Source organism: Magnolia sinica, chromosome 15 (assembly GCF_029962835.1).
Source record: "Magnolia sinica isolate HGM2019 chromosome 15, MsV1, whole genome shotgun sequence".
Lineage (NCBI taxonomy): Eukaryota > Viridiplantae > Streptophyta > Magnoliopsida > Magnoliales > Magnoliaceae > Magnolia > Magnolia sinica.
Genome location: NC_080587.1, coordinates 25,164,184 through 25,236,272, shown reverse-complemented (window position 1 = coordinate 25,236,272; position 72,089 = coordinate 25,164,184). Strand labels below are relative to the sequence as shown.

At 41.6% G+C, this 72,089-nt stretch overlaps 1 protein-coding gene and 2 non-coding genes across 3 annotated transcripts; all 3 read left to right on the top strand.

Annotated features, from left to right (window-relative positions):
- Positions 1–157: 157 nt before the first annotated feature.
- Positions 158–897, top strand: LOC131226894 (gamma-gliadin-like). Its single transcript, XM_058222602.1, has 2 exons — positions 158–779; positions 875–897. The coding sequence occupies exons 1-2, from the start codon at positions 158–160 to the stop codon at positions 895–897; spliced, it is 645 nt and encodes a 214-aa protein (XP_058078585.1).
- A 27,419-nt stretch (positions 898–28,316) lies between these two features.
- On the top strand, positions 28,317–28,423 carry LOC131228420 (small nucleolar RNA R71). The gene has a single exon (XR_009162922.1). It is a non-coding gene; the product is annotated as a small nucleolar RNA R71 (small nucleolar RNA).
- A 1,032-nt stretch (positions 28,424–29,455) lies between these two features.
- On the top strand, positions 29,456–29,562 carry LOC131228417 (small nucleolar RNA R71). Its single transcript, XR_009162919.1, has one exon. It is a non-coding gene; the product is annotated as a small nucleolar RNA R71 (small nucleolar RNA).
- The last annotated feature ends 42,527 nt before the right edge of the window (positions 29,563–72,089 follow it).

The window sequence follows — 72,089 nt, the reverse complement described above, 5'->3', positions numbered from 1 at the left end:
AGTGTTGGAGCGTGCCTTAGCAATGGAGAAAGACATCAACGAATATTGGAAGAATCGTGATTAGAGGAGGGACGTAAAGAGTGGTGCTAGAACTGCAACACATATATCTCCAGCCCAACAAGATGCAGCTAAGAGATAGAGAACAACATCGATATCGATGGCCAGACCGACGACAGTACTTCCTCCACCACGATTTTCAGGATTTTGCTATAATTATGGACTCGAAGGCCACACTTCTCGTTTTTGTTCCAGACCACAGCGCACACAGTATCCACAAAGGTCAGGATCTTCACATCAGTCTTTCAGGTCTCCCCAGCAACAGACGCCGCCGTTTATGTCACAGCGACCTCCACTACATCCTTCCGCCTCACAGCCTTCCTCGAGACCACCTCAGCCATATCCACAGAGGCCGCTACAGTCATACTCGAGGCCACCACAGCAAGGACCTTCATCGGTATATCAGAGACCACCTCAGCAGCCGTCGCCACAGGTTAAACCTCAGCAGTACCAGCAGTCAAGGCAGGGAGTTCAGACACCACGACCACAAGCTCAAGGCCGAGTCTACGCTTTAGTACAGTCAGGAGACGACACAGTACAGCCGTACGAAAACTTGGCGCAACAATACGAGGGCCCAATTCAAAGTTATGATGTTCTAGCACAGTCTGAGGATGGAGCGACCCAGACTTATGATGATGCCGCACTCTTATATGAGGATCCAGCACCGCCAACAGGTGGCATTATTCAGCCTGACATCGAAGCTAGCAGCGATTTAGTCGAAGGTACCATCGTCATTTATTCATCCTTAGCTAGAGCGTTATTTGACTCTGAAGCATCGCATTCATTTATTTGTTACTGCCTTTTATGCTCGCTTGAGTTATCTCCTACTCCCTTAGATAAAAGGTTAACGGTAGCAAACCCCCTTGGTAATTCAGTGGACCTAAGTCAGATTTGTAAATCCTATCCGATCACTATCGAGAACGTAAATTTACCAGCTAATCTCATAGTTATGCCGATGCGAGAATACGATATTATATTGGGGATGGATTGGTTATCTTTATATCGGGCAAAGATCGATTGTTTTAGGAAAATGGTCATATTAAATATCGATGGGCGAGCACCATTACAATTTCATGGGACGCGAAGGAAGGGAGCACCGGTTAGTTTGTCAGCCATCTTGGAAGTTGAACCTCAAGGAGTAGAACAAATTTTGATTGTTAATGAATTTCCAGAAGTATTTCAAGATATCCCTGGATTACCGCCAAAGAGAGATGTGGATTTCACAATCGATCTGGTACCTGGGACTGCACCAATCTCCAGAGCACCATACCGTATGGCACTTGTTGAATTGAGAGAATTAAGAGAGCAACTTCAGCAGCTCCAAGACCAAGGCTTCATTAGGGCTAGTACGTCGCTGTGGGGTGCACCGGTATTATTTGTAAGAAAGAATGATGGTTCTTTGAGGCTATGCATCGATTACCGTCAACTTAATAAGGCGACTATCAAGAACAGGTACCCGTTGCCGAGGATAAATGATTTATTCGATCAGTTGAAGGGAGCTAAATATTTTTCAAAGATAGACCTACGGTCTGGATATCATCAGTTGAGGATTAGAGATGATGATGTACCCAAAACTGCCTTTAGGACTCGGTATGGCCATTATGAATTTCTAGTGATGCCCTTCGGACTAACGAACGCTCCAGCAATATTTATGGACCTCATGAACAGGGTCTTCAAACCGTATTTGGACCGATTCGTGATAGTGTTCATAGATGATATTTTAATTTACTCCAAGACGCAAGAAGATCATGCTGAACACCTTCGAATAGCTCTTCAAACTCTAAAGGACAATCAGTTGTATGCCAAAGCTTCAAAATGTGACTTTTGGAAGAACGAAGTAAAGTTTTTGGGGCACGTGGTATCGAAAAAAGGAGTGTCAGTAGATCCATCGAAAGTCGAAGCAGTGTTAAATTGGGAGCAGCCCACCAATGTGACAGAAGTGCGCAGTTTTCTCGGATTAGCTGGGTATTATAGAAGGTTTATTGAGGGATTCTCTAAGTTAGCAAGGCCATTGACTAACTTGACCAAGAAGGGCACTTCTTTTAAATGGAATGAAAGTTGTGAGCAGGCTTTCTCTGAATTGAAGAAGCGATTAACGGAAGCCCCAGTACTTTCTTTACCAGCAGAAGGGGAAAGATTTGTAGTATATACTGATGCATCTTATCAAGGGTTGGGATGTGTGCTGATGCAAGGTGGTAAAGCAATAGCATTCGCGTCAAGGCAGTTGAAATCTCATGAGCAGAATTATCCCACTCACGACTTAGAGCTTGCAGCTGTAGTGTTTGCCTTAAAAATTTGGAGACATTATCTTTATGGTGAGCAGTTTGAACTGTACTCGGATCACAAGAGTTTAAAGTATCTTTTTGATCAAAAGGACCTAAATATGCGGCAAAGGAGATGGATGGAATTCTTGAAGGATTATCATTTCGACATTTGCTATCATCCAGGCAAGGCGAATGTTGTAGCTGACGCGTTAAGCAGGAAGGCGCGCAAGCTGGTGGCAAGTTTAATGATTAAAGAATGGGAGATGCTTGATATAGTTAAAGATTTTGAAGTCAGACTACGTATCGATGAACCTCGGGCTTATATCAGTAATTTAGTGGTGCAACCCACTCTGGTTAGTAATTTCTAAATTATCCATTTATATTAGCTCTTTAATTCTTATATTAGGATGTAGTTATTCAGAACTTTCTTTTCTAAGTGCGACGAATAATAGAAGCGCAGAAGAATGATGCATGGCTACAAGAGAAAATAACGGAAGAAGCGGGAAAGGACAACTTAGAGTGGCGAGTAGGCTCTGATGGTGGGGTTAGATTTCAAGAGAGGTTATGTGTTCCGGATATATCTGAATTAAAGCAAGAAATCTTAGATGAGGCGCACCGCACAAAATTCACCATCCACCCAGGCGGAACCAAGATGTACCGTGACGTACGACGTCAATATTGGTGGAGTAATATGAAGAGGGAGATAGCCAACTATGTTACGAGGTGTCTTACTTGTCAGCAGGTTAAAGCAGAACATCAGAAGCCGTCGGGACTTTTGCAACCGTTACAGGTCACAAAGTGAAAGTGGGAGCACATATCGATGGACTTTATTGTCGGACTACCGAAAACAAGCCGTCATCATGATGCGATATGGGTGATCGTAGATCGGCTAACAAAGTCAGCGCACTTTCTTCCTATACGTATTTCTTCGTCCCTAGATGACTTAAGCAAGCAGTATATCAAGGAGATTGTTAGGCTTCACGGCATTCCTGTGTCCATTGTATCCGATCGAGACCCCAGGTTTACATCACGCTTTTGGAAGAGTCTTTAGAAGGCCTTGGGAACGACGCTAGATTACAGCACGGCTTTTCATCCGCAGACTGACGGACAAACGGAACGGGTAAATCAAATCCTCGAAGACATGCTTCGTAGCTGCATTCTCGACTTCAAGGGAAATTGGGATGACCACCTCTATTTAGTAGAATTCGCCTACAACAATAGTTTCCAATCCAGTATTGGCATGGCACCATTTGAAGCTTTATATGGAAGACCCTGTAGATCACCAAGTTGTTGGACCGAAGTAGGTGAAAGAACATTGTTGGGACCGGAACTAGTGCAAGAGACATCCGAGAAGATTTCCATCATCAAAGAACGTATACGTACTGCTCAGAGTCGCCAGAAGAGCTACGCCGACAATCGCCGAAAGAACTTGGAGTTCGCTATTGGAGACCATGTGTTCCTTAAGGTATCCCCGATGAAAAGAGTTATGCGATTTGGGAAGAAAGGAAAATTGGCACCACGTTACATTAGACCATTCGAGATCTTGCAGAGAGTAGGCCTCGTAGCCTACAGACTAGCATTACCTCCTCAACTTTTTGGCGTCCACGACGTATTTCATGTATCTATGCTTCGGAAGTACGAAAGAGATGCATCGCATATCATTGATTGGGAGCCGCTGGAAATCCGTGAGGATGTTTCATACATAGAGCAACCGATTCGCATCCTCAACAGGAAGGAGCAAGTACTGAAGAACAAGATCGATACCACTCGTGAAGGTTCAGTGGGGGCATCATGGCGTGGACGAAGCTTCGTGGGAGTGAGAGGATGAAATCCGAGAGAAGTACCCTCATCTCTTCATATGATAGGTATGTTAAATTTCGGGGATGAAATATTTGTTAAGGAGGATAGAATGTAACAACCCAAATTTTTCTTATTTTTTTTTTTATTTTATTATTTTTTTTTTGTGGGAACTAACCCCGCCGTCCGTTTGCGTGTGGCCCACCTGAGTTTCAGATCGGCCTCATTTTTTTTGCCTTATATATTCTCTTGGCCAGGCCGAGATGATGGACGGAGTAGATTTAAATTATTGTTAGTGGGACCCACTATATCTTAAACAATTAAAAGAAAATAAATAATGAATGTTATATCTTCCGCACGACTAAATCACTTTCTCCACTTTCCTTCCGTTTTGTACGGTAATGGCCGCCGAACCCTCCCACGAAATGAAACTTCCCACATCCCCCACTCTTCCGCCTCGTTCCTCATATCCATTAAAAAGAAAGGAAAGATATAAACAAAGTTTCAATCGTATCATAAAGGGAGAGTAAACCCGGTAGATCAAGAGAGAGAGGGAAAGAGAAATCTCTGTAGATCAAGAGAGAGGGAGATTAGAGCGGAGGCGGATCATCAAACTTTAAGGTAGGTGATTTTCTCTTGAGATTTAATATTTTCAGTTAATTATTATGTTTATTATTCCAAAATTTTGTTAGAAATATTATTATCAGTTGATTTTTATGTAGGAAATCCTACTTATTTATGAATTTATATTTTATTTTTATTTTTATTATATATATATTCCTGATATTTAATGTTGAAATAATTATATATATATATAATAAAATAAATTTACCGAATAAAATAAACCAATTATCTAAGTTTATATTTTGATTTATAAATTCTATATATAAAAATATTTGTGTTATCATATGCCTCATTTGCAATTTCAGAGTGTGTGCATGTCAATCGTCGTACTCCACCAGAGTATCAAATAACTCCTCATAAAAAGTCAGGAGATGTACCATGAGAAACTACTTTAATGGGGAATGTTTCAAGTCCATCAAGCTGGACCACAAGTTACGGTCCACTTAGCAATAGATTTATGACATACTAAGTTCATTCAAAATTCAACCCTCTCAATTCGTTTAAAACAACATGAAGAACATTTATATGAAAAAATCAATCCTATATATTAGTCAGGATATCCACCAAAAATAGAAAATAACTTATAACTATTGATAAATAGTATTATCCATTTAATGAGTGAATGTAAGTGTTTTCTTGTAAGTGATCCTAATAGTATAATAAACCTATTGAATGGGTTAGATTTTACTTGTATATTAAAGGTTAGAAGTTATTTACTTGATGGACCGTAATGTTTCCAACCAGTTGAACTGGAGATCTTCTTATTATAATGGGACTCTGCTAGTGCGAGATAGGCGAGTATGACTACAATCTTACTCGTCTCCATATGCGGAACATAGCACACAACTGTAAGTCTAAGAAATCTACCATGTAATCCACATCTTCAACGTGCCCAGATAAATATAATAAATAAATAAATAAATAAAAGAGCACGGTCTGTCCATTTTCTTAGGCACCATGAATGAATGAAAGCTAACAACGTTCCTTATTCAACTTACAAGTATGGTCCACCTATTTAGTTTAACTGCTAAATTTTCAAGTAATGGGAACATAGAAAACATGACCTCTCAGATGAATGGAATAGATATCACACACGTGTCTTGTGTGGCACATGACACACGAGTAGGATTCAAATCCTACTCGCGCGAGTAGCTTTCCCATTTTCCATGAAAAATTGAATGGTGGGGCATTGGAGTTGCTGCATGTATTCTAGAAATCAACCAACGGCTTTGGATTTGTGCAAGTGGTCATGACCCCTCCGGCTCTGTAGTGTATACATTCATCATATACCTGCATTTTTAATTATTACTTTGGGATACACCATTTACTCGGTTTGTTGTATGGATTTATTTCCACAATCTGCCTCTTTGTTAAATAACAATATCATGATAGTTTACTGTCATTTTTAATATGGTGGTCACTCCTCAACCGTCCACCATAAAATGTTGGTATGGTAATCAGACCGTCCAAATTGCCGAACCAACTTTTGATGGTGGGCCACAAAAAATAAAATAAATAAATAAAAATATTTGAGCTGAGAATGCGAAAGTAACCATGAATTTTAGTAGGCCCAACCACTCAATGTGAGATTTATTACTCAAGGGTGGAGCTCGTATAGAACCTGATATTTTAACAAATTTATGCACCTCATATAGAACTTGCATTATAGTGTAGAAATTGAATTTATTAAATTATTAATCATTTATTTTTGTTGATATTAGAATTGTTCATGTTATTCATGCTTATCTATTGATTATTTAAATTGTAAAAAATATATATATATGTGGTTGTATTAGCAAGTAGGGCGATCGTGTCCCTTGGGTGAGAGACCCTAAAGTCAGCAAGTAGGGCAATCGTGTCCCTTGGGTGAAAGACCCTAGAACCCATTGGATCCTTTGGAGTCTCCTTTGTGTACGGCGTATGAGTACAATTGTGTGCGTGGACATACGTCAGGAGTACAACTGGAGCAGTAGTCTGACCAGCTAACGTATAAATGGGTCCCTCACCATGAGGTACCAGTGCGTGGGCGTTAATGCAACGTGACCATCCACTTGGATACGGTGTTGTAAGAAATAATACAAATGTTAGGAGTATTCATGGAAATATCACATATATTGCATTTTATAATTCTGTTGTTAAATTCCATTATCTGTTTTTGATTCCTTCTTTTAAAAATTGATATTATCTGAACATGTTAAATTTTGGGTAAGAAACGACCGTACTGGGCTGTTATGCTCATCCTACTAAAACAAATGCACAGGTGCAGAGCTGGAATATTACGAGCGGGCGGGCCTCTACTATTAGCTTTATTTTTATTTTTAAATTAGGTTTAGTTTTAATTCAAATCTTTTTGTTATTAGGTTTAGTTTATGTTCAAATTTCGATGTAGAAAGGATTGAATTAAATAAACATTTCAGTTGTATTTCCTTTTAGATGATGTTGAGTGTTGATTGAATTTAATTAAATCAACTGGATTGTAATTAATGTCATTATATTATAATTCACACCTTGAGATTCGGGTCCCGAAGACTTATTCGGATACTCGAATTTCGGGGCGTGACAACACAACTCTTGGATCTGCCTGACCTTCGGCCTGATGGCCCAATAGTTCCATTCAAGATGAATGGACTGACTGGATTTCATGAAAACAGTGTGTGGACCCCACATTACATAGGGCGTGTACCATAGTAAGTGTGCACCTGCATGCACTGCTCATGGTAGCTCGGTCAAACTCCCTTGACTCGCAACTTCCTTAAAACAGGAAGCATTTCTCTCTCCCGCCTGGTTTCACTTTAAACGGACAGACGTCCGTGTTTTAGATGGTGGCCCACAAATCAGGGCCCAAGTCTATGATCTGAACCGTCCATCTGGTCCGGAAGGTCCTTCTTACCAAACTATAGGTACTTTTACACGTAGATGCACACACATATGGACACAAATCCAGTCGCATAGGGGCTGTGAAAAACCGGTTTTTCTAAAAATAGAAACTTCTCCTCTTTGCCACGGTGGCAATCCGCGTGAGTTGCTATTGCTCCATCCTGACAGTCCATCCTCAAGTGATCCTAGCCCTGCAAACTAGGTCTTTTGTTTAAAAGAAAAGAGGAGGAGAGAGAACCGGCCGTTTTTCTCTTTCTCTGAAACCCACCGAGCAAAAATCCATGGAGCTTCAAACTCGCCATTCCACAAGCTCCTCTACGACCGTCCAAATCATTTGTCACCTTCAGATTGAAGGAAGAAGCTTCAGAATGAAACCCACCATTCGAGCCGCCTCTTTCTTCTCCGTTCGAGCCGCAACGAGTCGCAGCAAGTTGGGGCGAGTTCGGTCGGGTTAGAACTCCTGCTGGCAGCAGTTGAAAGGGAGAAGAAGGAGCCCAGGTAACTCCCAGCACAACCTTCATTGTTCGTTTAATTTCCAGCAAGGTTCGACTGTTTAACTCTCTTGAACAAGGCCATTTCCGGCCGTTATTCCACTGAGTCCAAGTCACCAAACCGAACCATTTCCAGGGTAAAATTCTGCCTCTGATCAGGGCCAAAAACTGCCGCCGATAGGGCTTATAACATTTCCCAATCGAGGCCGAAAACATCCCCTCTAACGGACTGTGAAGATGGCCCGGAGACGATCTTCCTGCCTGACTGGGAGTGTCTTCCAGGCGGGCCCAGAACTGGGCCGAGACTGGCTTCGAAAAAGGGCTAAGCACGGCCCTGCGTTGGGTCTGAAGGTTGGGCCAGGGACAGCCCACGGCCTAAGCTTTGGGCTAGACGATCATACAATCCTGTGGGCTCCACCACATTGCACTGTGGGCTTGGACCATTTCAGCAAGGTGGGCCGCACAGCAGGCCCCTGGCAAACATGCTGGGCTCCGTCCAGATTTCAGTCCAGTATCCGGGCCAAAGTGCCAGCACCCCAGTTGGGCTGTGAGCGGACCCAGTCTCAGTCCCAGAAGGGCAGGGCTGAGGCCAGATGCAATCTGGGCCTGATCTCAGCCGCACCACACCAGGGCTGTGGGCCCTGAACCTTCCAGAAGAGTGGGCCTCACTTCCATCGGTGGACCACCCCATCCTCATTCAACTGGTGGTCACCTTCAATGGTGTGCATGACACCTGTATGTTAATCCAGCCATCAAAATCATGGGCCCCAGAATATCCGAGTTGTAGCTTGTTCTTTTCCAAAACCCCTTGCACCTGTTACTAGAAATACAAACTTCTTTTAACAACACGTACTGCAAATACATATATTAGATACCAGGTGACCCCGAATCGATCTCTGCGACTGCTTCTCCATTACCCTCAACTTGCGAGCAGGACTAGCAATGGGTCGTGCCCGGGTTGGCTACTCAATTTCAATAAATACAACGACCTTGACGTTGCAGTTTTAATTTGGGCTAAATCAGGCCCAATTCGAACCTTAGCTTAGAATGAATTCTAGGCCCAATTTGGGCCATCTGTGGGACAAAATCTGGTGGGCCAGGCCTAAGCCTAGTTCGATGAATAATGGTTTGGGCCCAAAGCTGGGCCATCGGTTATGACGAGAGTCTAATGGACCTAGTTACCTTAAGACGGACACAAATGGCCTTATTTATGAGGCCTTTCCAACCCTACCCACTTTCTATGCACTTAAAGCCTTAAGACTTGTTGTTTAACTCAAACCCCTCTAGGGAACTATTTGAGCAGCGTGGGACCGTTAACTTCTCAAGGGAATTCGCATCAAGGGACGCATTACAACCTTTTTGGTGATGATTCTTCCCCTTGAGCTTTCCATTTTTCTATTAGCTTAAGTTATAGTATTTATTTTAATTTATAATTGATATCTTCATTTTATAATCACATGTGTTAATTGTTGGAATTGAATTGTTATATTACATGCTTAATATTTATCTTGCATATTTATCTCATGCTTATGGATTATTTGTGGATTGCTTATGGGACTTAACTGGTACATCAGTGGGAAACCCCCACTCATGTATGTACACCCATACTTGGGATGTAACTCGATTGATTTTGGTTGTAATGAACCTTCGACTTAGTGATTATTGAATGATAGGGTGATTTGAATATTGATGTGGGCCTACCATCCAGGGGTTGTATCCAAGTGGTTTTTTTTAAGGATGGTCTTTATCGCATGGTTTCGATACTTGCCCTATGTGGCTTATTTTAATATCTGCCCTAGGTAGCTTGTTTCAATATCACCCTATGTGGCTTTGATTTGGTATTTGCCCTATATGGGTTCGATGTTTTATTTCATGCAACCATGTGATGGTAAGCCCCATATACTGAATATGATTGACCACTAGTCGATTGGGATCCATTAAACATCCTAAGGTGGTAGCCTCATGAGCCAGGGATAATGGAATGGGACACTATACCTGAGCTGTCGGCCTACGCTGGGCTCTGAGCTCCCCGTAGTGACCTTTGAGCTTATTAAACCTACTGGTTGTAGACGGACTAATAATGGTTGGGCTAATCATGCATTTTCATAGCATGTGGTCTTTTCCGAATGATTAATTCTCCTTGGGCGATCTATGCTTATTAGTCTTTTCCCGGTGATTAAATTCTCTTTGGGAGATCTATGGTCTTTTCCGGGTGATTAAATTCTCCTTGTGCGATCTATGTTTTATGGTCTTTTCCGAGTGATTAAATTCTCCTTGGGCGATATATATATTATGATCTTTTCCGGGTAGCTGGTTCTCCTCGAGTGTACCTTTGTGTATTTTTCCAGGTAACTAGTTCTCCTAGAGCGACCCTTTATTTCGACAGCGGGATGTGCGTCCCCAGGTCGATGATGCATTCACGCATCCATGCATTTAATAAAACTGCATCATGTATTGTTTTGTATGCCTTGCCATGTTTTTATAATTATGCTTACCTAATGCCACGGTGTGTAATCTTGAGGGAAATTTATACTGAGTTGGCCACTCATCCATCAAATATACAACCATACAGGTAGCACAAGTGGCTTAAGTGGTATGCAGGTTCAAATTGATGAGGAGCCGTTATGGTGGTCAAGGGTGTGTGGTTGTACCTCTCAAGGAAGCTGCACGATCTTGCAGCTTTTGTTTATATATCTTATATGCTTTTAAATTTCTCATGTATGTAATCTTGTAAATTTTTAATGTTGAGATATTGGTTTGTATAAGTCATTATAGGCAGCTTCTTGTGTATTCCAAATGAAATGAAAAATTTCCTTTATGCTTACTTGTCCATTCTATGCTCATCTGCTTACTCTGATAGTTGAAAAAAATATACATATATACTCGAATTTGACCATCATTTAAGGTTAACACTCGGGTTTTGGGAAATGGGTATGTACTCGGGTCCTGAAAAGTCAGGATGTTATAGTTACCCCAAACGATTGGGCCCCATTAATATTGCTTGGTCCATTATCGGCTGTCCATCCATGGATCCCGCTTTACGTAGAGGCCGATTATCGATTCTGATTGTTGAAGCCGATTATCCAGGTCGATTATGATTATTGAGGCCGATTTCGATTGTCGAGGTCGATCCAATTGTCGAGGCCGACGGTCGAGGTCGATTCTAATTGTTGAGGCCGATTTTATAGGCCAATTGTCGAGGTCAATTATCAAGGCTAATTCTGATTGTCGAGGCCGAATATCGAAGCCGATTGACGAGGCCCGTTGTGATGTATATGTGGCCCGTATTTGAGGCACATTGTGATATGCATTCGGCCTGTGTTTGAGGCCCCTGTATTTAAGGCCCATTGTGATGTGTATTCAGCCCGTGTTTAAGGCCTAATATGATGTATATGAGGCCTATGTGATGAGACGTATTGTGGTGTATTTGAGGGCCAGGCAATAGAGCCTATTGTGATGTATATTAGGCCCATATGAGAGGCCCATCGTGATGTATATTAAGCTCTTGAGTGAGGCCCATGTTGTTATATATTAGGCCCTTGGGTAAGGTCATGGGTCCACTATATGTTAGGCTCTATATGAGCCATTTCTTGGAGGCAATGTTGGTTAAATATCCACATTGTCGAGGCCGATTGTCGATGTCGGCTATTGATACCGATTATGAGTATGTGACAGCATAGCATCATGATACATGCCCATCTGCATGTTTATTATTGCATATGTCATAGTATATATGGTTTATGGGACTCCCTGATAGGTGGAGTTATCCTACATGAGCGCATGGTATGCGTAGGATTAATGTATGATTGGACTACATGACTCATGCATCTTGCATTGTGTGATTGTAATTACTGTATGCCCTAGCAACATCAGGGCTGTAGCCTTCACAGGCATATCGTGCATGGCTAGATGGAACACCGAAAATGTTTGGTTCGAGCATCTGAGCACCTTGGATGTCCGTGGGTGAAAGTCCCTAAACCTTTGAGGCCAGGAGATGCCCCAAAGTCTAGACCGAGTGGATACATGAGCGCTCGACTGTCGAATACTAAGGAGGCCGCGTCTCCCACTATGTCGTGGTCGGTTGGGAGGGGGTGTGGCCTTATCCTTCTGAGTGAGGGGTCCACTATCGATGAGCCGGGTAGGCATTAGTATACTACTGGTAAGCGGGTAGTAAGGTCTTTTCCACTCACTGGGCTGCGTGGCCGACAGGGGCGGTAGTTAGCTTGGAGTGTATTAGACCCCGGTGATGATCCCAAAGATGTACAGTACTGATATGTGGACTTATTAAGCAGGAGTTGCATACTCATTCATTCATTCATTCACTATCCACTCGGGCTGGTGGTGCGTAACTATTTGTTACGTGTACCTTCACAATGGCTAGGATTTCAGTTCGAGCGCGCGACTAACCGGAGATCAGGAGCTTACCACATTGAGTCTGACTATCCAAATTTAGGTATGAGACTAGTTTGGATAAAAGTCCCTTGTGATGGACCCCGTAGCCTACGATACTACGTACTATCATCTCGACTTCACACTCTAGTATGGTTATTCCATTTGCACCGCATATTACATTGCATCCTCGGCATATGATATTTGGTCCTTTTGACTCCTCATTTGCATGGCTGATCTGTATTGCGTACTCTGATATTGTATGACTCGTGGACTTGTCAGTATTTTTGCTTACTCTGATATCATATGATTCATGATCTTGCCAGTATTTCTGATATTATATGATTATGGCATTATATTGAATACTTGACACTTACCTTGTACACACACTTACACCACCCTCTAAGCTTTCTATAAGCTTATGAACGATAGATGCGTGCTGGTGATGTTAGGTTGCAGTAGCATTGAGCTTGGAGCGTGCAGCAGTTATTTGGAGCTTTGATTTTCGATATATGTATTTCCCTTTCAGCACTGTATTCAAATGTTTATATTAGTGGATATATGATGATGATATTGCCTTTGTGATTTGGGTAAACTTGTGGTTATGCTTATTATGAGATAAAAGTACGTTGGAAAATCCTCCTTGTAGGATCCCAGGATTGGAATCTGACGTATGGACGCTGGAAGCTGAGAATGGGGTACTGCGGAAGCTGTCGGCACCGCATTCAGCGATTGGGAATTTTGTGAGCCCGATTTCTGAGTTTGGGATGTGACAATAATTTTCTTAGCTAAAGGATTACGATTCTGCTTTTTATAGTTAATATGGTTCTTTTTAGGATTTAAGGACTGAAAAGTTTTAGTCGTTTTAGAAATTTTTTAATTCAAACTTTTCCCTTTTGAGTTAGAAGACTCTCCTTTAACAAATTTAGGTAGAGTATTCTTATATATGGGAAGAATATTTTTATCGTAGCCCAATCCAAATCGATCACCACATTTTCTGGATCCGGATAGGAGTTTTTCTAATTTAGGGTCACCTTGGGCATACCTATATGTGTCCTTCAAACTCAAAAGTGAAGAGCCTTCTAGTTTTAGGTTTTCATTTTCATATTTTAAGTTTTCAACTTGGAACATTTTGAAATCTAAATCACACTTAGTTTTTTCAAAGCAATCTGAAAGGTGTGAATTTTTTCAAAACCAGATTATCAAAATTCTCTTTCAATTTTAAAAACTTTTCTTTCTATAGTTTTAATTTAACAACTATTTTACAACTTTCCCTGTATAGGGCATCATAAGCGTCTTGAAGATCTTCTTCATTCTCATGATCACTTCTCAAATTTTCTTCATTGGTTGTATCATTATCTAATAAAGTGAACTTGGTTAGAGTCATTAGGGCTTTAACATCACTACCCGACTCGGTTTTAGAATCTTCTGACTTAGAAGAGGCTTCAAAGCAGGAAGATTCATCCCATGTTGTCAACATACCTTTCTTTTTAGATTTGTCCTTTTTAGGACATTTGTTCGCTAGATGCCCATATTCATGGTAGTTGTAGCATTAGCTGTCTTTTAAAGATTTTCAATTTTTTGATCTTGATCTTTTCTTTTCAGTAGGTTTTTGAACATTAACTCTCTTTTTACTTTTAAAAATCTTGTAAAACTTTTTAGCTAAAAGGGTCATATCATCTTCAGAATTTTCTAAATCAGAATTGTTATTTTCATGAGACATGCTTTTAGAAGACTTAAGGGCGATAGATTTACCTTTAAGAGTTTTAAAGTTTAACTTGTATGTTTGTAAAGAACCAACTAGTTCTTCAACCTGCATATGGTCTGTATCACGAAGTTCCTGAATGGCCGTGACTTTTGAATTGAACCTTTCAAGTAGTAAGTGTAGTATCTTTGCACAGACTTTGCTTTCTAGGATGCTATCTCCAAGACCCCACATAGAGTCGACTATGTCATTCAACTTAGTATAGAAGTCCATGAATGCTTCACTTTCTTCCATACGTATTTTCTCAAACCTAGTGATGAGGATTTATAGTTTAGATTTCTTAACATTAGTCGTACCCTCGTATGTCATTTCTAAGATATCGCAGGCTTGTTTCGCAGTATCACAAGATATAATTCTTTTGAATCATCTGGTGATAGTGCGCAAGTAATTGCATTTAAAGCCTTGACATTAGCACTACTCTCAGTTCTCTGAAGAGTAGTCCAAGTGTTATAGGGAGCAACCCTTGGAGATTTAGTTCCATCAAGGCCTAGAACTTCAACAGTAGGTGGAGTCCATTTAGTTACTGTGGCTTGCCACACATTCTCATCAAGAGAGCTTAAGAATATTCTCATTCTGCCTTTCCAATAAGCATAATTGGAGTCATCAAAAGGTGGAGGCCTAGTTATAGAAAGGTTATCAAAATTTGACATCTTAAAAGCTCAGATCGGTTAACTCAGGAATTAAATCCAAATAAACAAGCTATTAGGCTCTGATACCACTTGAAAAGGCTGATTATATGTCCTAGAGGGGGGAGGGGTGAATAGGACTATGCCAAATAAAAATTAATATGCGAAATATAGACAACAGATAGCAAAAAAGAATGCAAATAACAACCTCAAAAATCAAGTATTAAGAGGTTGATACAAACTTGGTTCTAAGGACAACCTAACACCAAAAACCAATAGTTTATGGCGGGACAACCTTACTAAAACGTGGGTGAGTATCAAAAACTCAAACTCAAGAGGATATGAAAGAAAGAGAAACTAATCTACTACAACATTCACCACACAATGCTGAAATATAAATATTACAACATTCACATTCACAAATACATCCCACAATCTTAAACCATAAAAGATAAAAAAATAAATCACACTTCCACCAAACACAGAGAATTATAATGGTTCACTTGTATGTACACCAACTGTTAATAAATAGCGACACAACTACTTCACTCTTAATATCTACTCCCTCGGGATATTAGCGTTCACTAATTAAAATAGGTTTTTCAAGGTTCACCTAAAACCTTCACAATTGTGTCTTTAGATGGGCTTACACAATTAAATAACCCCTCTCTCTGAGATTTTCTAGATCACCTCAGACAAAACCAAAAATGGAGATTTTCTGGAACAATCTCACAAACCAGAAATGAATTGAATTACAGAAAAAGCAAAAACTAATCTGTATGACGATTCTGAAGCAACCCGGTAGAACCAACTTGATGACGACATAGATATTCAACGTTCAGTCTCATAAGTGTATAGGGTTCTAAGTCTAGATGATTTTTAATTAAATCAACAAGGGCTTTGTATTGATTTTGATTTCAAGGAAGGGTAAATCAAATATCCCTTTTCAAAATGGGAATGGAATAGAGAATCAAAATAAAAAATAAGAGCTACTTTAAAGAATCTTAAATATGTACAAAATAGCTTAGAATGTACTCAAAATTATCTCAGAGTGATTGCTTAAGAATGATAAGAATTGAATAGAAAACTCTAAAATTGAGCACTATTTATAGGTGAAAAATCGATTCGCATGACTGGCCTTTGGTTAGCTACGACTGGCCTTATCTAAATAGATTTTCAAAAATTCTGGCGCATTAAGATTTTTCAGTTGCACACTGGCCTTGTGGGTCCCACGACTGGTTGAGTGGCCTGCTCGACTGGTCGTGGATACCACACGACTGGTCGTGTGAGTCCAGATTATTCACTGGAAAATGAGTCGAGCACTATTCACATAACTGGTCGAGTAGTTTCTAGGACTGGTCGTAGACCAACAGAAAATTTCTGAAAATTCATAACAAATCTTGGACTAGTCGAGAAAATACTGGGACTGGTCGATTTTCACTCTCAAAGTATAGGTTTGTGATATAGTAATAAACTCGGTGAGACCGAGGTCGAATCCCAAGGGACTGGAACCTGTACGTAATCTGAAACTAAATCGAACTAGAATTAGACTAAGATGAAATCTAACTCGAATATAATTGAGAGAATAATGATGAAATATTTTTCTAAAACTTTGAGAATTCAGAGGATCCACTTGTAGAGATCAGGGAGATCTTATGTCTGCTTCAAGAACTCAACTGGACTTAGATCCCATCTTCATCCAGTTGGAGGGTGTAACCATGAAAATCAAAACTGAACTTCCTTTTATCTAGTTTTCAAAAGATGAAAGGTATAAGAATTAGAATCAATTCCATCACCAAATCATGCTCAGGAGACAAACTAAACAACAGAATTAAACTAATTAACAACCAACCAGAGGATATATGAAGGTTAGGAAGGGTTTCGTCATCCAACCATGCCCAAGAGACGATGGTGAACAACAGGGCTTCCTGACGTCATTATCATAAAAAGGAAAGGAACATGCTCAAAGCTATCGCAGGCCCATTGTAATTTTAGTCACAACAGACCATTAAAAACTAAAAACATTCCCTTAATTAAATCAAAATCAACATCAGTTTAGTCTAAACAAAAGGCACAAGCAAAAAGTCTCCCATTACGCTACAAGCTTCACCTCTTAGCCCTAGCTAAGAGGTTTAGCAACCCATGGACATGATTGCACTATACCTCAAAATAAAAACAGAAAAATAACAAAAACCTCTACTCCCTGTCTCTGCTCGCACGTTCACGTTCCAGATGGAAATTGAATGCCTTTCTCTTTCTTCTCCTCTCTCTTTTATAGCTGATGGAAGTCAGCTTGGAGTGCGTAAGGTCGGTGGGTTTCTTACGCAGCAGCGTGAGCAAGCTACGCCATCGGACTGACGTTGGACGTTACTGGGGCCCATTTCTTGGGGTTGCTCGCAAGATCCAATCTGTTCAATAGATTGTGCACGGAAAATCAGTCAGACATGTATGGTTTTGGATTGCCCTTGATGCAGCCCACTTGATTGATCTTGTGGTGACGATTCTGCCGTTCAGCACATTTACAATCTCTTTTTGGCATGTTTCAGACCAAGAATAACTAGATCTAAGAATAACTAGATCTAAGTCAAGACCCTCGTCTGGTTCGAATGGACGGTTTAGATCGAACCGATAAGTAGGGATTGGTGGCCCATCAAGATCTATCGCAAGTCCCTATTGTGAAACAGAGTCATCGCAAGTCAACTCTGTTACATGCGTTGGCCCAAAGCCAAGTGAAAAATCTACTCCGTCCATTGTTTCAGGAGGAAAAACCATCCAGGAAGGAGTGTTTTTGGAGTGAAATCGGTGTGGCCCACGAGCTTGTCTACTCCGTCGTCCATCTTGAGTTTAACGACTAGGATTTTGCAATAGCTTGCATGGTGGAAAAAAGATGAGGCAACGGCAATGGATGGAAACCTTGAAGGACTTTAAGTTCGAGGTTTCCTACCATCCGGGCAAGGCTAACCTTGTGGCTGATGCGTTGAGCCGCAAGAAGACTATAGAGTTTGCGGCTCCACTGATGGTGGCAGAATGGGGTATGGTAGAGTTCGTGCATGGGGTCGGAATGGAGAATGGCTGATGCGTTAAATCCATGTTTTTAGCATCCTATTTCAATTCAAGCTCATAAATACACCCTGCATCACAAACATGATTAAAACGGGCCATTAAGCAGTACCATGTTCATAAATCCAGGAAATAACTGGGGTCTGATATGCAATATTTGACCCTCAACACAACCCCCAACTAACATCTTGCTAGTCCTAAGCAAATTATGTGAAAAATAAGTTGAGAACTACAGGACAATGTTTAAAAATTTGAGCGATTTTTGAAAAACAATCCAGATACTAAAATTCTAAGATTCATGAATGTTGGGCATTACTTTCTCCTGGACTCAAGCGCTTGGTAGACTTCATAATCAAGTTTAAAGTGTTAATCCATCAATCAGAAAAATTCTAAACATTGAGTTCCATGAGTGTATAGTGTAATCTCAGCTTACCATCATTAAGAGATCCAATCGTCAATTTCTATGATAACATTGACGAAAAAAAAAATATTCAGGACAATCAAAACCTAAACTAGAACTTGCCTTACAGTTCTTCTTTTTTATTCTTCCAGCTTTTGATTTTTCCATTGAGGGGTAGGGGAATCAAATCCGCACCTATAGGGAGCAAACCTACGGTGAAGATCGTACACCCAACCCTTTCCTGATGACCACTTTTTTTTTTAGCTGGGTATTCTTTTTCTTTCATTCATTCTTTCTTTTTTCTCTTTATTCTCTTTTTTTTCAAAAACATCTTCTTCTTTTTCTATATTCTTCTTATCGAACATGATGGACAAATTCCCTAGGTTGGTTCCTTCCATGCTTAATGATCACCAAGTTATAATTCAATATCGAACTGAAACCTTAATGTGCAAGCGAGATGTGTCCTGTGAATTCATGACTCAATAAATGTTTAAAACTTCTAATCATGGATTAACAATTCGAACTTAATTGTGAAATCTAATAGATAATTAAATCCAAGAGTCATAAATTATCAACATCACGTATCTTACAATTCTAAATCAAAGATGGTCGTCAAAATCACATCGAATTTACAAGAAATTCAAGAAAAATTTTAAAAAAATTTCACAATTTTCTGCTTAACACCAAGAAAACACTGAGTAGGTAACCTAATCTCCCACCCCCAACCTAAAATCTACATTGTCCTCAATGTAAAAGATATGAGCATGCAATGCACATGGCACAATGAAGGTAAAGGAAAAGTGATGGGAAGATAGTACCTGAATAACGAATCAAGAGACTTTTCCATAGAGATCTCAACTTGAGAGCAGGTTAGTATGAGAGTGAAACACGAAAGTCAACTATCCTAAAACAACGTATCAAGTAAACTAAGCTAACGACATAAAACTGTCTATCCTAGAATAGCATAAAGCAAACTATCCTAGTCTTATGAAAGTGATAAACCTACTTATACCTCCATCAGATTAGGAGATCAATCCTGGTAAATAAGATTAGTCAGAGGCATGGACATATCCTCTTAATCAAATTTCTTGACAAATGGTTTTAATTAATGTCCATTTACTTGAAACTCCTTGCCATTGTCGGGATCTTTTATCTCGACGGCCCCATGAGGATAAGCAGTGACAACAATGTAAGGGTCGGTTCAACAAGATCAAAGCTTACCTGAAAAGAGATGTAGTCGAGAGTAATACAAAAGGACTTTCTGACCTGGCGTGAATGATTTTTATAGAATATGTTGATCATGAAACACCTTCATCCTGTCCTTGTAAATTCTTGAGTTCTCGTACACGTCATTCTGGATTTCTTCAAGTTCATTCAACTGAAGTTTGCGTAGCGAGCTAGCATTGTTTAGATTGAAATTCATATTTTTGATTGCCCAGTACGCTTTATGTTCCAACTCCACAGGCAAGTGACAAGCCTTCCCATAGACAAGTCTAAAGGGAGACGTTCTAATAGGGGTTTTAAAAGCAGTACGGTATGCCCATAAGGCATCGGTCAATCGGGTTGACCAATTCTTACGATCAGGGTTAACCATTTTTTTCAGAATATGTTTGATCTCCCTATTGAAAATCTCAGGTTGTTCACTTGTCTGTGGATGGTATGGGGTGCTCACCTTATGAGAGATACCGTTTTTCTTCATTAAGCTCTCGAATGGTCTATTACAAAAGTGTGAGCCCCCATCACTAATGATGGCTGGAGGCATTCCAAACTAAGAAAGGATATTCTCTTTTAAGAATTTAATGATTGTGCGATAGTCATTGTTGCGGCATGGAATTGCTTCGACCCATTTAGTGACATAGTCTACAGCAAGCAAAATATACAAATTTTCAAAGGATTGGGGGAATGGTCCCATGAAATCAATGCCCTAGCAATCAAATGCTTTTATGATAAGATGTGATTCAAAGGCATCAAATTTTGATGTGACAATGCTCTTAATTTCTGACAACGCTCACAAGCCTTGCAAAACTCATAGTGTCCCTGAACATAGTGGACCAACAAAAGCCACACTACAGAATCTTGGTTGTGTTCTTTTTAGCAGAAAAGTAACCATCACAGGCCTGTAAGTGACAGAAGGAGATGACACTCTAATGCACATCGTTTGACACACATCTCCTTATGATTTGATCTGGAGAATATTTAAACAAATATGGATCATCCTAGGATAAGTTGGGCACCTCAATAAAGAATTTCTTCTTATCTTGTGCAGTCCAATGTGTCGGTATGGAACCTGTGGCAAGATAATTAGCAATATTAGCGAACCAAGGTGAATGGAAGACTCTGAACAGTTGTTCATCAAGGAACATGTCATTGATATGGGTCGCCTCAAGGGAATCATAGGTATTAAGGCGAGAAAGGTGATCGGCCACTATGTTCTCTACTCCCTTTTTATCTTTAATTTCCAAATCAAATTCTTGAAGTAGAAGGATCCATCTTATCAGGTAGGGCTTAGAATCATTCTTAGAAAGAAGATACTTGAGTGTCGCATGATCTGTGTAGATAATGATCTTGGATCCGATTAAGTAGGACGTAAATTTATCCACGGCGAACATCATGGCTAAGAGTTCATTTTCCATAGTCGAGTAGTTCACTTGGGCAGGATTTAGAGTCCTACTCGCGTAATGAATAACGTAAGGCCTCTTATCTTTTCTCTGACCTAGAATCACTCTAAGAGCATAATCAGAAGCGTCGCACATAAGCTCAAAAGGAAGGCTCTAGTCGGGTGGCTGCATGATAGGTGCAATGGTTAACATGCCCTTAAGCTTGGTGAAAGCTTCCTGGCATTGCTCAGTCCACTCGTATGGTGCATCCTTTTGAAGAAGATTACATAAAGGACGAGAGAGGAGACTAAAGTCCTTTATGAATCATCTGTAAAACCCTGCGTGTCCTAAGAAGGATCGCACATCTCTGATGTTCTTGGGTGGAGGTAGGTTAGAGATAAGATCAATTTTTTCCTTATTTACCTCAATTCCCTTGGACGAGATGATATGCCTAAGGACAATTCCCTTTTGAACCATAAAATGGCACTTCTCCCGATTAAGTACCAGTGTAAAGCCCGTATCCTGGTCCATACTATTCTGTTGACTCCCGCAATCCTTCCCGACAAATTTTGGCAATCTGCAACCTATAATCGATGTTTGCACGCGACCCTAAGTCGTATCTCGTAGATTTAAGTCGGCTTAATCTGAGACTTGTACCATTGTGACCGCACCATCGCAACGGTTCTGACATCGCGTCTTGCACACCGATTTGATACCCTGTCCAGAAGATGTGGGCCAGCGTTTATTTTGAAGAAACGCCACGCATTTGCGAACCCAAGAGAATCTCTACAACCCATCCCATTAATTAATCGATCAAAGTACACACCCATGCTTTCTTTCTCCCCAAGTCAAGCAACCATCCAAAGTCAACTCTCAAGTCAAGTACATTTATCAACTCACATCCATCACTCACACCCATCACCTCTCTTACAACCACCCTTTCCCTCTCTCTTTCTCAACACAAATTCCAAGCAAAAAGAGTGGTGGACGTCTAAGCATTTCTAAGGAGAGAAAGTGAGATGTGTGTGGCCCACTTCCCACCCCAAGATCCATCATCCTAGCCCTTCAATTCTCATTACCTTCCATCAAAGTGAGACACAAGAAGATTGGCGTTCCATCGGACCAAGAAGATCGAATGGTGGGTGTTTCTGTAGGCCTAGATTTCATATTTTTTGATGATGGGCCAAGTGAGGCCTACTGATTGATGGTATGGATCTCACTTTGGATTCTCATGATCATTCCATGATGGGGCCATTCTCCATGGACCTCATCATAATATTTATTTCCTTGCATAAATAGGGTCATCTAGTCCTTCCATTTTGGTGGAGAAGGAATCTCCACCATTGATTTTGAATTGGTGGGCCCACATGTAATGGGACCCACTTGATGTATGATTGAATGCATGGAAAGGGAGGGCTCATAGTGGTGGAGCCCTCCATCATCACGTCTCTCTCTCTCTCTCTCTCTCTCTCTCTCTCTCTCTCTCTCTCTCTCCTTCCTTTACTTTGTGGCCCATTTAATGAGGGTATGTGGTGTCCAAACCGTCCATCAAATGGACCCCATGGCTATCCAAACATGGGGACCAACCCACTTGCCTACCCCTTGGAGGGTCTAGATGATGGGAAAACACACATATCCGGTTGATCCAATCAAGTGGGCCACGTCCACGTGAGACCCACCTTAATATATGTTGTATTCAAACCGTCCAGCGTCCAAGGATGCTAGACATGGCCACACAGTGAAGTGTGAATAGATAGTGGGATGTACTCACAGCTAAAGAAAAAGAAAAGAAAAAGAAAAAAATATAAATATTAGCTTAGTTTAAGGTTTTGGGTGGGCCACTCATGCAGGCCGCACCTTGATGTATGGATCTAATCCAAATCGTCCATCCCGTTCCCCTGATCATTTTAGGCGTGGAGCCGAAAAATGAAGCAAATCCGACTATCTGGTGGGCCATAGCATAGAAAATAGTGTTTTTACCGTTGAAATCCATCCTAATATTTTCATACGCCAAAACACATCAAATATTGGGCTTGTTTAGCTTGTCTCGAGCCATAGGAGCTAGTGGACGGGGTGGATTCTCCTGATGCAGGCCCCACCTACAAGAATCCTCAAAAGAAAACAAAAACAAATATATATATATATATATATATATATATATATATAATAATAATAAGTAATGTAGCAGCCGCTGCTGCTGCAACGTCCAGAGGATGCACAACAGCGTCTTGCCACACTGAGCATGAACGGGCAGGGACGTGGGTCCCAACCGAAGGCCCCACCATGATGTGTGTAGAACATCAACACCGTGCATTTGGTAGGCCCCCTTTGGGGCAGTGGGCCCCCCAAAAATCTGTCGTATGTGGAACTTAGGTGGTCCACACGGCAGGGAATAGTGGGGATTGAGCATCTGCCATTAAAACCCTTTTGGGTTGTTACAGAAGTTTTGGATTGATATGAAATTTGTTTTTCCTCTTCATCCGGGTCTGTGTGACCTTATTAACAGATTGGATGGCAGATAAACGTTATGGTGGGCCCCATGTGGGACCCACTGATGTATGTATTGTATTCCACACGTGTGGACCCCACTATGAGGTATGTGATTTATCTATGCCATCCACCCCTATGGGCCCCCCATGATGCATGCGTTGCATCCAAACTGTCCAACCATTTTGAAAGACAATTTTAAGGCTTGTGATGGAATAAAAATGAGACAGATCTAGGATCAGGTGGACCAAATTACAGAAAATAGTGGGTTTGAACGTCCACCATTAAACCCTTGGGCTACCAAGTCTGGACCATTATGATATTGTTTTTCCTCTAAATCCATGTCTTTGTGACCTTACGAATAGACTGGATGGGAAATAAACCCTATGATGGGACCCACTAGAATTTAACCGTGGAAATCATTATCACCACGGTTAGATATGGTATGGTCTAGTTGATCTTTTAATATGATTCATTTTTTTATAATACTCTATATTGATTTCTAAAAATAGATGCATTCAACTCGGCCCATTGATTCGGCCCATTTAACTAGGCCCGATGTGATATATGAGGCCCGTTGTTGACACCCACCTTGATATATATAAGGCTATGTAATGAAGCCCATCTTGATGTATTTGTGGCCCATCCGTTGAGGCCCACCTTGACATATATGAGGCCCATATGATGCGGCCCATATGATGTATCTAAGGCTCATGGGTTGAGGCCCAATGGGATGTACACAAGTCTATTACAATGTGTGATTCTACCATGGTTTATGTAATGATGTTTATGGCGGCTTATGCCTTGGGAGCAATGATGGTTTGATGCCCACATTGTAAGTACAATGTTGGTTAAATGTCCGCATTGTAACTCTCCTTAGGGCCCATTGATAGGCCCATACTTGTTGTGTGCAAGCCGTCTAGGCCCATCTTCATTGTAAGGATAGTTTATCACTTTATAACATTCTTAGTATAATTCCATGACTCATGCCATACACATCATATGTATGCTTGATATGAGTAGAGACTGATCATAGCATATGCCATTGGGCAGATTATTTATGGGACTCACTGATAGGAGTTACCTATATGAGCGCGTGGTACGCATAAGATTGCTGCATGACTGACGATGTGACTCATGCATTTCGCATATGTGTGACATGATCATTGTACGCCCTGATGACATTAGGGCCGTGGCTCCACAGGCACATGGAGGATTATCGTGTCGGATACTAAAAATACTTAGTTATAGCACTATGGGCACTTAGGATGTCCTTGGGTGAAAGTCTCAGAACCTTTTTGGTACCAAGAGATGCTCCAACGTCTAAACCGAGTGGATACACGAGCGCAGGAGTGTCGAATACCAGTAGGCCGCATCTCCTATTGTGTTGTGGTCGATTGGAAGGGGTTGTGGCCTTATCCACCCGAGTGAGGGGGTTGTAAGCTAGGTTGAGTTTGACCAGCTCAGAAATGAGTCCGTTATCGATGAGTCGGGTAGGTATTGGCAGACTACTGGTCAGGTGGATAGTGTGGTCTATTCCACTTACGGGCTGTGTGACTAAGGAGACTACGGTCAGTGTGAAGTGTATTAGACCCCGGTGATATCCCAGATAGAAACTGTACTGATATGTGCACTTGATGAGGACTGGCATGCTTGCTTTACATCTCGCATATGACATTTGGCTACATAGGCCTCACATTGCATGACCTTGGTATGGCCAATAGCATTCATGCCTTGCATCACATAGCCTTGGTACGGCTGATAGTATTCATGGACTTACCGCATATTTCCGCATTACTTTGATATTGTATACTTAGCACTCGCCTTGTAAATACACTTACACCACCCTCTAAACTTTTGTAAGTTTATGCACGACCGTTGTGTGCAGGTGTCGTTGGATCACAACAGCGCTGAGGCAGGAGTGCGTATTAAATTATTTTGGAGCCTTTTAATCACCTTATATTTTCCTTTCCGCATTGTACTTAAAGTTTTTGATATAGTGAATATGTGTGATGTTGTTTTGTTACTTGGTTATGCTTGTGGTTATGTTTCATTACATAAAAAAATTCATACTGAAAATCCTCCTCATAGAATCCCAAGATCGGAATTTGGCATATGAGTGCCGGGATCCGAGAATGGGGCACTATAGAGGCTGTCGGCCCCAGATTCGGCGATTGAAAATTTTGTGAGCCCGTTTTCCAAGTTTGGGGCACGACAACCAGATTCTTTTCTTTACATCTTTCCAACACACATTTAAGACTCTCTAAGCACTCGCTAAAAGATGAACCAAAAACAGAGAAATTGTTCATGAAGACCTCTAGATATTTCTCCACCATGTCAGAAAAGATACTCATCATACATCGCTGAAAGGTGGCAGGGGCATTACATAACCCGAATGACATCCTTTTGTAGGCAAAGGTGTCGTAGGGACATGTAAATGTGGTCTTTTCCTGGTCCTCAGGGGCGATTTCAATCTGATTATATCCTGAATACCCGTCAAGGAAACAATAATAGGAATGACCAGCTAGCCTTTCCAAGATTTAATCAATGAAGGGCAAAGGAAAGTGGTCCTTCCTCGTGACGGTATTCAGCTTCTTGTAGTCAATGTACATTCTCCAACCAGTAGTAACTCTGGTTGGTATGAGTTTATTATTGGCATTGGCTATGATGATAATTCCAGACTTCTTAGGAACCACCTGAGTTGGACTCACCCATTGACTATCGGATATAGGGTATATGATACCCACATCCAATAGTTTTAGAACCTCGGCCTTAACCACTTCTTTCATGTTAGGATTGAGTCTACGTTGTGATTGTCGTGACGTCTTCGCATTATCCTCAAGATATATGCGGTGAGCACAAATCAAGGGGTCGATTCCCTTGAGGTCCGGTATCGTCCATCACTAGGCTCCCTTATGCTCAATGAGAGTAGTTATGAGCATACTCTCCTGTTCTTTCTTCAAGTGGGCAGAGATCACCACCGGGTATGTCTCATCTTGACCTAAATAGACATATTTCAAATCAAAGGGCAAAGGTTTTAGGTCAAGCTTCGATGGCTTGAGGTTAGACGGTAGAGGCACTACATCGGTTTGGGGCAATTCTTCAAATTGTGGCCTCCACCGGTTAACTTCAAGTACCGGTGCAGTATCAAGTAAGGCACACGTCTCCCTAATCATGTCATCATCCAAGTCATGAGAGTGGGCCAGACACATCTCTAGAGGGTCAGAGGATAAGGTCAAAGGCGTTCTATCTTCCACGAAAGAATCAATCATGTTAATCTCGTGGAAATCGTCATCATCCTCGAAATTTCTGCCATTATTGAAAAATATATTTGACTATAATGCCATATTCCCAAAAGACATGCTCATGACTCCATTCCTGCAATTGATTTAAAGTGGCAAGGAATGGACGACCAAGAATGACGGGAATCTGAGTGCTTCCATTATTGACGGGTTTAGTATCCAGGATGATGAAATCTACAGGGTAGTAGAATCTATCAACCTGAACTAACACATCCTCAATTACCCCTCTTGGTATACGAACAGAACGATCAGCGAGTTGTAATGTAGTTAAGGTGGTTTTCAATTCACCCAACCCTAGCTAATTGTATACTGAGTAAGGAATCAGATTAACGCTCGCTCCTAAGTTAAGAAGTGCGTGCTCAATGTGGTAGTTACCGATCATACATGATATATATGGTTGGGCTACTAGGATCCTTGTATTTCTGTGGCACATCTTACTTTAGGATGACACTCACTTTCTCAGTCAAGAAGATTTTCTTTTGAATACTCTATCGTCTTTTGGTCATGCATAGGTCTTTCAAGAATTTGGTATATGAAGGTATTTGTTTCACGGCGTTAAGTAGGGAAATGTTAACTTTTACTTTTTTCAACACCTCTAGAATATCCTGAGAGTTAGAGAGAGGTTTTGGTGCAACCAACTGTTGGGGAAATGGAGCAACTGGCTTCTCTAGAAGTTCCGGTTCTAATTTTTGTGGGGCATCATTACATCCATCATTGTTGTCCTCTTCCGAATCTTGAGGCTTTTCAGGCCTAACCGAAAGGGTTTTATCAATGATCTTCCCACTCCTAAGAGTGGTGATGGATTTAGTGTGCTCCATCTGATTTGAAGAGCTTAAGTTGCCAACTTCATATTACAGCTTTGGATTGGGAAGAGGTTGAGCTAGGAGGCTCCCCTTATTCCCAATCGTGTTTTCATCCTTAAGTCCTTATAGTGTTTTGTTAAGGTCTTACAAGGCTTGTAGCATACCCTGATTGAAAAGATCTCACTTTTCAAAAAGTTTTAAAACCAGATCCTCTTGAGGTTTCTCTTGTTGTTGTTGTGCAGTTTGATTAAAGAAACCTTGAGGGGTAGAAGTTTGTCCATTCCTCCAACTAAAATTTGGATGATTTTTCCAACCAGGATTGTATGTATTAGAAGTAGATCCATTGAAAGGTTTTTGATAGTTATTTACGGCATTGGCTTGTTCATTCAACACTCCTCGAAAGGCAGATATTGTAGGACAATTTTCAGTTGTGTGAATGTTACCATCATAGATGCCGCAAACAATCTCATTAACCTTATCCTTCTTTCCTTTCATGGCCTCAAATTTTCTTATGAGATTAATCACTTTATAATTGAGATCATCCTCTTCTTTCAGGAGAGACAATCCACCTTTCTCCTTAGATTGAATTGGCCTAGACGTAGTGTTCGATTTTGGGTAATGGTCCCATGATTGTGCATTTTCAACAAGTCTATTGAGGTAATCTCATACCTCACAACATCTTTATTTATGAATTCTCCATTACACATTGTCTCGACCAATTGGCGCATGGAAGATGTCAGTCCATCATAGAAAATGTTTGTAATGCGCCATGTTTCAAAGCCGTGTTGTAGGCATGAACTGACAAGATCCTTGAACCTTTCCCAACATTAGAAGAATGTTTCATCCTCCTTTTGGGCGAAGTTCATGATTGTTTTTCTAAGGGTAATAGTTTTATGATGTGGAAAAAATTTCTTTATGAATTTCCTTTGCATATCATTCCATGTTCCAATAGATCTAGGACGTAGTGAATGTAACCACATCTTAGCTTTCTCCTTCAAGAAAAAGGGAAAGAGTTTCAGCTTGATTGTATCCTCAGATACATTAGGAAAGTATAAAGTGGCTATGATCTCATCGAACTCTTTCAGATGTAAGTATGGACTTTCTGATTTAAGCCCATGAAATTTAGGAAGGAGTTGGATAACCCTTGACTTGATGTCCATATGTCTTGTATTTTCAGAAAAAATCATGCATGAGGGCGTACTCACCCCCGCCGGTTGTAAATAATCTCGTAAAGTACGAGGTGGGGGTGCTTGATGCACCTCATTCTCATCATGGACTTCCTTAAGTCTTGCAAGTCTTGTAGCATACCCTGATTGAAAAGATCTTGCTTTTCAAAAAGTTTTAAAACTAGATCCTCTTGAGGTTTATCTTGTTGTTGTTGTGAAGTTTGATTAAAGAAACCTTGAGGGGTAGAAGTTTGTCTATTCCTTCAACTAAAATTTGGATGATTTTTTCAACCAGGATTGTACATATTAGAGGTAGATCCATTGAAAGGTCTTTGATAGTTATTTACAGCATTGGCTTGTTCATTCAACACTCCTCGAAACGCAGACATTGTCGGCCAATTGTCAGTTGTGTGAATGTTACCATCATAGATGCCGCAAACAATCTCATTAACCTTATCCTTCTTTCCGTCCCTTGAATTTTCTTATGAGATTAGTCACTTTATAATTGAGATCATCCTCTTCTTTCAGGAGATACAATCTACCTTTCTCCTTAGATTAAGTCGGCCTAGACGTGGTGTTCGATTTTGGGTAATGGTCCCATGATTGTGCATTTTCAACAAGTATATCGAGGGAATCCCATACCTCACGACATCTTTATTCATGAATTCTCCATTACACATTGTCTCGACCAATTGGTGCATGGAAGATGTCAGTCCATCATAGAAAAAGTTTGTAATGCGCCATGTTTTAAAGCCGTGTTGTAGGCATGAACTGACAAGATCCTTGAACCTTTCCCAACATTGGAAGAATGTTTCATCCTCCTTTTGGGCGAAGTTCATGATTGCTTTTCTAAGGGTAATCGTTTTATGATGTGAAAAAAATTTCTTTATGAATTCCCTCTGCATATCATTCCATGTTCCAATAGATCTAGGACGTAGTGAATGTAACCACGTCTTAGCCTTCTCCTTCAAGGAAAAGGGAAAGAGTTTCAGCTTGATTGTATCATCAGATATATTAGGAAAGTATAAAGTGGCTATGATCTCATCGAACTCTTTCAGATGTAAGTATGGACTTTCTGATTTAAGCCCATGAAATTTAGGAAGGAGTTGGATGACCCCTGGCTTAATGTCCATATATCCTATATTTTCAGGAAAAATCATGCATGAGGGCGTACTCACCCCCGTCGGTTGTAAATAATCTCGTAAAGTACGAGGCAGGGGTGGTTGATGCACCTCATTCTCATCATGGACTTCCTCAGGTCTTGCAAGTCTTGTAGCATACCCTGATTGAAAAGATCTTGCTTTTCAAAAAGTTTTAAAACCGGATCCTCTTGAGGTTTATCTTCTTGTTGTTGTGCAGTTTGATTAAAGAAACCTTGAGGGAAAAAAGTTTGTCCATTCCTCCAACTAAAATTTGGATGATTTTTCTAACCAGGATTGTACGTATTAGAGGTAGATCCATTGAAAGGTCTTTGATAGTTATTTATAGCATTGGCTTGTTCATTCAACACTCCTCGAACTGCAGACATTGTCGGCCAATTGTCAGTTGTGTGAATGTTACCATCATAGATGCCACAAACAATCTCATTAACCATATCCTTCTTTCCGTCCATGACCTCGAATTTTCTTATGAGATTAGTCACTTTATAATTGAGATCATCCTCTTCTTTCAAGAGATACAATTCACCTTTCTCCTTAGATTGAGTCGGCCTAGACGTGGTGTTCGATTTTGGGTAATGGTCCCATGATTATGCATTTTCAACAAGTCTATCGAGGTAATCCCATACCTCACGATATCTTTATTCCTGAATTCTCCATTACACATTATCTCGACTAATTGGTGCATGGAAGATGTCAGTCCATCATAGAAAAAGTTTGTAATGCGCCATGTTTTAAAGCCGTGTTGTAGGCATGAACTGACAAGATCCTTGAACTTTTCCCAACACTGGAAGAATGTTTCATCCTCCTTTTGGGCGAAGTTCATGACTGTTTTTCTAAGGGTAATCGTTTTATAATGTGGAAAAAATTTCTTTATGAATTCCCTTTGCATATCATTTCATATGCCAATAGATCTAGGACGCAGTGAATGTAACCACGTCTTAACCTTCTCCTTCAAGGAAAAGGGAAAGAGTTTTAGCTTGATTGTATCCTCAGATACATTATGAAAGTATAAAGTGGCTATGATCTCATCGAACTCTTTGAGATAAAAGTATGGACTTTCTGATTTAAGCCCATGAAATTTAGGAAGGAGTTGGATAACCCCTGGCTTGATGCCCATATGTCCTATATTTTCAGAAAAAAATCATGCATGAGGGCATACTCACCCCCGCTGGTTGTAAATAATCTCGTAAAGTACGAGGCGGGGGTGCTTGATGCACCTCATTCTCATCATGGACTTCCTCAACCCTAGGTTAGGGTAGTGTTGAGGTTGATTTGTAGCCATTACTTCAATTAACTCTGGGGATCTCTAGCGATGTTTAGTCCTGCGATGGACAGTCAATCCCTCAACTAATCCTCCTTCAGTCAAGAGACGTCAAGTGTTATCACGAACCCACTTGGGCATGAAACACTCATAACCCTCAATTCAGATTCTAACCCTAGACCTAAGAGGAAAATTAGAAAGGAATTCTAGAAATAAAGAGGAAAGAAGTCACCGAATTTGAAGTCCTAAGTTAAGATCCTGCAAAACAAAACAAACCAAGTTAGTTTCTAGAAGATAAAACCGAATCTAAATGTTAGAAAAAGTAAGGAAATAAGGACGAAGTTACCAGATTAGAAGATCTATCAAAAATCCTACGAAGTAGGAAAACAGGTTAGTTATAGAAATCAATAAGAAAGGAAAAACTAGAAATAAAACCTAATCTTAAACTAATCCTAAGACTAATTAATTTCAGAAAAATGAAGCCGTCAGTCCCTGGCAATGACGCCAAAAACTTGTTCACTCCCTAAGTATAGGGTTGTGATGTAGTAATAAACTCGGTGAGACCGAGGTCAAATCCTAAGGGATTGGAACCTGTACGTAATCTGAAACTAAATCGAACTAGAACTAGACTAAGATGAAATCTAACTCGAATATAATTGAGAGAATAATGATGAAATATTTATCTAAAACTTAGAGAATTCAGAGGAAGGAAACTAGGGATTTAAAGGATCCACTTGTAGAGATCAGGGAGATCTTATGCCTTCTTCAAGAACTCAACTAGACTTAGAGTCCCATCTTCATCCAGTTGGAGGGTGTAACCATGAAAATCAAAACTGAACTTCCTTTTATCTAGTTTTCAAGAGATGAAAGGTATAAGAATTAGAATAGATTTAGTCACCAAACCATGCCGAAGAGATAAAGTAAACAACAGAATTAAACTAATTAACAACCAACCAGAGGATATATGAAGGTTAGGAAGGGTTCCGTCATCCAACCATGCCCAGGAGACGATGGTGAACAATGAGGCTTCCTGACATCATTATCCTAAAAAGGAAAGGAACATACTCAAAGCTATCACAGACCCATTTTAATTTTAATCACAACAGACCATTAAAAACTAAAAACATTTCCTTAATTAAATCAAAATCAACATCAATTCAGTCTAAAGAAAAGGCAGAAGCAAAAAGTCTCCCATTACGCTACAAGCTTCACCTCTTAGCCCTAGCTAAGAGGTTTAGCAACCCATGGACATGATTGCGCTATACCTCAAAATAAAAATAAAAAAATAACAAAAACCTCTACTCCCTGTCTCTGCTAGCACGTTCACGTTCTAGATGGAAATTGAATGCCTTTCTCTTTCTTCTCCTCTCTCTTTTATAGCTGATGGAAGTCGGCTGGGAGTGTGTAAGGTCGGTGGGTTTATTAAGCAGCAGCGTGCGCAAGCTGCGCCATCGAACTGACGCTGGACGTTGTTAGGGCCCATTTCTTGGTGTTACTCACAAGATCCAATCCGTTCATTGTATTGTGCACGAAAAACCAATCAAACATGTATGGTTTTGGATTACCCTTGATGCGGCCCACTTGATTGATCTTGTGGTGATGATTTTGCTGTTCAGCACATTTGGAATCTCTTTCTAGCATGTTTCAAACCAAGAACAACTAAATTTGAATCAAGACCCTCATCTGGTTCGAATGGACGGTTCAAATCGGACTTATAATCATGGATTGGTGGCCCATCAAGATTGACCGCAAGTCCTTGTTGCGAAACAGAGTCGCCGCAAGTCGACTCTATTACATGCATTGGCCCATCTATTGAAGTCAAGTGGAAAATCTACTTAGTCCATTAGTTTCAGGATGAAAAACCATACAGGAAGGAGTGTTTTTGGAGTGAAATCGGTGTGGCCCACGAGCTTGTCTACTCCAGCATCCATCTTGCATTTAATGGCTATGATTTTGCAATAACTTGCATGGTGGCAAAGAGACACCTAGGCGACCACCCCCCCCGGACACCTTGGACGGTCCAGATTGATGCTTTGAAGGAGGGGTGGGTCCCACTTCATGAAACCAGCATCGACAATGTAAATGCTATTGCGTTTTTTTAATTTGGAAGAAGAAGTTGGTCTGCATGCGCTAACCGAGTAATGATGCACGGCTGGTGCATGTGTACCCTATGTACACGCAGTGTACATGTGGGGTCCAGCATAATGTTCTTGAGAAATCCACTCTGTTCATCCGTTTTCTCACATCATTTAAGGTGTTAAAATTGAATTTGAAGCATATCCAGATATCAGGCGGGCCCCAAATCATGATTTTAGGGTCTGATCTATCTGTTGGGCCACTTCCACAAGGATCCAATGGCTAAAATTTGACATGTACAGTTAATTTATGGTCCTCAGGCCATATATGAAGTCTCAAGCCGAATGGATGGTAGAAACCCTGTGATCTTACATTCTGGCTAACTTTCAAGCCACTTGAGTTTTATTTTCTCGATTTTCTCAGATCTGGCGTATAAATTAGTCAATCTTGGTCCCATGGGATCCGTCCCTTGCCTTAGTGACTCATGAGAGTTAAATCCATATTTTTAGCATCCTATTTCAATCCAAGTTCATAAATACACCCTGCATCACAAACATGATTAAAACGAGCCGTTAAATAGTACCATGTTCGTAAATCCATGCAATAATTGGGGTCTGATATGCAATATTTGACCCTCAACAATCGAGCCAGTGTTAGCTCTAGTCGAAAGAACAGAATTTTACCCTTATAAAATGACCAAAATAACCGTTCGAAAGTATGAAATGATCTAATCATGATCTAAGGTCAATCTAGGTCAATCATACCTTACTTGTGAGGTAGAACATATAAACACTTAATCTATCGATCACTTCAGTAACTTTAATTCTTGTGATCTTCAAAGCTTGAACTCGACATACCAAACATGATCTTCAAATGGTCTTGAGTTCTTGGACTTTTCTGGTTCCGGATCTTAAACCGCAATGTTCTTGAAAACCCTGTCTTCACTCAATATATGAAAGTCTTCACTTTCTTCCAGTTTGAAGATCTCGGTAAGTTCGTCGTAGATATTGGCAAGATGGATTCAGCACGAATAGAATGAACGTCGAAGATTCAATGTGAACAGATGCACAAGCTTGATACAAATAAAGATACAAACTTGAATTGTTTTATCACACCAAAATTTGACAATACTTAGGGTGTAGTAACATAGCAATTTCAATTTTCGGCATGGATTGACTTACCTATAATTATGACAAGTTGGACTGTTATGAAAAGATGGTTAAATTTTTCACGCCTAAAAGAGAGTCATTTACAATTTAAGGGAAGCAAATGAACGAAAAGATCAAGTTGTTATGACATTAATGAATGGAGAGACACTAGAATTGTTTGTGGACCAAATTCTGGTAGTGAGGGAAGATCTTAAAGTCTTCCAAGATATACCAGGTTTACTATTGTTAAATAGATGTCTTAAATCATATCTGTCCGAGATCCTTGACTAGTCGAGGGATTGACTCGACTAGTCGAAGGTCCCTTTGACTGGTCGAAGCCCTTCTTCGACTAGTCGAAGGTTACGCAGACTGCGCGAGGACTGCGTAAATTTGAGGTGGTTTCCAAACTTTTCAAAAGTCAGTGCGTAAATGAAGTTTCCTAAACTATAGATAGGGGTCTCTAGGGCCATTCTAAGGCATGCTAAGTCTTTCTAAAGTATTCTAAAGGGTTCAAGGGTTATCAAAGGGTGTGGCAAGGGTGAGATTCGAGGTTGCTCGAATCGGGTAAGTCATCTCTCTTTGTAATTTCTATTTTCATAGTGGATTTCTATCACTTTGTGCCATGGTTTTTTTCCAAAGAGTTTTTCACGTTAAATTTTTATGTTCTCTTCTGATTGCTTGGTGCTCTTAGATTGTTATCCTAAATCCATATTTGTGTGATTCCGCAACACAAATCCAAACAAGTGGCATCAGAGCTATCGTTGGGGCACAGATCTGAATCTGCAGGATTTGTAACAATGGGAAACGACAAGTTTAATATTGAGAAGTACTCAGGAAAAAATAATTTTGAGTTATGGAAGGTTAAGATGATTAGCCTATTAACCAAGCAAAGCGAAATTAAAGCTTTTGAGGAGCGAAAATCTATCATGAAAGATGAAGAATGGGAAAACCTTGATAGTAATGCTTTAGCCTCTATCCGTTTATGCCTTATAGATGAGGTTCTCTATAATGTTTTGGGGAAGAAAATTGCGGCTAGTTTGTGGGCGAACTTAGAGAACATCTATGCCAAAAGTCCTCTGAAAATTGCCTACACTTGAAGCTACAATGCTATACCTTCAAGATGGCAGAGGGTGGAGGCCTAGAGGCCCACATCATCAACTTTAATAAATTGATGTGTAAATTACTAGATATGGAGGAAGTGATCAAAGATGAAGAACAAGCATATATATTGTTGAATTCTCTTCCTGCATCGTATGAGTCATTCAAGGACACAATGTGCACCGCAAATAAAACCCTGAGTATCGACACCGTTATCTCAACCCTCCAAGGGAAGGCCATGAGAAAGCTAAACGGTGATATAGAGACATCTTCCAATGCACTAATTACGGGGGGCAGAGATTCTAAGTGAGGTACAGGATCTTTAAGGCCTAGATCCAAATCCAAGGGCAAGGGCAAAAGAAAACTAAAGTGTTGGAACTGTGAGATGTCTGGACACATGAAGAAGGATTGTAAAAATCCTAAAGCGAAGAAAGAAAATTTAGCAGCTTCTTCCAAGAAGGCCAATGTTGTCACATCTGATGAAGAAACAAGTGGTGGTGATGGTCTGTCTGTTTCCATGATTAGCCACTTACATGACAATTATAAAGACGAATGGATACTTAACACATGGGCATCATATCACATGACTCCTCATCGGAGTTGGTTCACCAGTTACAAGGAATGCGATGGTGGACAGGTTTTTATGGGTATGACAATGCCTATAATGTTGTGGCTATTGGCACAGTGAGCATCAAGATGTTTAATGGGATGGAGAGTACCTTGATTAATGTCAGCCATGTTTTTGATATGAAGAAAAGTCTGATTTCTCTTGGTGCACTCGAGGCTCTAGGATGCAAGTTCACTAGTATTCATGGTGTCCTTAAAGTTTTAAAAGGGGCACTTGTGGTTATGAGAGTGCAAAGGTACGAAAACCTCTATAGGTTAATCGAGAGCACTTCAGAAGGTGGAGCGCTAGCAGCTATTATAGATTTTACGTCTCTACGAATGTGGCATGCTCGTCTGGGCCACATGAGCGAGCGGGGCATGAAGGTACTTTCTGATTGATGTTTGATTTCAGCTTTCAAAAATTCTGATTTAGATATATGTGAGCATTGTATATATGGTAAACAATCTAAATTGTCTTTTAAATCTGGAAAACATGTATGTAAGGGAGTGCTCATTATGTGCACTCTGATGTATGGGGGTCATCACTAGAAGTTTCTATTGGGGGTCGTCATGGTTTGTTTCATTCATTGATAACTACTCCAAGAAAGTTTGGGTTTACTTCATGAAACATAAATCCGAAGTTTTCACCATATTCAAATATTGGAAGACAATGGTGGAAAAACAGTCAGGGCGAAAATAAAGATTTTAAGGACTGGTAATGGTGGAGAATTTACTTCTACTGAATTTAATGAATACTATAAAGATAATGGATCATTAGGCACAACACAGTGCACCACACGTCCGAATAAAACGATGTAGCTGAGCGAATGAATCGGACTCTCTTAGAGAGGGTTGATGCGTGTTAAGTAATACTGCTTTGGGCAAGGACTTATGGACTAAGGCCGTTAATACGACTTGTTATTTGGTGAACCGGTCTCTTTCTACGGTAATTGAATGTAAAATTCCACATGAAGTATGGAGTGGTCACAAGGTCGACTACTCAGATTTGCGCATATTTGGTTGTGAAACTTACTCTCATGTACCATCAGTTGAGAGAGATAAGCTAAACCATAAAGCCAAAAAATATATTTTTGTTGGCTATGATACTGGTGCGAAAGGTTACAGGTTATTCGACAAGGTCACACGCAAGGTCATCACTATCCGTGACGTCAGATTCAATGACAGCTCCTTATTCCACAAAAATGATCAAGATGAGCAAGAGGAACCAAAAAGGTTGACCGCAGACATCCAAGTTGACACAGATGATACTCAGGCAGTGTAACGCCCCATGTTTTCAGGACCCGAGTATATAACTCATTTTCCAAAAACCCGAGTGTTAGCTTATAAAATCCAGTGTAAATTTGAACCGTTTATCCTTAATTAGAGTTAACAGCAATGAAGCTAGAATAAACCATGCATTAAATAAAAACATTCTGATCATTACAAAATTCCAAGTGTAGCGCCCATACAGGACTTATACAATCACAAATAACCAAGCTTATTAAACACAAGCAGGAATCTATCAATTAGTGGTGAAGCTTAATATGGGTCGCAGAGACCCCGTCTAGCTCCTCAGCTACCCGATCTGCTCTAGCAACCCAGTGAATAGCATCGGCTCGCCCTACACCTGCATCAACTATTACAGTTTGATAGCGTCAATAGTTATCGCAGTGAGGAGCACCCTCTAAGATTACGCACTTATCATTCATAATCCGACACAAATCGCAATACATGGGAAGGGGCATGTCAAACAATACAGTTCAAGAATCATGATCATGCATTCAGAATTAAGCTAGTTAACACAATCTCAACATTAATGGAATGTAATGAAAACCATAATGCAAAGGGACGTATCCAGATAGTCAAACAGTCAATCTTACTACATAAAATGACTAGAAAACAAGCTTCAACCATCTGCTTCACCCGGAAATTATATCGTACGTGAACACTGCAAGATGGCCAAGAAATCGCTAAGGGAACACCCGCTCCACCCGAAAATCATGATACGACTGAACACTGCAAGATGAAGAGACAAGCAACATACAAACTCTAGACCACCCGAAAATCATATCGTACGTGAACACCACGAGATGGCTAGGAAATCACTAAGCGAACACCCACTCTACCCGAAAATCATGGTATGACTGAACACTACAAGATGGCTAGCAACCCAACATGCAAACCTCTACTTCACCCGAAAATCATATCGTATGTGAACACCGCAAGATGGCTAGGAAATCGCTAAGCGAACACCCACTCTACCCGAAAATCACCATACGATTGAACTCCACAAAATGAAGAAAGAACTAACTAGCCACAAAGGGCACCAATGTTCCATCAAGGCCACTAAGGGTAAATTAACAGTCCAAGCCACATGGAGTAATTATGCGGTCCAATCCATGTAAGACAAAGTGTGGACCAAGCTATATAAGGCAGGTGTGTGATCAAACCCGTATGAGTCAGACAGGGCCCGCAAGATGGTAAGTCTTTAACATGTTATATTTAATCCCTAAGATAATCACAAACAACCACATTTGGTTAATTAGCAAACTCTATGACATGTGGCAACCGAATCATTCATGTTACCAGCATTAAAGAGACACAACATTCATACATTACAGAGTCAATCATGCACCATATTAGCATATTTATGAAATGAAATAAGTAAACTAAATAGTTTAGAGTTACTAACTACATAGAATTAAAGCATCATTGATGTCCAGGTTAGTGAATTTAAGTGGGAAGCTCAAAGGGTGAGTCCTCACCTTATGAATGAACCACCTGCACTCGATCTAGTGTAGAGTCGTGACGAGATTAGAAGTGGAATTGGAGAGGACGAACTCCTATATTTAAACAAGGGTATTAATGACAACAATTAAATTTCAATTAGAATAACAGTGAAAGTTTTAAGAGACACGTACCAGAATATTTTGGTTCTAACTCAACTTAGCCAATTTCCAAGAATTTAATTGAGATTTTGGAAAGCTTCTAATCTTTCTCGAAAGTAAATCTCATCTTACAAGCTCGATTCGAGTTTGACTCAGTTTTAAAGTCAGTCAATTCAGAACTTTTCTTCCTTCCTTCCTTCCTTCTTTCCTTCTTCATTTCTTTCTTTTATTCTTTTTTTTCACTCCCTCACACCCATCTTTTGCTGGAATATCCAGCAAGATTCTGGACCGAGTCAAATCGGACTCAACTCGACAGTGAGTTGACTCAGCTACCAACTCTCACTCTTCCTCTCCCTTCTTTCCCTGTTTCTTCCTTCTTTTCTCTCTGTTTTTCTTCTTTCTCACTTCCTTTCTTATGCTAGAACACCCAGCAGCAACCTAGCCCAAAACAGGGCTCTCAACCTTGCTGAGCACCTGACTGGGTCACGTCAGCGAGTCAACTCGACCCGCCAGCACCTCTGCCCTTTCTTCCCCTGTTTCTCCCTCTCTCCTTCTTCCTCGTCCTTTCCTTCTTTCTTTTTCTTCTGGATGTGTTCAATAGGGCCTGGACGAGGCTAGGCAGGGGCCGAAACTATCAGCATTTGAACTGGCTCGACCGAGTCAGCTGGTGCGGCAGCAACGTCTCGAACAAGCTTTCCCTCACTTCTATCTTTCCTGCTGTCTCTTTCTCTCCAATTTCTTTTTCTTTCTTTTTCTGCTGTGCTCTCTTTTGTTTTCAGACCTTCACAAGGCCTGGTCTCGACCAAAATCGCACCCAACTCGGACCGAGTCGGTGCCGTTTAAACGAGGAAGACAAGCTGGCCGTTAATGGAAACCTGAAATCCGGCGACCCTGGCTTCGATCTGCTCCATCGGATCGATTCTACTCGATCCCAACATGCTTCCTGACCATGATTTTTGAAGCTTCGAACTGGTTTTTGCGGTGGGTTCGAGCTTTGAAAGAAACGGGCGAGTTTTGGAGGTGTGGCTGCAAGTAGTAGAGCAGCGAATCCCAAGCAATATAAGCTCCCTATTTTGATGCCCTAAGTCTCCCTAAGCCATCGGATGGAGGATGGATGGCCTGGATTGAATCCTACAGTCCGGTTTTTAGAAAAAGCTAGCAGCCGTTGGTTTTCTTGAACCGGTTTTCTACCAAAAATCAAATCCATGCGAACAGCAATGGATGGTTAGGATTTCTTGCACCGGACGACCGGGATTGACGGAGAAAACCCCCACGCGGATCGCCAGCGTGGAGCTTTCCGTTTTTGGAAGGTAAAGAAACACAAACAGCTGTCCTGTGTACCAGATGGACGGATCGGATCGACCATTTGGGTCGTGATGGTGGGCCACAATCCGAACTCTCTCTCCGTCTGTCTGCTTTGGCGGATGAGAATCAAAAAGGGAGGAAGAGCGAAATCCTTTCCTCATTCGGGCGGGCACGGGTCAGCGCTCGTCTGATCGTGCCAGCGGCCCGGTGCACAGCGAGTGCACATGTAGGTGGTGCACATGCATCACCGGTGGGGCCCACAGTGATGCTCCTGCCCAATCCACACCATTCATCAGTTTTTTCAGCCCAACTTAGGGCCCCGTCCAACAAATGAGACCCAACCATAAGTTAGGTAGGTCATCTCAACTCAATTGTGGCCGGTGAGTGCCAATCACCGTCGATTTATGATGTCTGTAAGAGATCTAACCCGTCCATTGGTTTCAACGTACTACATGTAAGAGATCTAACCCGCCCATAGGTTCTAACGTACTATATGTTAGGTAATAATAAATATAATATATATTTTAAACATATATACGACTTGTATTACATTTACATTTTATATTAGTAATTATTTATTTACTTTGAAATATTTTATACACACACATGTGTATTTTTCTTTTATATATATAAATATTAATTATTCAAAGTGTACTGTAACTAATTAATACAATATTATTACATATTCATTATAATAAATATTAGTATAAAATGTTTTAGATTATTTAATAAAATACCTTTACATATTTGTTTAGTACCATACATTAATAGTTATAGATAAGTATTCATTTACAATCATTAATATTTATAATGTATTTTTGTGATTATATATGCACATTTAGTATAGTAAAAATTAATATTGAGTTATATATAGTATAATACAATAATATATTATAAAACGTAAATATTAGTTAACGTACATCGATTATATAAGAAATGCGTTGGTATGCCATTTATTTTATATGTAATTTAAATAATATACATAATTTGAATGATTCAAGTAACATATGTATTATTACAAATAATTATAAAATTATTTTGTATTATAATATATATATACATTTAAAATGAGTAATTATATGGATCACTTAAGATAGGCCACCCATTTGACCTTGAGGTAGATCCATAACTTAGGTGGGCCTCATTTGGTGGTCGGTCAAATCATGTTTGTCCTCCAACATTCCCCGGATAATTCTGGATACACTTAGACTGACGCTCCTAAAGTCTAATGAGTTTACAGTTGCCTTACAGAATCACTAACTTGGGTTTGTGATCCTAAATTAGGTCCTCATGGTAACACCCGAGTATTGAAAAGTACGGAGTGTTATAGGAAGAGACGTGTAGACAAAGGTACAGGATTAAGTGGAGCAGCCACTTGTGAGAAGAAACTCATCGCGTGATTGTAGGTTGCCGGCAAGAAACAGAGACGACTCTAATATTATATATGCCCTCGTTATAGATGAGAGGGACCCGTCTATTATTCAAGAGGCTCTTGATGACCCTGATGTAGAAAAGTGGAGGCGGCTATGGATGATGAGATGGACTCATTGCACAAAAATTACACATGGGAGCTAGTGGATCTACCAGTGGGCCGAAAAGCGATAGGATTTAAGTGGTTATTCAAAAGGAAACAGGATAGATACAAAGTAAGGTTGGTAGTGAAGGGTTGTACTCAGAGAGAAGGAATTGACTTCATGGAGATATTCGTGCCGGTGGTTAAGCAAGTGTCTATCAGATTTATATTAGTGTTAGTTTCCTAATATGATTTCTAGCTGGAACAAATGGATGTTAAGACTGTATTCCTGCACGGGGAGTTAAAAGAGTGGATCTACATGAAGCAACCAAAGGGCTACGAAATTAAAGGGGCAGAGCAAAAAGTTTGTAGGTTAATGAGGTCATTGTACTGCTTGAAACAGTCGCCTATGCAGTGGTATAAAAAAATTTGATTCTTTTATGTAGAGTCAGAAATTTACTTGGAGCGAATATGATCACTGTATCTATTACAAGATACTGAGTGATGGAAAATTCATCATCCTAGTATTGTACATTGATGATATGTTGATCGCCAGTCATGATATGTCTGAAATCGACATACTAAAGACTCAGTTATCAAGGACATTCGAGATGAAAGATCTGGGGGCTGCAAAGAGGGTTCTCGGCATAGATATTTATAGAGACAGGAAGAAGAGTGGACTTTGGTTATCACAGGCAGAATACCTTGAAAAGGTGTTGATCAAAATAGTATAGACCAAGTAAAGCCAGTGAGCGTTCCCCACGTGGCTCACTTCAAGCTTTCCTCAGAATAATATCCTAAATCAAATGAGGAAAAGTAAGTTATGTCTCATGTGCCTTATTCGAATGCGGTTGGCAGTTTAATGTATGTCATGGTCTGTATAAGACTAAATATTTCACGGGCAGTCAGTGTTGTGGGTAGATACATGTCAAACCCCGACAAGCAACATTGGGAAGCGGTGAAAATGGCTACTTTGATACATTCGAGCTATGAAAGACTACATCTTAACTTTTGAGAAGATAGGGACAAAGTTGGTAGGGTATGTGGATTTCAACTACGCAGGTAATGTGGATTCTAAAAAGTCTACTTTAAGATACTCGTTTGTACTAGTAGGTGGAGCAATTAGTTGGATGTTGAAGATTCAGTCCACGGTGGCTCTTTCCATGACCGAAACAGAATATATGGCAGTGACGGAAGCATTTAAGGAAGGTGTTTAATTAAGAGGCATGATAAATCCGTTAGGTCTTTAGCAGGAGGTCATGCCGGTTAACTGTGATAATGAGAGTGCTATCAATTTGGCTAAAATTCTATTTATCACTCTCGTGCTAAACACATTAATGTTCGTCACCATTTTATCTGAAAGGTGCTTGAGAAAGGAGGCGTAACACTTGAAAAGATTCACACTAGCGTGAATCTAGCAGACATGCTCACCAAGGTTGTTCCTATAGAAAAGTTCAAGTTCTGTGGAACTTCTCTGTGCTTGACGATAGCATAAAAGAAGGACGGAGTGTGCACGAGAAGCGTTGACTAAAGCTATGATGTGATGTAGAGATAAGAGAAGAGGTCAGGAAGATACACAGTTAAAGATTAAAGACATGGTGGAGATTGTTGTTAAACAGATGTCTTAAATCATATCTGTCTGAGATCCTCGACCAGTCGAGGGACCGACTTTTTTTTTTCAAAATCTGAGTGTATATATATCCAAAAAAGAGGTACAGAGATTTGGGCCTCCCGGGAAGGAAAGGATCCCAGGATCGCCTATCATATCCATGTACAGACCCAACAACCCAACTCTACTATGGACATCTTTAGGTCTCCCTAATGGAGCTCAGACCTATCTTATCTAACATATACAGGCCCCTGATGCACGTTGGGAGGTCTCTAACAGTATCAAACACCGACTGATTTTGATTCATTGCACCAGCCTTTTCTAGGCCATCGGCTGGGCCATTTCCTTCTCTCTTAATGAGAGATATCAAGAAAATTCTCCTATTCTTCAAACTGGTGATCCTAGCCCACCAATATCTTCACTTCCAACCTAGAGAGGATTTCCCATTGAACGCATCCACCACACATTTCGAGTCAGATTCCTGCACTACCTGACTATACCTAAATTCCACGTAGAAGGACATAGCGTCATACAGAGCCCGGAGTTCAGCTCTGTTATTCATACATGCCCCATAACCAGAGGAGAACGTAAACAAAAAGAATAGGAGGAATCTCTACAAAGCCCCCCGCACCCCCCCCCCCCCAAATGGGCCAGGGTTGCCTATAGCAGAGCCATCTACATTCACTTTCACCCACCCTGTGCTTAGTCTGGACCATTTTACAATCTGCATCGATTTTGCTTTGATAGGCCGGACCGGGATCCCTAGGCATTGGAAGAGGGAGCACTCAAATCGGCTGTTGGACCTGGGGGCAGGGAGACCGCTACATAACTTCGACATCCACCATTTGATTCAGTCCACTACCTTATCCACAGTTGGACTGATCCCTTCATATCTTGCAATGTTCCTGGCTTTCCATATTTCCCCTAAGATTAAAAACGGAGTAAGATGCCGTAAGCGGGACGAACTGCCGCACGGGAGTTGACGTTCCACCATGAGCTGAGTCTCTCACTAATGGATCCCTTGGGGGGGGGGGGGGCAAATAATTGATCAGTTTCATAGCAGATACATTTAGAGGTGATGCTGACGCCCTTCCTCTGGATCCTATCATCAACTGGAATAGTCCCCTAGATCAATCTTCAAATGAAAGCTAATATTTTTAGGGGGATAATGGCACTCCAAATCCTATTAGCCCATGGCATCTCCTTCCCTCTCAATCTGCAAATATTCCATCCAGACTTAACTGAGAAGATGCCTGTGCGGTCATGTGGCCAGAACAGTTGGTCTGGGTCAGACATTATGCAGAAACCCCCTGCCCTGATGTGATCAACCACCTCACTGGGCAGAAGGAAAATCGCTGGAGAATGCGTGTCAAAACTGTCCAGATGCAACACCTCATGGACTTTGAGATGAAGGATGCTAGGGGGAATCGGGTGGGGAATGCACGCTGCCAGCAGGCCGATTCTAGACCAATTGCAATTCCAAAAATTCATTTCCCCTTGTCCAACATACCATTGAGAGTTGCTCTCGAAAAGAGGGATTGCCTTCACTATCTGCTTCCATAAGGGGGATGCTTGCATGACTAATCAATCTAACTTGGTGCACAACATGATATTTCAATATATTTGGTGCAAACAAACGTGCCCAAAATCTGAAAACAGAATTTGCTAACACAGGGAGAATGGCTGCATTTCTATTTGATACGCTCGAAACTGGATACATCGGCAGATCTGTACAATCTGCTTGGAGTCCACCTAAGTAAGGTCTCAGTAGCATTCCGGCGTGTCCCATTGCACAAGTGGGTGTACTAACAAGCTAACAAAAAAAAAAAATTTGAAATGAAACTCTGACAGAACACTTAATAATATATCTGAAACACATCCTAAGCAAAGTAATTAAGGTCAGGGGTGCTAAGTAAGAATGGATGCCATGTCAGTTGTACCTATTGCAGAAACACCACTGAACCTTTCTTACAAAATAATAGGTGAGAGAATTCTAGGTACTTAAACAATAAATCTTGTATTGAAAGAAGCCAGGCCAACAGTTACAGTATATTTCAGGGAACTTTTTAGCATATGCTGGGTGTTTGGCACTCATATCAGCTGACTTCATTTATCCTTGATATCAAACTGTAATGCCGTGCATTCAATAAGAGAGAAGTATGCTAGAACTCCCCACAATACATACATTGTAGAATTGTACAATTGATCAATCAGGTGCACAATAGAGAAGCAAAGAGTTAAATTTAAAAAATGAGTAGAAATACTGAGGGGGTGTTTGTGTGCTAGAAATACAAGCTGAATTTAATTCCTCATATCAGGTTTAACTCTGGCTCAGGCAATATATGCATGGTGCTACAACAAAAAGGTGCATTTAATTCCTCATATGCGCTACACTGCAGATCCAGCGAGTCACTGCCTTGTTGCATTAGAAATTGAAACCTGACCAAGCCTGTCAGCCTCCCCAGATATCGGCCTCTCTTTGAGAGGCATGTAATATTAGAGCCATACATCATTATATGCTTGGAAGATCTAAGGCATGAAGTCTTCTAGTAATTTCACTCATAAAGAAAGAAGAAAGAAAAAAAAAAAAAGCCACCAAACATGTTGCGATAAAATTAACTTGTTGTGGCCTCATGATCTCGTGTCAAGATCATCAAGTGATTCTCGCCAGTGTGATAGGTAGCTAGCCATGTGAGGGATTGCAAACAAAACGGGGAAGAAATTTGTAGGGAATCCCATTGCCCTGGTTAAGAGAAACAAGTGACAATACCCACAAAAGTAGGAGAGTAAAGAAAAATTTTCTTGAATATACCGATAGATTAAGCCAGAGTAGAAAACCAAGTTTGGATAAAGCTTCCTCTTCACAAAATACTCATCTGAAAGTGTAGCTTTCTCCAATGCAACAGCTAGCAGCAAGCAATACATGTTCATGACTAAAACCATAGAAAAAACAAATGGATGCCCACATTATTGTTGTCACGTGGAGGGAGTAAGTAGAAATCACATTCCTCTTTACAAGTAGTTTGGATAAAAATAGAATTGTCTCCATCATGATTAAAACAAGATATATAATAATATAAGTTATAGTTGGAGCAGATCGCTACAAGTCAATCTGCATCAACATCAAAAGGATTTGGTATACCTAGTTACTGATATACTGATATCTGATACTGACTCTTCCAATCTTTAGTAGGATATTCTCTTAATATGATGCACATGCATGCACATGAACTGATTTAGTCAAAACTACTAAACAATACTAAATTTTGCCATCCTTATGCAATAATTTTATGATATGACATCAGTGAAAAACATCAATCACTTTCTGTTATAAAAAAATAAAAAAATAAAAAAATAAAAAAAAAGACGGCGATGACAAAGATACATGTGTTATTGCCAGCAGCATTGTGTAACTTCTATTACAAGTTCCTCACCTTTACAATTGCTAGCAGCATTGTTAAGCAGCTATAAGATACATGTGTTATTGCCATAACAAAGATGAATCGATGAAGCTGCTCCAAACCTTCATATGAAACAAATGGTTCGTGACCCTGCACATGAGATCAAATTCGTAATCAGCCAAAAAAATCCAAAAAGTAGCTCGTTAGAATGATGTGGCAAAGTACTAAAAACCGGTGTAGCTATAGCTAATGACAGTATCTCAGTGATTCTGATAATTTGATCACATGCCTTTTTACAACTATTCTGACTCAGACCCTCCAATGCCCTCCTCATTGAGTGATGAATGATAGAACTTGTTGACAGTTTGCGTTCCCCATGTTTACTCTTCTCTTCTGGAGGATCTTCTTCAAGCTCAGCCTTGGTACATGGAGAGAACTTACCACTGTAGAACTTCGAGTCAATACAAATGTTTGAAATCAAGCCTGACATTGCCGTGAGGAGAAGGGATATAAAGCCTGTGCGAATTTGTGGGGGATCCAAACAAGCACAAAAATATCCAATCTAACAGAATAAAAAATAGCCAAATTTCCAAAAAGAATGGTAACAAAAAGCCACTTACAGAGCTCAGATGGTGAATAGAGCGCTCCACAAACAAAGAAATGGCGACAAGGACCATCAATACGACCGCAACAGACCATGTTGGCGTCAACGCCAATGTCCGCATTTCTTCTCCTCCATCCACCATCCTCACCAATAAACCTCTACCTTCTTCTCTTTTGTTTCCTTCCTTTCTCCTTTTCTCTGTTTCTGAAGATTCCAACGTAGAAGCGAACCACCGTCCCCACAATTGGAAAACCCTCCCCACATTACGCAATTACAAAAACCCCAACTCTGCCTACATTCCGTATTTTGGCATTTTCAAAGCCCTGATTCCTTCAGAAACAACAGAATTCACCACTGCAAAAATACAGAGCTACTGAACAAACCTCCAAATCTCTTCTGCTTTTGCTATTCTCTTCCCCCATATCTCTTCCATATGCTTGTATTCAAACTTACGATTGACTTTTTGAAAATTCCGTTATTGCCCTCCTTGTCTACTCAAAAGACGGTCCAAATAAATACACCTACATTTCATTAATGCCACCGCTCGCTCGCTTTCTCTCCTTCTGGTTTTGTGGCTGTTGAATGCTCTTTTTTCAACAAGACAGCCGCTTTTTGTCGTATCTTTTCTATTTTTCGGCTGTAAAAACAGCTAGAGCTTTCTCCTGCTGATTTTCTCAGCCGGCATGGCCGATGAATCGCCCTCCAGCTTCCTAAGCACCACGGCCGAGTCGACTGTCGTGAATGGGACGCGTTCCAGCAGGAAGACGGCGACCATGGATCAGACGACAGACAGCGAATCCGCATTTCCATCATCATCCAATGGCTTCTTATCACTGTCAGATCGGCGGGGTTGCTGAGGCGGATCGGATGAGGGTTTGGCAGCAAGGGACTGGAGTTTTAGATCGCGGCGAGGGGTGAAAGTTCAGTTTTCGAAGCCATTTATAAGATTAGGGTTAGAGTTAGGGTTTGGAGTGTAGGATCGGCCGTTGAAGGAAGAGATGAGCTGGAGGGAGAGATCGAGGGAGGAGACGAGGTTGGGGACGAGGGATTGGAGGGAGGAGATGAGGTGGTGCTGGTGGAGCCGTCGATTTTCGATCCGGTCCTGGATCTGCTGACCCGTGTCTTAGAGGGAGAGGAAACCGTCCTGAAGCTCGCGGAGTTGCAAAGAGAGAGAGTCGGGGGTGGGGAGAAGGAGAGAGTTGGGGCTGGGATCGCAATGGGTAGGGTTTTTTTTTTTTTTTGTATTTATAGATCCGTTCAGCAGCGCCCAGTTTTGCTTAGCGCCGGAAAAAGACCACTCCGAAATTGCCGGCTAAACCCTTTTTTGTTGGAGTGACTAGTTATATAGCTTGAGACCAAAGACACTTGCGAAGCAGCGACACTAGCCAAAGATCAAAGGAATGATGGATCTGTCTAATAAATTTACACTAATAAACTAATCCTATAATATTCCGGATTAATCTGATTTGGCACCAAACAAGAAGAGGAAATATCCTGAAAACAATAATTGTTCCTTTCTCTCCATAAAGCCCCAGGGGAGGCCATCACAACTAGCCGCTAAACAGCCTTGGAGTCTTATCGAGACAAAGACCATGCCAGGTGAACTGAAAGGTATGAACCGAGCTAGGCATCATCTAGGCGATGTGGAATCTTTTCTAAATGCCCGACCAAACTTTTGCATCAAAAGGGCATTGAAGGAAGAGATAGGAGATGTATTTCACATTGTCAAGGTAGAGAAGTCATACATTTGAAGAATTAATCCACAACGGTGAAGATTGTCCACCGTTAAGATTCTCCCTCTAGCTAGAAGCCAAATGAACCTAACAAAATTAGGAGCAGCTTTGTATGACCATAGGAAGGAAGGGAAGACCATTCCATAATCAGAAGAGGATTCACAGATGAGGTTGAAGAATGACTCAGTGGAGATTTGAAGTTTTAATCCTCAATGATAGCATAAGAATAGTTGGATTAAGCTTAAGAACACTACAAGAATTTATTTTTATTTTTTATTTTAAAAAAAAAAAGAGTGAAATTTGGGGTGCAAAAGAGTGGATTTTATGTGTATATATAAAAAAGAAGTAACCGTTTTATGTGGAGATGGAGACGATGACTTTGAATGGGTATATTTTAACGCACAGGTGTGATTGGAGCAGGGATATTTTTTTTTCATCTTTTTTTTTTTTTGGCCTTTGAATGTATCAGCTATGTTTTCATACTTGTCTCGTACAATTTATAAGTGATATGAACTCATTTTGGTTATAATTGCATGATTGCATCACTTTTAATAGACAACATAGTTTACGACCACATACAAAGTAAACTTGTTGTGTGTACTTGGTTCTTTGTGATATTTTGAGTTCTAAGTGTATAATAATACCTTTCATAAAGAAAAAAAAAAGTGTGTAATAATGTGTTTTTTTATATTAAAAAAAAAAACATCCCATGATATTTCATTGAAAATTTTGATCATTTTTCCCATTGGTATTTTCCAATGTAACAGCTATACATTCCGTGATACATGCAATGTTTCCCATGTGATACTGATATGTTTTAGTATACCAAAGGTGTGATACACATCAATATTTAAATCACTGAGCACATGCTCTACCACAATAGGGAAGTTACCAATCACATATTCCATGTCACATCTTAAAAACACTTTTTAAGGAAAAAAAAAAAAGTTCAGAAAATTTTAAAAAGTGACTTTATATGCCACTTGAGCCTGTGCTAATTGGTGCCCTACTCTACTATGATACGTCATTCACTACTTTATCATTTTTCTCATGATGATCTTATGCATGTGGCATGTGCATGGAATTGAGTACGTGATGGATGCATATGAGTGATAGCATTTGATTGTGTCTTTTTTTCCCCCCTCAAAAATAGCAAATAATTAAATTTCTTGGCTACGAGTACAAAATGATTTGCTTGCTTCATTCTACTCATTGGCATGAGAGGCCGCACTGACGCAGTTTCGGCTGCTGTGGTTGCCCAAAATGCAATGTGTAACTGAAGTCCCACCAACTGTAATGTTGTGTTACATCCAAATACAGTATTAGATATGATGGTTTCTTGAATTGAGAGCTCTATAATTGGAAAAATTCATTCTGAAAATTTTCACGATTCTCCATAGGCTGATGATGATGATGATTTGGATCTCTTTGGTGATGAGACATAGGAGTACTTAAAGAAGGCAGCAGAGAAGCGTGAGGCAACTATCAAAGCACCTTCCAAAAAGAAAGAGAGTACTCTCTTAGATTAATTAAATCGTTCCTCAAATCATTTACACATGAGCCATGCATGCTCTTTTTCCTTTGTAGCCATTGCCCATCTGGGCCATGCTGAGCTTATTATTAAGGCTGCATGGCGAGTAGGGCTTCTGGGCTAGCCTACATTGAGCTGGCCTCAGGTCTCAATTTTAGGCATGTGGTGAACAAATAAATTGTTGGAAAGAATCGCAATTGCATTGAAGAAGCCTACATACCTTCAGACGGAGTGAAGGCTGAACGGCCATTGAAGGCTACAAGCGGCCAGTGAAGTGTATCAGGCTACATGTGGGCACAATGAGGGCTACGAGGCTACCATTGGGGAGAATTGCAGCTGTGTATTGAAGAAGGTTGGTGGTCATTGCTACATAAATAGATATCCCTCTGATTTTTCAACGATTCCCATTTATTTTAGGGCCACCAACCTTCTTCAATATACAACTGCGATTCTTGCCAATAGCAGCCTCGTAGCCCTCATTGCACCCGCATGTAGCCTTATAGACTTCAATGGCTGCTTGTAGCCTCGCCTTCAATGGCCGCTTGTAGCCTTCAATGGCCATTCAGCCTTCACTCCGTCTGCAGCTGTGATTCTTTCCAAAAATTTTCATTTCAAAACTTCCAACTGTTACCTGTATCAAAAATACAAGTAACTTGAAAAATGACTCAAGTGCCTGTATCATTTTCGGCTCTTTCTCATGTAAGAAAGTCATAAGTTGAGAGAAAGTTACCTGTGACTTTCCTCCCCCAAACACCAACTGTAACAAAGTCACCTGTAACTTTGTTACATTTTAGAAAAGTTACAGGCATCCAAACAGGCCCTAAGTTTCTAGGAATATTTAATGTTGGAAGCTCTTAATAGGGGCATTTTTGTCTTTTCACATTCATTCAAAAGCCTATAAATAGGTAGTTTGAGCAAGTGCAAGAAGCAAGTTTGTAGTAGTAAGCAGCAATAAAACAATTTTAAAAATTTTGTTTTGGTTTCTTTTCTCTCTCTTCCTTCCTTCGAATCAATTTTTTTTAAAGTTATGTTAAGGCTTTGTAAAGCCAAAATTCCTATCTTCTTAAAACACTTTAAAATCTGGCTTTATGAGACCTGTATCCTAGACCGTAACCATTTTGTAGGCTTCCACAGCCCTCCTGATTGAATTCCGGCAACATTCGACCTTTATCCAACGTTTGCTCGCGATCCTAAGCCGAGTCCTATTAACTTGAGTTGACTTAGCCTGAGACTTACACCCTAACGACTGCGCTGTCGCTGCGGTTCTGATACCGCGTCTCGCGTACCGAGGAGATACCCAGGCCAGGAGATGTGGGCCCATGTTCAGTTCGAGGAAAACGTCGCGTGTTACGAATTCCAAGAGAATCTCTATGACATGTCCCATCAATCACATCTCATGTCAAGTATACATTACCCCATCCCCAAGTACAACCACCCCTCCTCTAAAGTCAACTCTCTCTTACACCGAAGTACACCCATCCATCATTCACTATCCCTCTCTCCTATCACTTCTCTCCCATCACCTCTCTCTCTCTCTCATTCTCCAAGCAAGAAAGCGTCCATGGCTTCCAAGGAGAAAAAGAGAGGAGCTAGTGTGGCCCACCTTCCTACCTCCCATCTCCACCATCCAAAGTCTATCTTAACCGTTGAAATGCATTCCATGAAGCTCTAGATCGCATTGGCAGAAGAAGTGGAGATCTAGTGGTGGATGTTTTATGATTTAATTTTTGTGATTTGAGGGCCCACATATGGTGGGACCCATCTTGATCTATGTATTGCAACCATGGAGGTCCCATAGTGGCAGGGTCCCTCCATCACAATCTGATCTCTCCTTTTCTCTTTCCTTCTCTCTTTTCCTTTTTGTATGGTAATGATGATGATGAAGTGTGTGGCCCACCATGATGTTTATATCCGTGCCATCTACTGGTGGACCCCATCCATGTGGGACACACCATGATATTTGTATGTCATCCCAACTGTCCATCTAGGACGTGGCCCACCCCACACATGTGGGTGGGGCCCTCCTTGATGTATTTATCCACACCTAGATCCATAGCTCTAGTGGCAAACTGAGTGAAAGATACCTTATTTCTACAGTGAGGTGTGGACAGTTAGTGGGAGTGGCTAGCTATGACGTGTGAACTGTCAGTGGGGGTGGCTAGCAGTGGGGTGTGACTGACGGTGGGGTGGGTGCTAACTGTGAGGTGTGAATGGACAATGGGTCCGTGGGACCCACTCACATCATCCACTCATCTTGATGGGCCACACCGTGATGCGTGTGGGGCATCCACCGTCCCTGGACGGTGGGACCCACCCCACGTGTGGGGCTACCCATGATGTATGTGTATGTCCAGGCCATCTAGGGCTTGGACGTTGTATATTTATTAAATATAATATTAATATATTATATTATATTAAAATAATATATGATATGATATATTATATATTATATTATAATGTAATATAATATTATATATTTAATATATATGTTATGGTGGGCCCTACGTGGGACCACCTCTGCTGCATGTTAGTATATAATATAATATTAATATATTATATTTCATATATATGTTGTGGTGGGCCCTATGTGGGACCACCTCTGCCCTCTTAAATGCAGAAAAGCTACAGTACAACAGCTAAGGATTTTATATTTTATATATCTATATATATATATATTATTGTGTATATATACATATATATATATATACATATATATATATATGAGGGTGGGCCCTACGTAGGACCCACCTCTGCCTCTTTAAACAGCAAATGCTGCTCGTACAACAACTATGTAGCTGCTCTCTCTCTTAAACGTCAACTATTTTTGCAGGTCCCAATATGTATGTGCTTTATCTACATCGTCCACTGTTTGGACGGTGGGGTCCACCATGATGCATGTGTTGTGTCCAACCGTCCAACTATTTGAGATATCATTTTATGGCATGAGTAAAAGAATGGGTCAATTCTAAAGTTCAAGTGGACCCCACCATTTAAATAGTGGATAGTGACATCCACCATTCAAACTTCTAAGGACCACAGTGGTTCCCACTCAAGCTGATATTTGGTTTTCACTTCATCTATCTCCATGTTAACCTATGAATTGGTCGGATCTCAAAAATACATAAGGGTGGGCCCGATTTAATACATATGATGCCCATCGGTGTGGCCTATTTGATATACATGAAGCACAATGGTGCTGCCCAAATAATGCGGCCCATGTGATGTGGCCCACTTGACATATGAGGCCCATGGGCGAGGCCATTGTGATGTATTTGAGGCCCATGGATGAAGCCCATTGTAATGTATTCGAGGCCCATGGGCGATCCCATTGTGATGTATTCGAGGCCCATGTGAAAGGCCCATCATGGGGCCCAACGTGATGTATGTGTGGTCGATACATTGTGTATGAATCCCTTATGTGGGCCACTCCTTGGGAGTAGAGCTGGGCATCGGATTGAGTCGGATCAGATTGGGTCCAACTCAACCAGATCCAAAATCTCGATAACCTGACTCGAACTCGTTCCGATCTGGGACCGAGTCCGGGTCACCTGACTCAAATAGATCCGGAATGTGTATGGGCTGATCCGAGTCCGACTAAAATCCTATCTCAAATTCTATCTCAAAACCCTAAAATCACCAACAGAGAGAAGAAGAAGAAGAAGAAGAAGAAGAAGAAGTAGAAAAGAAGAAAAGAAAGCTTTAAATCTGTGGCCCTAAATTCTATTTCAAAACCCTAAATCTATGGCCGTAAAACTCTAAAGAAAGCTCTAAATTCTATCTCAAAATCCTAAAATCACTAATGAATGATGGATTCCATAACCATAAAAACCCTAAATCTGTGGCCCTAGAACTCCCAAAATTGGAAGCTCTAACTCTCCAATTTCTGCACTTGAGAGAATGAGAGATAGAGAGAGAATGGGAGAGAGATACCTGATGTCTGATGGTGCGTGAGAGATTTGAACGGCGTGGATTTAAAAATACATCAAGGTGAGCTAGAGAGCTTTGATGCCAGCTAGTTGGCCGATGCAGGGTCACCTTCCAAACGGTGTGTAGCCGGTGCGGGGTCACCTTAGGAGGTGGGGGTTGGAGCTTTAAGAGAGAGAGGGAGATAGAGAGAGTAGGCGGTGGGGGTTTGAGAGAGGGAATCGGAGGGGTGAGCGTTGAGAGAGAGAGAGTAGGCGCACGATGAGGGTTTGGGAGAGGGTATCGGCGGGGGTGAGCGTTGAGAGAAAGAGAGAGAGAGTAGGCGGTAAGGGTTTGGGAGAGGGAATTAGCGTGGGTGAGCGTTGAAAGAGAGAGAGCGAGAGACAGAGATGGGGATCGGGCATGTTTTTAGATTAGGGTAAAATGTAAAATGCCCTTATATAATACCCGATTCCGGATCGGGTCGGGTCGTCGATCCGGATCCACCCATACCCGAATTTGATCCGAAATTCGTTCAAATCTGAATTACCTAACCCGATCCTGACCGATCCAGACTATCGGTTCAGGTCAAATCGAGTCTGATCAGGTCTGATCGGGTCAGATCCACCGGATCGGATCTATTTTTCCCACCCCTACTTGGGAGCAATGTTGGTTAAATGTCACATTGATGGGCAATGATGGTTGAATGTCTACATTGTGACCTTCCCTTAGGCCTTGTTAGGCCCATTCTCATCATTCTCTTAGTGGGTTAACCCAAATAAGTGGGCCCCATTCACCATAAACGGATGACTCTGTGCCATCAGATTTGATATAACCACGGCCGAGGGTCGACCTTTATATTATGGTTTGATCGGCTGTTCATATATAGATCCCGCCGTGTATCGAGGCTGATTGTATAGGCCGATTGCAATTGTTGAGGCCGATTCTGATTTGTCGATGCCGATTATATAAGCCGATTCCGATTGTCGAGGCCAATTGTATATGCCGATTCCGATTGTCGAGGCCGAGTATCGATGCCGATTCCGATTTTTTGAGGCCGATTGTATTGGCCGATTCTGATTGTCGAGGCTGATTATCGAAGCCGATTCTGATTCTAATTGTCAAGGCCGATTGTCGAGGCCGATTCCGATTATCGAGGCCAATTCTGATTCCGATTGTCAAGGCCGAGTATCGAGGCCGATTCCGAGTGTCGATTCCGATTATCGAGGCCAATTTCGATTACCGAGGCTTATTGTCAAGACCTTTATGATGTATATGCGACCTATAGTTGAGGCCCATTATGATGTGTATTCGGCGTGTGTGATGTATATGCGGCCCGTGTTTAAGGCCCAATGTGATGTATATGCAGCCCGTATTTGAGGCCCATTGTGATGTGTATTCAGCCCATGTTTAAGGCTTAATGTGATGTGTATGTGGCCCATATTTGAGGCCCATTGTGATGTGTATTTAGCTCGTGTTTAAGGCCCAATGTGATGTATATGAGGCCTATGTGATGAGGCCCATTGTGATGCATTTGAGGGCTAGGTGATGGAGCCCATTGTGATGTATGTTAGGCCCATGTGAAAGGCCCATCATGATGTGTATTAAGCTCATGAGTGAGGCCCATAGTGTTGTATATCAGGTCCTTTGTGAGGCCATTGGTCCACTATATGTTTAACCATATGTGGGTCACCCCCTTGGGGGGCAATGTTGGTTAAATATCCACATTATCGAGGCCGGTTATTGATACCAATTATGAGTATGTGACCGCATAGCATCATGATACATGCCCATACGCATCATCTGCATGTTTGTTATGAGATGTGGTCGACCATTGCATATGTTATAGTACAGATGGTTTTTGGGACTCCCTAATAGGCAGAGTTATCCCATATGAGCCCGCGGTATGCACAAGATTGATGCATGATTGGACTATATGACTCATGCATATTATATTATGTGTTGCGATTACTATATGCCCTAGCGACATCAGGATCGTAGCCTCCACTGTCATGTCGTAGATGGTCAGATGGGACACCAAAAATTTGTTATTAGCATTGGACCGCTATAGATGGCCCTGGGTGAAAATCTCTAAACCCTCTTGGTACCAGAGGACGCCCCAACGTCGAGACCGAGTGAATATATATGAGTGCATGAGGGTCGTATACCAGTAAGCTGCGTCTCCCACTATGTCGTGGTCGGTTGGGAGGGCGTGTGGCCTTACCCACCTGAGGGAGTAGGCATATCTAGGTTGAGTTTGACCAGCTCCTGAATGGGTCCGCTATCGACGTGTCGGGTAGATATTGGCCGACTTCTGGTCAGGCGGATAGTGAGGTCTTTTTCACTTACCCAGTTGTGTGCTTGATGGGGTGGCAAGCTAGTGTAGAGTGTACTAAACCCCAGTGATGATCCCAGAGATGAACAGTACTGATATGTGGACTTATTGAGTAGGAGTTACATACTCATTCATTCATTCATTATCCACTCGGGCTGGTGGTGTGCAACTAATTGTTATGTGTACTTTCGCAATGGCCAAGATTTTGGTTGAGGCGCGTGACTAACCTGAGATCAGGAGTTTACCACATTAAGTCTGACTATCCAAATTTAGGTATGGGACTGGTTTGGATAGAAGTTCCTTGTGGTGGACCCCGCAGCCTACGATACTACATAGTATCATTCCGACTTCACACTCCAGCTTAGTCATTTCATTCGCATTGCATATTGCATTGCGTCCTCAGCACATAGTATTTAGCTTACTGTCTCCACATTGCATAACTGATCTACATTACTTCATCAGTACATGATATTGGTTTATTATATTTTTGCATCGTATAGCTTGGATAAGGCTGATGGTATTTATGGGCATATCAGTATGTTTTCGCATTACTCTGATACCGCATGATTTATGAACTCGCCAGTATTTTTGATATTGTATGATTTATGGGCTTGTTAGTATTTTCGCTTACTCTAATTACTTTGATATTGCTTACTTTGCACTTACCTTGTGCACACACTTTCACCACCCACTAAGCTTTCTATAAGCTTATGCACGATAGATGCGTGCAGGTGGCGTTAGGTTGCAGCAGCGTTGAACTTGGAGCATGTAGCGGTCTTCTAGAGCTTTGATTTTTGATATATGTATTTCCCTTTCAGCTTGTATTCAAATGATTATATTAGTGGATATGTGATGATGATGTTGCCTTTATGATTTGGGTATACTTGTGGTTATGCTTATTACGAGATAAATGTACATCGAAAAAAAAATCTTCCTTGTAGGATCCCAGGATCGAAATCTGGCGTATAGGTGTTGGGATTCGGCGGCTGAGAATGAGGTACTACGGGGTACTACGGAGGTTGTCGGCACTGGATTAGGCGATCGAGGTTCTTGTGAGTCCGATTTCTGAGTTTAGGACGTGAAAGGCTTGTACAGCCAACAAACTGGTATTAAAGCCTTCGGGCTGGTGGATGTAGGTTTCTTTGGAAACAAGTTCACGTGGTGCGATAATCAGTCCTGGAATGAGAGAGTTTGGGTCAGACTGGACAGAGTGCTTCTCAACATAGAATGGACGAATTCCTTCCCTATGTTTTGTGTCGAGCATCTCCCGCGGGCCTCTTCAGTTCACGCCCCCCTCCTTTTTCGCTTTCCTTATCCCCACAACAACCAAGTAGTGAAGCCATTCAGATTCCAAAGAATGTGGCTTCAGCATGAAGGGTTCCTGGAGGTTGTAAAATCGGCTTAGGAGGGGCAAGCTTCCGCCCAACCTATGATCAATGTGATGCTCAAAATCAAGAGGGTCAAGTTGGCTCTCAAAGTTTGGAACAAAGCAATTTTTGGCAATGTCTTTGAGCAGGTCAAGATAGTGAAAAAAGAACTGATAGACATTGAAAGTCAGATGCAAGCCCTGGTGACCCAGACAAGTTCAGACGAGTCTTTGCAGCAGGATTTACTAGCAGATAAAAGCAATTTGGCAATTGCAGAGCTGAGAGGAGGCATTTTGGAAGCAAAAAGTGAGGAATAACTGGCTCAAATAGAAATACCAAATACTTCCATGCCGCTGTGAAAACCAACCATCGAAGGGCAAAAATTAAGGAGATAGAGCTAGACTCGGGACAGGTAGTAGCTGATCTTGAGGGCATTCAATCTGAGGCAGTGAAGTACTTCGAATCTGTGTTCAAGGAAGAAAACTCGGTTGCTAATCCATCCATCATTTCAACTATCCCTCGTCTAGTGTCAGATTCCGATAATTCATTTTTTATGAGCATGCCTTCCTTCCAGGAAACCAAGCAAGCAGCTTTCTCCCTCCCTATCGATGGCGCGGCAGGCCCGGACGGCCTTACAGGTGCGTTCTTCATCAGGTGCTGGGACATAATTGGCCAAGACATCCACAGTGCAGCTGAGAGTCTCTTTAGGGGTGGGGTGATCCCTAAAGCATTCACTGCATGACTTATATACCTCATTCCAAAATCCCTGTACCCCAAGAGACTTTCCGACTTCCAGCTAATTAGTTTGTATAACTGTGTTAATAAGATCCGTGCAAAAATTATTTCTTCTAGACTTAGTTCTCTCCTCCTAAAGCTGATCACTGCAGAGAAAGGGGCCTTCATCAAAGGCCGTAGTATTGTTGAAAACATTGCTCTTGCCTAGGAATCCATAAGAGAAATCAGTAGAAATGTGCATGGTGGAAACCTAGTGATCAAGCTAGACATGGAAAAAGCGTATGATAGGGTCGATTGGAATTTCCTGAAAATCGGTGTTGGATGCCTTCGGTTTTAGCGGCGGCTGAATTAATCATGTGGAATAATGTTGGTGTAACAGCTGGTTTTCCATTCTAATTAATGGGGCAGCTGTGGGCTTCTTTAAATTGTCTTGAGGGCTTTGCCAAGGGGACTCCATTTCCTTGAGCCTGTTCATTCTTACGGCTGACACTCTTAGCAGGGGCATCCATCATCTGATGGACAACAGTCGCTACAAGCCATTCTAGCTTGGCCGGAGATGTCCCCGAATCTCTCACCTCCTTTACACCGATGACACGATCCTTTTCAGTAACGGTGGGGCGGGGTCCCTTTGAGAACTGAATAGGTTTCTGCAGGCCTACCAGGTGGTGTCTGGGTAGAAGATCAATCGTCTCAAAAGCTCCTTTTTCTATTCAGAGAAAACAACATCTGGTAAGGCCAGGGCCATTTAGTCATATCTGGGGATCCCCCAAGCCAGGGCCTGTCCAATTTTCTTGGGGGTGCCTCTCATTGCTAGCAGGACAAAGAGTGCAATTTTCTACCCCCTATTGGACAGAGTCAAGGCCTGCATTACTGGTTAAAAAGCTAGATGTCTCTCTCAAGCAGGTAGAGCTGTCCTAGTCCATCACATCTTAGGGAGCATCCCCATTCATACCTTGGTTGCCTCTTAGGTCCCGTTGTCGGTTCTCAATGAGCTAAATAAGAGGTTTGCGAACTTTTTTGGGGTTAGGCCGGTGACAGGCGAAAACTTCACTGGAGGAATTAGAAAGAATTATCTAGGCCAAAAGATGAAGGTGGAATAGGTTTCAGGAAATTGGTAGAGATTATGAAAGCTCTTCGTCTAAAGATGGCTTGGGCAGCCAAATTCAAAAATCAGAAGAGTCTTTGGAGCACAACTATGAGGGTCAAATACTCCTTCGACCTCAACATTGAAATGGAGAGGCCCCCTTCTTCCTCTCCCTCTCCGCTTTGGAAAAGCATCAGTCGCCTCCTCCCTTTGTTAGTCTAGACCGCACAGTCAGAAGTTGGCCAGGGGCTGGACAATTTGTGGTTCACTAACTGGACAGGTCTCGGCCTGCTAGCTCTTTGGGTGTCCTAGCCGATTCCCCCTGGTTTATTGTCGCTTCAGATTAAAGACTTCCTTGGCCCAAATGACCCTCTTCCTCCGTCCTTGGTGCTCACCTTCTTGCCTCAGGAGGTATTACATCTCATCTTTTTGGGTGGATTCTGTCTTTCGGAAGAATCGGCCAATATCTTCTGGCCGCTAGAACCTTCGGGTCGTTTCCTGGTCAAATCTGCCTGGACCATTATTTGTGAAAGGTCGCTCCGTGTTGGCTATGCCAAGTGGGTCTGGCATGCCCATCTGCTTCCCAAGATCTCAGTTTTTGTGTGGAGGCTTCTGCATAACACTATCCCAATCGACCTGGCCATCCAGAAAAAAGGGGTTCATCTAGCATCGAAATATTCATGTTATCCAAGCGCTCAAGGATCCTGTTTGCCTCTAAATCTCTATTTCATTTATTCATGAGTGGGAGTCTAGCATCTGCCGTCTAGGTATTTTTTTCTTCTGCTTTTGGCTTAGTGTTTCCTTCCTTAGCATCTATTGAGGGCTGCCTCGTGAATTGGTGGCAGCCGAACCAGCCTTCGAGTCATGTTCCTCTACTGCAGGGCCTTACTCCATGTCTTGTCTTATAGGAGATTTGGTTGGCCAAGAATTTAGCCAGGTTCGATGGGGTTCCCCCTATTGCCTCATCAGTGATTTCCAGGGTGAAGTGGAGGCTTTCTTACATGATTTTGCTAGAGTCGAAGGGCAGGAAAGGCTTCCATGTCGTCCAGCGATGGGGGGTCGAGAGGCTGGGCATCAACGATCCTCCCACTTCTCCTCCCTCCTTTTTCGTTGTTAAATGGATTAAGCCATGTAGGGGGTGGGAGAAACTTAACGTCGATAGCTCTGCCTTGGGGAACCCCGGGATGTCAGGGAGAGGCAGCATCTGCAGAAGTCATGACGGGGAGCTTTGCTTCGCTTTCTCGGTGGGCTACAGCCCTAGCTCCAACACAAGAGAAGAACTCAGGGCTGTCTACAATGGTCTTGCTCTCTGCTTGGAGTTTGGCATCTGGCAGGTGTAGGTCAAATCTGATTCGAAGATTGTGGTGGCTCTTCTCAATGGCTCGTCCAATCCAAGTTGGTGCTGGAATTCATGCTTGAAGAGAATTGATCGGCTGAGGTCCTCCGAGTCATTCAAATTCGATCATGTGCTTAGGGAAGGTAACGGCCCGACGGATGGGATGGCTCGATTGGGGTCCAAGCTTTAGCTTTCCTACCTAGCCCATCATGTATGTGAGCTCCCCCCGGCTATTAAAGGCTCGATTCTTCTAAATAAGGTTGGTCTCGACGCTGTTCACGAGACCCATCGTTTTCCAGCCCAATCCTAGTATTCAGTCCCATGTGTGTATTTCCCCTTTTACGATAGGTCTTGGCTTGGGCTTACTCACCTAGGCTTGGCCCGAATGTTTTGTAAAGGTTTGTTCTCATGAAATATACTCCCCAACCATTTGGGAAACTGGTATCAAAGCCAAGTTTTTTTTTTTTTTTTTTTGAGTTCCCTGGTTGAAGTTGCCAGCAATTTTTTTTAGCTAAGAAAAAAATCAGATTTCAACAGAGCTTTTCAGCCAAGAAAAATCTGTTTTTTTTTTAAAAAAAAAAAAAAACAAACAAATTTCTATTATATCCCTCTCTCCCTTCATTTTCAAAAAAAAAATAAAAAAATAAAATTAGCCCTTCCTTCTTTAAAAAAATCAGGTCGTCTAGGTCTTCTTAAAGCTTAGTAAAGGCAATTTGTCTAACCCATAAAGCTTCTTGGTGTAAAGATGGCCTCCACAATCCAGCCGCAGGTTCCTAAGTTGTTAAAGGATAACTATGAAAATTGGTTTATCCAAATGAAGGCGATGTTTGGGTTGTAAGATCTATGGAAGATCCTCACCGATGGGTATGTAGAATCCACTATGGAGGAAGAAGCCGCCTTCACCAATGAGGAAAGACCACTCTTAAAAAACAAAGGAAAATAGGCAACAAGGCTTTGTTCCTCCTCTATCAAGGGTTGGATGAATCGACCTTTGAAAAGATTGCCGAAGCAACATCAAGCAAGCAAGCTTGGGATACCCTTAGCACCATCTTCAAAGGTGTTGATCAAGTGAAGCGGGTTCACCTTCAAACACTAAGAGGCGAGTTCGAAGTGGCACACATGAAGGAAGGTGAAAGTATCTCTGACTATTTCTCACATCTACTTGTTATTATTAACAATTTAAAAAGAAATGGTGAAAATTTTGAAGACATACGTGTCATGGAAAATGCACTGCAATCTCTCACAACCAAGTTTGAACATGTGGTTGTGGCGATCGAAGAATCAAAGGACTTGAAAAAACTGTCTATTGAAGAGTTGATAGAATCGTTTTAAGTGCATGAGCAATGAATTCAAAAGAATGCAGGAACAATGCTTGAACATGCCTTAGAGTCTAAGCTGACTCTAAATGAACAAAGAGGTGGCCATACACATCGTGGGGGTCATGGCACTAACAATCGTGTAAGAGGAATAGGGCGCGGATATAATCCAAGCAATCCACAAAATTAACAAAATTTTACCAATTTCTGTAGTAGAAGAAATGGTAAAGGCCAATCCACACGAGGTTGTGGAAATATGAAAAATATTCAGTATCGAAATTGCAACAAGTTCGGCCATTATGCATCAGATTGTTGGAGCAAGCCAGTGGATCAAGATGAACGATCCAACTATGCGAAAGCATCAAATCATGAAGAGGAAAAAACCACACTCTTCCTTGCATAAGAGAAAGACTGTAATTAGTCAGATGTGTGGTATCTTGACTCGGGTGTAAGCAATCACATGTGCGGCGACAAAAAGCTCTTTATGGTACTCACAGAAGGAGTTCATGTCAATGTGACATTCAGAGACTAATAAAAAACTCTGATAAAATGTAAAGGTAAAATCAAAATTTACCAAAAAAATGGTGAGCTGCAATTCATCTCTAATGTATATTACATACCCAACATGAAAAGTAACATCCTCAGCATCGGCCAACTACTTGGAAAGGGGTATGTGATACAGATGGATAACTCAGTTATGTCATTAATAGATGCATGTAGTAGACATGTGGCATGGGTCCGAATGATAAAAAATTGAATGTTCTCACTCCATATAAACACAAGCCTCGAGAAGTGTCTTTATAGACGTGCCAATAATGAATCATGGAAGTGGCATCTTCATTTTGGCCATTTGAACTTTAATGGCCTTAAGCTCCTATCTTCATCAAGCATGGTGCATGGCTTGCTTGCTATTGAAGCTCCAAAATATGTGTGTGAAGGATGCTATAACGTCTAAAAAAAATTCGTACAAAGACCCGAGTACCACCTCGGGCAGAAATCACTATGGACCAAATCCTTTAGAAATTAGACGAAAATTAATTAAGTACTAAACTGAATTAATTAGTAGATTAGCTTGAACTGCTTTCTATATGAACTGTAAGACTCAAAACTAGTAGAATCGCTAACTCTACATTACCTAGAAACATAGGGTCATTCTCTAAACCCAGTTGCTCTCGGGAGCATCTTGAAACTCCGTATTGGACCTGAACCGCACGTCGAAAGTCCGATTACCGTGAAACTATACGGTTATAACCACCTTACTGGGCTTGACAACCATCTCAGAAATCAAGTCCAAATAATATCCAGAAATGCACAACTTGAGCCCGAAGCGAAGTGTGTGAGAAACATGAATATCTTTAGAAAATGAACTCAAACTTAAGTGAATTGGGCCGTTCACTTGCAGGCCAATTTTAAGGTTTCAGACCATCAGATTCTGACCCAATTAGACCCTCGAATCAGAAAAAATTTCCAACAAATGTCAACGTACTTGTGGCCCTGATCAAGTGGCGATGACCGTTGAACTAAAATTAGTCCTCCGTGGTTGATCTGTAAATTTGATCAGACCGAAAACTTAACCTGACATAGATCCATTGTTAGTAGACTTTCTCTGGACCGTATGCAGAAAATGGGCTTCCAAATGAGCCCCGATGGCCGAAAACAGCCACTCCTTGTCTATAACCTAAGTATACCATGACCCTGAGGCCATTGGCATCAGTTATGGGCTTATATAAGGGCCTTTACCCACCCCTCTCTCATTCCATACGAATTCTCTAAACCCTAGGAGAGAGAAGAGAGAAAAGAGAAGGAAAGAGTGAGGAGAAGTGAGAGATAGTTCCTCGGATTCGATCCCACCGCTCTACGTGTTGAATCGCCTCTCCCGTGTCATTACACTAGCGATTCCGACTCCGTTATTGGGTAAGAAATCCTAACCCTAACCTATTTTAGTTATCCAAATAGATTAAATGGTAAATTAGCTAACTTATTTCATATTATAGGTTACCATTGTGCCGTAGACGAAGACTTAGTATTTGAACTAAATTCGATACGGGTTTACCGGTGAAAGGTGCGGACTATAAATGTTTAAGTTATAGTTTTTAAGGCTTTCAATGTCCGTAATGATTTATGACTGACTTGATTGCTATCACATGTGCTTAGATGCGATATTTTTCATGTATTACACATATATATGAACTATGTTGAATATAGTGCATTCCATGTGTTTGTTGAAATGTCTGAATGAAATTAGACTTATGATTTGTGCTTGCCATGATTAATGGTTGAGAATATATGATTGTTGTACGTATAACAACTCCCTTGTGAAAGGATTTGCTATAATATATGTTTTAACTAATTTATTACATGTATGTGATATATGTAGTCTAAGTGTTTGATAAAATGCCTGAATGAGAAAATGCTTGTTGAAATGTAATTAATGAGAGTGTTGAGATAGGATTCTCATTTCCCTTATCAATAGTTACAGTTTCCTTTATGTCACTTATCTTACTACTACGTAATTTATGGATGAAATGCCTATGTAATAACATGTGCACAATGTGTTTGTTGAAATGCTTAAATGAGATTTATATTTAGATTGGTTGTCACATGTTGTACTTGACTATCACATGTGAATGAAATTTTTTTGGAGTGTGATTGGGGCTATGATGTAGTCCAGGCAATCGGTAACGACTTCCGATCGAGTGGTTGAATCAGTTTAGCCACCACAGACCCATTTGATGAATCTGAGTCATACGGTGATTATCGACAGTGGTTAGGCCACAAGGAGTGTGTATGCACTCCATGTCGATTAATTCAATGTGCGCTCGTACTAATCGAGCTTGTCCAGTAACCCAATTGGCCTAATATGTGTTCACCATATATGAACGCTACTGCTTGAATCTAAGGTACCAACTACCAGTGAAAAGCCCATTTAACCTTGGTACCACGATCCGCTAAAACTCATGAGCCGGGTATAGTGGTATGGGACACCGTGTTCGAGCTGTCGGCCTACGCTGGGGTGACGAGCCTCCCTGTAGTGTCCAGTGAGCAAACCAAACTCATGAGCTGAATACAGTGGTGTGGGACACTATATTCGAGCTATCGGCCTACGCTAAGATGACGAGCCTTTCCCGTAGTGACCTCGAGTTTAAACTAAGCCTACGCCAAGGTAACGAGCCTCCCGTAGCGACCTAAACTTACATGTCCACTGTTTTTAAATCAGGGGTGACGTTGCCCTATAACTTGCCTATCGTATGTGATTAACTAGGAGTGACGACCCTAAATAGATCATTATTTGGGTAAATGATATAAAGGGAGGTACCTTAGCTTCCCGAACCTATTGTATGAATGGGTCTAATAAAGGATTGGGCTAACACGATCATGCACCGCATTGCATGTGCCTTTGGCGTAAGAGTTGAGCACAGTGGAAGGGATGCATACCGCGATCGTGAGTTTATGTCGCAGAGGGAGTGTAGGTGAGGGCATGCATCATTAACACATATCATCCTTGCATTAACCAAAGTACTTAAGAATGCTTGTTGTATTGCTTTATCATTACTGCTTGACTAAATTGATAACATGTTAACCTTTGCCTTATAGCTCCACTGAGTTAATCACTCACTCCCACTTTGGGACGGTGTTTTAAAACATCAACCAGACTCTGTTGTAGTTGCAGGTGATCATGAGGCTTACTAGATGGATCCTGTCTTCTATGATGACGAGGAGGATTTCTCCTACATGCAACTCTCTAGCGGGTCTATGTAGACCTGGAGTTGTGTATCGGGCTACAGGGATATGGATAGATGACATTACACTTTACCATTTTGTATATTTTGGAACCATACATGTAATTATTTAACCTGGTGACGTTCATACTCTGGGGACTTACAATCACTTGTATGCTCTATATATTTATCACAGTCTTTCGCTTGCATAATTTAACTGTCTTTAAAGTATGATATGTTGATTTGGTATAATCTCACTCATGTTTAATGCACTAATACAGACAACACTTAATCATCATTATCTATGTTGCATAAGTGATGCGTTGGAACTTGGGAGTCGAGCTTCTGCTCGACCCCAAATTTTCGAGGCATTACAAATTGGTATCAGAGCATGATTTGGATTAAACTGAACCTGGGTTATGGACATACGATGCACACTAACGTACTTTGACTTAGGAGGGGCGATGAAAAGTAAAAACAGTCGTAGGATGTCACACCCCAAACTCAGATACTGGGCTCACAAAATTCCAGATTGTCGAATCTGGCGCCGACAGCCTCCGTAGTACCCCATTCTCGGCTTCTGGCACCTATACACCAGGTTCCGATCCTGAGATGCTGCAAGGAGGGTTTCAAATCATCAATTCAATTGTAATGAGCATAACCAAAAGCATAACCCATGAATAATGAACACAAGAACACCATCACAAAATCCACTATGATTAAAAACTTTAAGTACAATGTGACTGAAGGAAAATACAAGGTAGTGTGAATAACAAAACTCCAAAAGCTCGACCGCATACTCTTAATGCTGCTATGCTATCGCTGCAACATGGCGTCACCTGCACGCATCAATTGTGCATAAGCTTATAAAAAGCTTAGAGGGTGGTGTAAGTATGTACGTAATATGAGCGTGCTCAGGATGCAAGGTCAGAGAAATGCGGAACCATGCTGATGAACACATATATGCAATCAGTCGTACCAAGGCCATGCGACACAAAACATGAATGCGATCCGCCACATTAAGGCCATGCGATGCAGAATGCAAGTCAAGCATGTCAATCCTCATCCACATATCAATGCAGCTCCTCACTAAAGCATCAAATCAGTGCGGTTCTCAGTCTGGATAATCACCAGGGTCAAGTACACTCTACGATAGCTTGCCGCCCCTATCCGGACGTACAACTGGGAGGGTGGAAGAGACCTCACTATCCGCCTGCCAATATCGGGCCCGGCTCGTCGATAGCGGACCGATTTCTCAAGCTGGTCAAACTCAACCTAGAAATTGCCCTCTCACTCATGCGGGTAAGGTCACACCCCTTTCCAACTGACCACGACACAGTGGGAGACGCGGCCTACTAGTATACGGCCCTCGCTCGCTCGTGTATCCACTCGGTCTCGATGTTGGAGTCATCCTCTAGTACCATCAGGTTTAGAGATTTTCACCCAGGGACATCTACGGCGCCCGTATGCTAGAACCAAATATTTTCAGTATCCAATCCTGCCATCCACGATGTGTCTGTGGAGGCTATGGCCCTGATGTCGCTAGGGCATATAGTAACTACAATCACACAAATGCAAGTGTATGAGTCACACTATCAGTCATGCAACAGTCCCGTGTGTACCATGCACTTATATGGGGCAACTCCGCCTATCAGGGAGCCCATAATCAGTCCCCCCGAAGGCATATGCTATGATCGATCACTCCTCACATTAGGCATACATATGATGCGAATGATCTTGAAACATGGATCTATACTAAACACGTATAAAGAGATGGGCTCTGTGTATAACGGAGATGGGCCTAGACGGCCTACTTACTACAAGTATGGGCCTATCAGTGGGCCTTAGGGAGAGTTATAATGCGGACATTTAACCAACATTATCCATTCAATGTGGACGTCAAACCACTATAAAATCCATTGCTTCCAAGGTATAACCCACTATAAAATCAATACATATACCATGGTGGAATCACACTACAATGGGCCTTATGTACGTCCTATTGGGCCTTGACCCATGGGCCTCCACTACATCAAATGGGCCTCATACATGGGTCTCGTATGTACATATCAAGGTGGGCCTCAATGATGGGCCACAAATGCATCAACATGGGCCTAGTCACATGGGCCTTGCATACATCACAATGGGCCTCATAATATGGGCCCTATACAAATCAAGGTGGGCCTCAACAATGACCACCAATACATCAAAATGGGCCTCAACAATGGGCCTTAAATTATCTCTAAAATGGTTGGACAGTTGGATGAAACACATGCATCATGATGGAGCCCACTCTAATGGAGGGTATGGTTTATAATACATACATAAGTGGGTCCCATGTGGGGCCTACCATAATGTTTATTTCCCATCCAACCCATTGATAAGGTCATTCAGACTGGGGCCCACAGTAGTGTTTTTTTCCAAGCAACCTAGGGCCCAACATAATGTTTATTTTCCAACCAACTGTTCATAAGGTGATGTGGACCAAGGTAGGGCCCACTGTAATATTTATTTATCATCCAATCTATTCATAAGGTCATGTGGACCACAGGAGGGTAGGGCCCACAGTAATATTTATTTATCATCCAATCTATTCATAAGGTCATGTGGACCAAAGGAGGGTAGGGCCCACAGTAATGTTTATTTGCCATCCAGACTGTTCACGTGGACCATGGGCCCACGGTAATGTTTATTGTCATCCAATCTATTTATGAGATCACGTGGACTAGGGCCCACCGTGATGTGGTTCACAAATCCAGTCCACCCATTGTGCGTGTCCCACCTGGCTGAGGGTTCAGACCAAGTTTCAGCCGCATCCAAATTTCAGGTAGGCCCCATCGAGTAATTTTATATGTTTAGGCATGTCCTCACATGATTTTAGATGGTATGGCCCACCTGAGTTCCATATACGGCTGATTTTTGGGTGGACCGTAGCCAGGAGGATGGCCCACCAAACGCACGGTGTTGATGTTTGAAACGCATCACGTGGGGCCCACGGCTGGAGCCGTGAGGCCCAGCCAGGCCGTCCGCCCTGCCACGTAGCCGCAGGCAGCGCCTGCGTCTTTTGACAGTGGCAGCGTTGCTGCTGTAGTGTGTTTTTTTTAAATACCATTTTCCCACGGTTTTTAAGAGGTGGGGCCCTCATCGGAAAAATCTGCCCCGCTCGTTGGCTTCCATATCCCAAGACCATCCAAACAAGCCCGATATGTGGCATAGTTTTGGCGAATAAAACCATCTAGGTGGGTTTTAATGGTAAACATTACTATTTCCTATGGTATGGCCCGCTTGATTATTGGATTGATCTCAACTTCCGGCTCAATACCTAAAATGATCTGAAGAAGAGGATGGACAGCTTGGATTTGACTCATACATCAAGGTGGGGCCTACATAAGTGGCCCACCACTTCTTTCTCTTTTCTTCTTTTTCCTTTTTTTTTGCAAGTACACACCCATGTCAGTATACACATCCCATGATAACCTCGCCCGTCCAGCATCCAGGGACGTTGGACGGCATAGATAAACACATGCATTGTGGTGGGTCCCACATGGACGTGGCCCACCAACTATATATATATATATATATATATATATATATTCCCACCAGATGGTGGAATTGCCTAAAATGTGGTAGGCCACACCATTGATGAATGGAATGGATTTAACATGATCTGGTGGGGCTCACTTCATTCTAGGGAGAGGAAAGAGAGAGAGAGAAAGAGAGAGAAATAGAGGGAGAAAGAGAGAGATATACGGTGATAGAGAGGGACCCCGCCACTATGGGCCCTCCATTGATACAACACATACATCAAGTGGGTCCCACAACAAGTGGCCCTTAAAATTGAGAACCACAGTAGATCACCCACCTTATCTTCTTTTTTCTTGGTCCCTTAGACTCCAATGCTCCTTAACTTGCTTTTTGATGGAGGTTGATAGGAGATTGATGGTGTGGATGAGAGATGAGAGGGTGGGCCACACTTGATGTTTGGGAGAGAGGAAGCTTGGACATGGGATGTTGCTTGGGAGATTTGAGAAATGAGAGAGAGAGAGAGATGATGGGAGTGATATGGATGGGTGAGGTGTGATGGGTGTGATTAATGAAGTATGGGTTGGTTTGAAAAATGGGTAAAAGAGGGATGGGTGAAGAGAGAGAGAGTGTTGACTTTGTGGAGAAAGAGAGATGGATTGTTGTACTTGGGTAAGGTGTGACTTGACTTGTACTTGACATGAGTGATTGATTGATTGATGGGACATTTCGTAGAGATTCCCTCAAAATTTGCAACGTGTGGCGTTTCTTCGGAATGAACGCAGGTTCACATCTCCTAGCCTGTGTATCGGTTCGGTGCGCAAGTCACGGTGTTGGAACCGCGGTGATGGCGCGATCGCTATGATACAAGTTTCGGTTCGAGCCGACTTCGGTATGCGGGACCTGGTTTAAGATCGCGCGCAATCGTCGAATACGGTGCGAAGGTTACCGGAATTCGACCGAAAGGATCGCGAAATCTAATGGAACGGTACGGACTAGGACACGGGTCTTACAACTCTCCCCTCTAAATAAAAATTTCATCCTCAAAATTTATACAGTCATTGCAACTAGACTTAACTCATGATAGAAGAAGAAACAAGGCATCATCAATAAAATCGAAGGCAGCATACACATTACAACATATGATCAATCATTAAAGAGATGGGGATAATGCTCACAAATCTCGGCCTCGCGCTCCCATGATGCCTCATCAACAGAATGGTGACCCAACTGAACCTTCACCAAGGGGATGACCTTAGTTCGGAGGACCTGCTCCTTCCGATCAAGGATACGAACTGGCTGCTTAATGTAAGAAGCGTCCTCACGAACCTCCAACGGTTGCCAATCGATAACAAGAACTATGTCTGACCCACACTTCCTCAACATAGAGACGTGAAAAATGTTGTGGACGCCAGACAACTGAGATGGTAAGGCAAGCCGATAGGTCACAGCGCCAATGCGCTCAGTGATCTTGAAAGGTCCATTGAATCTTGAGACAAGCTTGCCCTTCGCTCCAAATTGAACAACGCTCGGGTGAGACCTTGAGATACACGTGGTCCCCTACATCAAACTCTAAGGGACGACGCCGGTGATCAGCAAAACTCTTCTGCCGGCTCTGAGCTGTGCGCATCCTCTGCCTGATGATATCAATAACCTCTGATATCTCCTTCACAAGCTCGGGACCTAGGAGACGCCGCTCTCCAACCTCGGTCCAAAAACTCAGAGATCTACATGGTCTGCCATACAATACCTCAAAAGGAGTCATGCCAATGGTCGCCTGATAGCTGTTGTTGTATGCAAACTCAGCCAATCGCAGATGCTCATCCTAGCTACCACCGAAGTCAATCACGCAGGCCCGAAGCATATCCTCAAGGATCTGGTTGACTCTCTCGGTCTGGCCATTAGTCTGCGGATGATACGCGGTACTGAGCTGCAAATCAGTGCCCATAGCTCTCTGAAAGCTCCTCCAAAACTGAGACGTGAACCTCGGATCTCGATAAAAAACGATCGAGACTGGTACGCCTTGCAGTCTCACAATCTCCTCAATGAATATCCTCGCAAGCCGGTCCAAAGGCCAAGTCGCACAAATCGCGAGGAAGTGTGCCGACTTCGTCAGACGATCCACGATAACCCA

Bases quoted from the DNA above. Each gene is read 5' to 3' on its own strand.
- LOC131226894 (XM_058222602.1), top strand. From the start codon at position 158: ATGGCCAGACCGACGACAGTACTTCCTCCACCACGATTTTCAGGATTT. The intron at 780-874 runs GTACCATCGTCA...TGCTCGCTTGAG, and splicing joins TAGCAGCGATTTAGTCGAAG to TTATCTCCTACTCCCTTAGA.